Source organism: Leucopleurus acutus, assembly GCF_964270905.1.
Source record: "Leucopleurus acutus genome assembly, chromosome: 17".
Classification (NCBI taxonomy): Eukaryota; Metazoa; Chordata; class Mammalia; order Artiodactyla; family Delphinidae; genus Leucopleurus; species Leucopleurus acutus.
In genome coordinates, this window is record NC_139159.1 from 28,646,245 (window position 1) to 28,718,333 (window position 72,089).

At 39.2% G+C, this 72,089-nt stretch overlaps 2 protein-coding genes across 2 annotated transcripts; both read left to right on the forward strand.

Moving 5' to 3' along the window:
* Positions 1-12,523: 12,523 nt before the first annotated feature.
* CA3 (carbonic anhydrase 3) lies at positions 12,524-20,877 on the forward strand (the record flags this gene model as incomplete). The annotated part of the gene is made up of 7 exons (XM_082858845.1): positions 12,524-12,557; positions 13,295-13,492; positions 15,697-15,815; positions 17,512-17,604; positions 18,671-18,733; positions 19,574-19,729; positions 20,685-20,877. 7 exons carry the CDS (start codon positions 12,524-12,526, stop codon positions 20,802-20,804), a joined length of 783 nt encoding a protein of 260 aa, XP_082714971.1. The 3' UTR covers positions 20,805-20,877.
* Positions 20,878-36,218: 15,341 nt separating this feature from the next.
* Positions 36,219-51,002, forward strand: CA2 (carbonic anhydrase 2). The gene is made up of 7 exons (XM_082858351.1): positions 36,219-36,511; positions 37,622-37,819; positions 44,418-44,536; positions 44,964-45,056; positions 46,052-46,114; positions 48,675-48,830; positions 50,194-51,002. Exons 1-7 carry the CDS (start codon positions 36,478-36,480, stop codon positions 50,311-50,313), a joined length of 783 nt encoding a protein of 260 aa, XP_082714477.1. The 5' UTR covers positions 36,219-36,477; the 3' UTR covers positions 50,314-51,002.
* The last annotated feature ends 21,087 nt before the right edge of the window (positions 51,003-72,089 follow it).

Below are 72,089 nucleotides of genomic sequence, written 5' to 3' on the forward strand. Positions count from 1 at the left end.
AAAGGGAGGGATAAAGTGGAAAAGCAGGTTGGATAGACTTCTGAAGACCCTAAATACCATTCAGGAGAGTTTGCATTTCACTTTTAAAAAAATCATTTATCAAATAATATACCAAAGAAGTGTTAAACTTTGTAGGAATAAGAGTCTTTTTAGTTCTTATCACAGGGCTTTTGAGTGTCAGTTAATTTTGTTATATTAGATTAATACATTTTGCACATAAATGGTCACATATGGTTAAAAAAGTTTACTTCAACTCCCACTGCATGAAGGGTCCATTAGCTAGAGCAGCTCAAAATAGTTCAAGGAGAAGGTGAATGCTGTGGGTATTAATTTTATCTTACCCCAGCAGAATGCATCCTTCATCTCAGTAATGTCTGTAGGTTAGCTCCTGTGCTCTGTGACATGCACAAAATGCACTGTTTATAACCAAAAAGGAATGAAGAATTTTCAGGGTAGTTGATTGTCCAACGAGAAACTGGATAAAATGAACAAGGCCACAGAAGGGTACTAACTTTGCTGAGTAAAAATACACTGGCCTAGACTGTGATAAGTCCTTTACTATGGTATCTCACTGAAGTCCCACAAGAACCTTGTAAGGCAGGCATTATTCTCTCCATTTCACAGATGTGCTGCTTGCAGCCAAAGAAAAATTTAGGCAAATGGCCACCTAAATGCTATGAAATGTCATAACAAAACACAATTCTACCTGTTAATTTTGCAGGCAAATACTGTCATTAAGTTATTGAAAACTAGAATTGATAATCTAAATTTGGTCCTAAGAAAAGGTATCATAAATTTCAATTAATGCATTTTTCTCAGTTTAAGATGCTATTACTGTATTTCAAAAGAAGAATTTGTATTTGGAAGAAAAGAGTGTGAATTTATGAACACTGATGATCAAATATTATTGCATAGATCTGGGGGGAGGGGCTCTTCACCTTTGGATTCATGCTCCCACTCTCAAATAAAGTGACTATCTCAGATCAATACATTTAGTGAGGGACACCATTTGGGACAAGATCTCAGGCTGCTCTCCAACAAATTTGCTGTGAACAGGAGCCAAAATCTAAGATTCTGTCCAAGTAGCTCAAACTGGTGACAAACTCAGGGACTGAGCCTATCAGGTTTTTACCTTCTTTTACCTGGAAGAAGGTAAAAGTTTAGTTATATATGATAGTTAAACAGATTAATTTAAAATTTTGATTTTTAGAGGGAGAGATGGATAAAAGGGATCAACTCTGTGGTGATGGGTAGAAACTAAATTTTTGGTGGTGAGCACACTGTAGTGTATACAGAATTAGAGATAGAGTGGAGATCAAGAAGGTGAAGGAGGATGATGCAGAGCTTACTTTCCCCCAAGAATGCATCGAAAATACACCCACATGTGGAGCGATTCTCACTGAAAACAAACTGGACACTGGCAGAAAGACTCTTGTCCAACCAAGGCTCTAAGCAATATCTGCATGGAGTCAAGTTGGAAGGGAAGATAAGGGATCAGATTGGGACCTGTGAGCCAGGGAGGGGACACAGAAGAGCAGGGGATTACATGGGCTCAGAGATCCTCCCTTGGGAGTGAGTACAGTAAGTCCCCTACAAACAAACCTTCAAGTTGAGAACTTTCAAAGATGTGAACGTGTGCTCACATGTCTCAATCACATAAGTTAGTTCACATGTCTGGAGTACAGTGTCATGTGCATGTATCCTCTACAAGTGGTTGTGCTTTTGTGTACTTTACTCTAGAGTACTGTTGTTGTGCAACATGAGGAGCTTATTGGCAAAGACCTGATGGAATTGGAGGTCCAGAAAAAGGATGTGAAGAGAGACAAGAGGAAGAAGTAATTGAAGAATTGAAGAGATTCATGAAGCAGGAAATGGCAAGTGGATTTTCTTTATTTGAGGAGACACTGTTAGTTTTTGAGACACAGGACCCAAACGTAGAATGGTACATGAAGGTTGCAGCAGCCGTTCGGAATGCAATCCAGTGCTACCGTGTCATCTATGATGAGAAAAAAGAGCTACTACCCAGACATCACTGGATCGTTTATTCAAGAGGGTAGATAGAATTGAATCCAGCAAGGAACCAGAACCTGTGCCATCCAAGTCAGGTGTGAGTGAAATTGCAGCTTGCCCTCCATCTCCTATTGCTGATGAACCTTCAGCTCTACCATCTCTCACCTCCTCTACCTCCGCCAGTCAGTAACTCTTGTTTCCTCTTCACTCGAGGCCAACCCCTGTATGCCAGCTATTGTACTATACTACTGTACTTTTCAAGGTATTGTTCTGTAAGATTTAAAAATGTTTTCTTTATTTTTGTGTTTGTTTGTTCTTTACGTGTTGTGTGAAAAGTATTATAAACCTATTACAATACACTACTATATAGCCAATTGTGTTAGTTGGATACCTAGGTCAACTTCGCTGGACTTACAAACAAATTGGACTTACAAATGCACTCTTGGAATGAAAGTCGTTGATATATAGAGGACTTACTGTACTTCAAACCACATATGGAGCACCCTAGCCCTGGGGCCAACACTAGGAGTCATGTCTCCTTAGCAGGTTTGAGAACCAATGGGACTAACAGGAGGGCTGTAATAAACCTAGACTCTGCTCATGTGCACATGCTTGCTTACTCTTGAAACAAGGCAGAGGAAGCAGATTGAAACTGCCCAGAGCTTGCTGGTTTCCTGCAACAGCCCCAGTATGTACCACAGCCTGAGTTGAGTGCTCACTCAGGCCCTGCCTGCTCTGCAAGCAGTTCTACACTGGGATGAGGGCTGCAGTGGACAAGAGAAGTATGCAGTTGTGAGGGATGTAGCCAGCTGGGAACTGAATGGGGTAGGGGCAGCCATTGCTAGCACTTACAGGGGCAGTGAATCGGGAGCAGTCCAGAGCTCTGACTGGTGCTGGAACTGCCACAGCCAGTGCCCCAACCCATGCTGAGCACCTACTCCAGCCCCTCTTGTTCCAGCACTGTTCCTCCTGTGGTGAGGGCACCAGTGCTGGGAGAGGGAAGAGCACACACTTAGAAAGAATGGAGACAGCTCAGACCTGATCCTCAGGGATTCTGCTCCAGCAACTTAGAACACACTCCTGCCCCCAATAGGGTGGTGTTGGCCACTGAGCAGAGGAGAAAACCTGCTCTCACCTGGCTCTGGCTTTAGCCATTCCATCTCCAGCCCCACCCCCTACCAAGGTGGTAGCTGCCAGCACACCCTGGGGAAAGACTTGACTCATGCCCACATCAGATCCAGCCTTCCCACCAAAGCCGCTGGCATGTGAAGACTATATAGGGATGCCTTATATAAGGACACCCCTCAAGACCAGGATAGGTAATGGTTTCACCTAATTTCATAGAGTCAGAAAAAGTTAAGCAAAGTCAAAGGAAAGAGGAATTTGTTTCAAATGAAAGAACAAGAAAAAAACTGAAAAACAGCTAACAAAACAGAAATAAATAATTTATCAGATAAAGAATTTAAAGCATTAGTTATGAATAAGAATGTTAACTGAATTACAGAACAACAAATGATCAGTGAGGATTTTAACAAGAAACTAGAAAATATAAAAAATAACCAGTCAGAGCTGAAGAATAAATAACTGAAATGAAAAACACACTAGAAGGAATTAAAAACAGACTAGATGATACAGAAGATCACATAGTGATATGGAAGACAGAATAATGGAAATCACTGAGTCAGAACAGCAAAAATAAAAACAATTAAAAAAACTGAGAACAGTTTAGGGAATCTCTGTGACAATATCAAACATACTTACATTCATAATACAGGGTTCCCAGGAGAACAGAGAGAGAAAGGGGTTGAAATGTATTTAATAAAATTATGGCCAAAAGCTTCCTGAACCTGAAGAGGGAAACAGATATCCAAGTACAGGAAACAAAGAGGGTCCAAAACAAGATGAAACCCAAAAGACCCACACCAAGACATATCATAATTAAAATGACAAAATTTAAAGATAAAGAGAGAAATATAAAGGCAGAAAGAGAAAAAGAGAGTCACATACAAGGTAACACCCATAAGACTATCATTTAATTTTTCTGCAGAAACTTTACAGGCTAGAAGGAAGTGGAAAGATATGTTCAAATTTTGAAAGGGAAAAACCTGCAACCTAGGATAATTTACCCAGCAAAATTGTTTAAAATTGAAAGATAAAGAAAGAACTTCTCAAAGAAGCAAAAACTAAAAGAGTTCATCAATATTAAACCTATCCTAAAGTAAACGTTAAAGGGTCTTCTCTAAGTGGAAAAGGAAAGTCTACAGCAAAAATGTAAGAATTTATAGGAAAGAAAAAATCCCAGTAATAAAGGCAAATATATAGTAAAGGCTGTGGTTCAATCACTTATATAACTTAGTATGAAGATTAAATAACAAAAAAATTATAAAATCAACTATAAAGACAATAAATAGTGAAGAGATAAACATGAAGATATAAAATATGCCAACAAAAACACAAAATGTGGGGGAGAGGAATAAAATATAGATCTTTTAGAATGTATTTGAACTTAAATGGCTACCAGTTTAAATCAAGTAGATATAGTTATAGGTCAACATTTACAAACCTCATGGTAACCACAAATCAAAAATCTACAATAGATACACAAAAACTAGAGAGAATGGAACACAAGCATACCGTAAAGAAAATCATCAAACCACAAAGGAAGAAACTATAATAAGAAGAAAAGAACAGAGAAGAACTACAAAAACAACCAGAAAACCAGTAAAAAAAAAAAAATGACAAGAAGTACATACTTATCAATAATCATTTTAAATGTCAATGGACTAAATGTTCCAAGCAAAAGATATAGGGTGGCTGACTGGATAAAACAAGATGCATTTATATGCCATTTACAAGATCCTCACTTCAGAGCTAGAGACAAATAAAGACTGAACGTGAGGGGACAGGAAAAGATATTTCATACAAATGGAAATGACAAGAAAGCTGGGGTAGTAATACTCATATAAGACAAAATAGACTTTAAAAAAAAGTCTATAACAAAAGACAAAGAAAGGAATTATGTAAGAATAGAGGGATCAATACAAGAAGAGATATGACACTCATTAACATATATGCACCTAATATATAAAGAATAGAATAGAAGCACCTAAACGTATAAAGCAATTATTAACAGACATATGTGGAGATATTGAAAATAATACAATAATAGTAGGGAACTTTTTAACACTTCACTTACATCAAGGGACAGATCTTCCAGAAAGTAAATTAATAAGAAAACAGTAGCTTTAAATGACACAATAAACCAGTTGGATTTAATAGATGCCTACAGGAAAATCCATCCAAAAGCAGCAGAACACACATTCTTTTCCAGTGCACATGGAACATTCTCCAGGATAGATCACAATGTAGGTCACAAAACAAGTCTCAACAAATTCAAGAGGATATAAATTATATTAATCATTTTTTTCTGACCACAATGGTATGAAACTAGAAAGCAACTACAGGAAGAAAAATGGAAAAACACAAACACATGGAAACTAAACAACATTTTATTTAAAAACAATGGGTCAGGACTTCCCTGGTGGTGCAGTGGTTAAAGAATCTTCCTGCCAATGCAGGGGACACAGGTTCGAGCTCTGGTCCAGGAAGATCCCACATGCTGTGAAGCAACTAAGCCCATGCACCACAACTAATTAGCCTGTGCTCTAGAGCCTGTGAGCCACAACTACTGAGCCCATGTGCCACAACTACCGAAGCCCATGTGCCTAGAGCCCATGCTCCACAATAAGAGAAGCCACCACAATGAGAAGCCTGCACATCGCAATGAAGAGTAGCCCCCGCTCGCCACGACTAGACAAAGCCTGCACGAAGCAACAAAGACACAACACAGCCAAAAATAAATTAAATAAATAAATTTAAAAAAACCAACAATGGGTCAGTGAAGAAATCAAAGAGCAAATCAGAAAATACCTCAAGACAAATGAAAATAACAACATAAATTTCCAAAATCTATGGGACACAGAAAAGCAGTGCTAAGAGGGAAGTTTATAGCAGTATAGACCTACCTAATGAAACAAGAAAAATCTCAAATAAACAACTTAACCTACCATCTAAATAAATTAGAAAAAGAACAAACAAAGCCCGAAGTGAGGAGAAGGAAGGAAATAATAAAGATCAGAGTGGAAACAAATAAAATAGAGACAAAAAACATTAAAGAATATCATGAAACCAAGAGATTTTTTTTAAGATGAACAAAATTGATGTCTTTAGCTAGCTCATCAAGAAAAAGAGAGGACTCAAATGAACAAAATAAGAAATGAAAGAAGAGAAATAGCAACAGATACCACAGAGACACAAAAAAATCATAAGAGAATACTATGAGCAGTTCTATGTCAACAAATTGGACAACCTAAAAGAAATGGATAAATTTCTAGACATATGCAAACTTCCAAACCTGAATCAGGAAGAAATAGAAAATCTGAAAAAAACATTAGTAGTGAAATTGAATTTATAATTTAAAAAAACCAAAAAAAATCTCCCAGCAAACAAAAGTCCAGGACTGGATGGCTTCACAGGGGAATTCTATCTGACATATAAAGAACAGTTAATACCTATCCTCCTCAAGCTATTCAAAAAATTGAAGAGGAGGGGACTTCCCTGGAGGTCCAGTGATTAAAATTCTGCACTTCCATTGCAGGGGGCACAGGTTCAATCCCTGGTCAGGGAACTAAGATCCTGCATGCCACACAGCACAGCCAAGAAAACAAAAAAAATGAAGAGGAGGGAACATTTCCAAATTCATTCTACAAGACCACCATTACCTCATACCAAAACCAGACAAAAACACTACAAAAAAAGAAATTGCAGGCTAATATCTCTGGTGAATATAGATGCCAACATCCTCAACAAAATATTAGCAAATTGAATTAAACAATATATAAAAAAGATCATACACCATGATCAATGGGATTTATTCCTGGGATGCAAGGATAGTTCAATATCCATGAATTGACCAAAGTGATACACTACATTAAGAAAAGGAAGAATAAAAATCACAAGATCATCTCAATAAATGCAAAAAAAGCATTTGACAAAACTCAACACCCATTCATGACAAAAACTCTCATCAAAGTTGGTATGGCGGGAACATATTTCAATGTAATAAGGCTATTTATGACAAACACGCAGCTAACACCATACTCAATGGTGAAAAGCAGACAGATTTTCCTCTAAAAACAGGAATAAGACAAGGATGCCCACTCTTGCCTCTTCTGTTTAATATAGTATTGGATGTCCTAGTTACAGCAATCAGGTAAGAAAAAGAAATAAAAGGCATTCAAATGGGAAGGGTAGGAGTGAAATTGTCACTATTTGCAGAAGACACAATACTGTATATAGAAAACCCTAAAGTCTCCACCCAAAAACTATAAGAATTAATCAATGAATTCAGCAAAGTTGCAGGATACAAGATTAATATACAGAAATTGGTTGCTTTTCTATACACTAAAAGTGAACTCTCAGAAAGAGAAAACAAGAAAATAATTCTGTTTGAAATTGTATCAATAGAATAAAATACCTAGGAATAAACTTAACCAAGGAGGTGAAAGTCTTCTACTCTGAAAACTATAAGACACTGATGAAGGAAATTGAAGATGACACAAATAAATGGAAAGGTATCCCATGTTTATGGATTAGAAGAATTAATATTGTTAAACTGTCATTACTACCCAAAGCAATCAACAGATTTAATGCAATCCCTATCAGAATACCCATGACATTTTCACAGACTAGAACAATAATCCTAAAATTTACAGGGAACCACAAAAGACTCCAAATAGCCAAAGCAATCTTGAGAAAGAAAAACTGAGCTGGAGGTAACATGCTCCCTGACTTTAGACTATATTACAAAGTTGTCAAAACAGTATGGTACTGACACAAAACAGATACATAGATCAATGGAACAGTAGAGAGTGCCCAGAAATAAACCCACACACCTATTGTCAATTAATCTATGACAAAAGAGACAAGAATATACAATGGAGAAAAGACAGTCTCTTCAATAAGTGGTGCTGGGAAAATTGGACAGCTACAATAAAAGAATGAAATTAGAAATTTTTCTCATAACATATACAAAAAAACCCTCACAAAACCGAAAACCTCAAAATAGATTAAAGACCTAAATGGAGGACCAGAAACTACAAAACTCCTAGAAGAAAACATAGGTAGAACACTCTTTAACAAAAATCATAGCAATATTTTTGGCTCTATCTCCTAAGGCAATGAAAACAAAAAGCAAAAATAAGCAAATGGGACCTCATCAAACTTGAAACCTTTGCACAGAAAAGGAAACTTCAACAAAACAAAAAGACAACCTACTGAATGGGAGAAAATACTTGCAAATGATATGTCCAATAAAGGGTTAATATCCAAAATATATGAACAGCTCATACAACTCAATATCAAAAAACCAAACAACCTGATTAAAAAATGGGCAGAAGAACTAAATTTTTCCAAAGAAGGTATATAGATGTGCAGCAGGCACACGAAAAGGTGCTCAACATTACTAATCATCAGAGAAATGGAAATCAAAATCATAAGAACATATCACTTCACTCCTGTCAGAATGGCTAGCATCGAAAAGTACAAATAACAAATGTTTGGAGGATATGGAGAAGAGCGAACCCAAGTACACTGCTGGTTGGAATGTAAACTGGTACAGCCACTGTGGGAAACAGTATGGAATTTCCTCAAAAAACTAAAAATAGAACTACCATATGATCCAGCAATTCCACTCCTGGGTACATATACGAGGAAAATTAAAGCATTACTTTGAAAAGATGCATGCAGCCCAATATTCATAGCAGCATTACTTACAATAGCCAAGATATGAAAGCAATCTAAGTGTCCAGCAACAGATGAATGGATAAAGAAGATGTGTCACACACACACACACACACACACACACACACACACACAATGGAATGCTGCTCAGCCATAATAAAGAATGAAATTCTGCCATTTGCAACAACATGGATGGACCTAAAGGGTATTATGCTTAGTAAAATAAATCAGACAAAGACAAACACTGTGTGTTATCACTTATATATGAACTCTAAAAAATAAAGGAAACGAATTTACAAAACAGAAACAGATTCACAGATATAGAGATCAAACTAGTGGTTACCATTGGGGAAAAGGAATGGGTAAGGAGCAAGATAGGGATAGGGCATTAAGAGGTATAAACTACTATGTCTAAAATAAATAAGCTACAAGGATATATTGTACAACAGAGAGAATATAGCTGATATTTTATAATGATTTTAAATGGAGTATAATCTATAAAGATATTATACATCTGAAAATATTGAGTTGTACACCTGAAACTAATATAATATTGTAAATCAACTATATTTCAATTTAAAAAAAGAATTAGAAATGTAAGGATGTACACATGAAACTTACATAATGTTATAAACCAATGTTACCTCAATAAAAAATAAAAAAGAGATAAACTGAAGGCCAAAAATTATTTCTTTTGATATTTTATTAGCCATATTTACATTTGTATCCCAGAATTTGTTCTCTGAAGATAAAAATGTGGTAGAAAATACATATCCCTATAACATATAAGATATTTAAGCATAATTATGTAATTACTTCAAATCCTAATTTATGCTTTGATCGCAGAGGTGAATAAATAGGCAATTTCTCACTTCTTTTGTTTGTTTCTGATGCACTATAAACACGAAATGTATCAACTTGCAGAAGATTTGACTTGGTTATATTACCTAGCATCTTGCAAAATAAAATGCCAAATCGAGAGTAAAAATATGTCTAAATTTTATCAACTTAGATCTTTCGAGTTTATAATTTTAACATACCACCTGAAACTTCTACATTCAGACACTCCCTCCTCCCAATAATTTTATTTATCCAAATTATCTTCCTTGATTACTCTGTTCTCTCTCTCTCTCTCTCTCTTCCTTTCTCTGTATGAACATACTCATTTTGGGGGATAAATCTTACAAATTGCCCAATACATCAACTTTCCAATAAGAGTACTAAGAGAAATACTAGGTACATGCTAAGGGATAATTTGTAGCTCTTTTTCTGGCATTATTTTTCTCAGTGTATACCTAACAGTTTTCTTTTTTTAAGCCAACTCCAGAAATCTCAGTGTCTTGGACACAATTTAGATTTTTTTCTTTGCTCTGTTAACAGGGAATTTTGAAATTTATAGACAAACATGCTGGAGTAAATCAATTAAGATGCAGATGATTAATTTGGGGTTTCTGAAAAATATATTATGGTCTAAAATGACATGATATAAACTGTCTTGAAATTCCAATTTTGATTAACTCTCATGAGAAAGTACAATGAAAAAACCAACATTAGTTTTCAAGACCACAAGCCCAAACCTATTATACATTTCACTTTGCAAATTCTAACTAGTGTTTATGTGAAATTATGTGCTACTGTGCAAGTGTTTAATTTATTATTTTGCAGTCTTTTTAAAATTTTAATTAATGACAACCCATTTTAAAACTCTATGCATAAATAGTAACAATATGATGAATTCCTGGATTGTTGGCCTTGCTTGGTATAAAGACTTTATTTAAAAACTTTATCTGTATCATTACTGTATCAAATAACATGAAATTTAGTTACCAATCTTCTAAACACATATAGCAGAAAAAGAGAGATGGAAACAATTTCGTGAATTGGCACAGGATCGTAGTTTACTAATACAAATAATTATGCAGAATATAACCTCTATTAACCACAAACTACAGCAGCACACTATCACAGTGAAGCAGAAAAATGGCCCAGATATGCCAACTCAGTAGCCTTTCTGATCCAACACTGACATATTTGAGCTCAGAGTCTAAGGGTATTTGCATTGCTGTTTGCTTGGATATTCCAAACCATCTCAGTTCTTGATTCCACATCGCTATTGTGTGGATCAAATAATCCCTGGTCACAAAAATACGCTGGGGAGTGACTCCCCTGGCGTCCAGGTTATGAGTGTGGTTAGTCATTCCACATGCCTTGGGGATGAGCTATCTTTACCATGATGAGAGATTTCCTTTTCAAGTTTTGTAATCCCCAAATGCAAAAACCTAACATCAATAAAAGTCAAAGTAATTAAGAAAATGTATATTACAACCTTGTTCAAGACAGCACTGGAATTAGGCTTATCTCTTCTTGCTGTCTTTTTTAGAAATAAAATTAATACTGACCTGGAACAAAGAAAAAATTTTATATACTCTTAAAACTGTAAATATCTACTACACTGGTTCTGCAGTGTGAACTACAACCAGACATTTAAAAAGATATCTTCGACATGTGCACACTGGATATTCCAGTTCTATTCTCCTTTTGCGTGGGTTATCGTACTATAAAACAACTTGGGAGGGGGAGAAAAAAAATACAAAGCAATTCTGGAAAACTTTTCCTCTCTCTTTTCTTCCAGTCTTTCATTATGTCTTGGAAAATGAGGTCATACGTTTTACACAATATTGCTCACTTTATGTTCGTGGCCTTCCAACAACCCAGAAGGTTCTCGACTTTTCGTGAGCAGACTTACAGCTCACGCAGTCGGTAAATCAGGCTCCTGCTCCGCGGTAACCTGCATCCAGATCTCTCCCCGATTCCCGAGACCCAGCCCTCGGAGTCCTGAGGACCAAAGGGACCCATGAGGTTAAGAAATGCTGTCTGGTGTGGTTCCAGGGACCTGGCATCGTCAATCTCTCAAGAATAACAGAGTTAGAGAGCCTGCCCTCCGGCCTCTTTCTTCCCATCCTTTGCTGCTAGGATTTTACAAGTTGCCTGCAAGGGAGTCAAACATGGGTCAGGCAAACAAACGTGTTCTTTCCAGCCACCGAAACCGGATCGCTGGAGCGAAATCAACCCGCAGAAGCATCTGGAGACCGCAGCCAGACGGGCAGCCTGCGCTAAAAGCAACTTCTAAGAGAGGCTGCAAGTGCCGGCGGGGTGCAGATTTTAGTTGGAGGCTAAGCACAACTACCACGCCCCATCCCCCCTTACCAAAAAAAAAAAAAAAAAAAAGCTTGGAGGAGGGAGGGAGGGAGGGAGGAGAGGAGGAGGCGAAAGTCGCCGGTATTTCTGCACAGCGGCGCGCGGGGTTAGAGAGCCGTGCAGCTTTAGGAGCCGGGAGGGAGGAATAGAAGGGCCAGGAGAAGCGCTTCCCCGGAGAGGGGAGGGGAGAAGAGGGGAGGGGAGGGGAGGGGAGGGGAGGGGAGGGGGAGGGGAGGGGGAGGGGAGGGGAGGGGAGGGGGAGGGGAGGAAGGGGAAGGATGCCCTCCGCCCATCTCCCCCCACCCCGACAGCTGTCCAGCTCTTGGAATTCATTGGCTTTCCCACTCCGCCTCCCAAATACCACCCCAATCCTGTTTAGCCCCCCACCCCACCGTCGCTGACCTAATAAGGCCATGCAAGTGTGGGGGGACCTATATAAAAGGTGAGGGCTCGCAGGGACTGTGCACGGCGGAGGAGAGAAGGCAGCAGCCGTCCAGTGCCCAAGAAAACGACCATGGCCAAGGAGTGGGGCTACGCCGACCACAACGGTGAGTGTGGGCAGCGGCTCCCGGTTCGTCCGGGATGGTGCTGCTCAGAAAGTGCGCAACTCCAGCAAGTGCGGTGGAGTCGATGGAAACTAACATTTACCGAGCACTTCCTGAGTGCCAAACACTGCTGACCCTTTTACTTTATATCTGATTTAGTTCTCCGTGGTGTGGAGCTGTTATTACTCCCATTGGAGGAAACTCAAGCGCAGAGAGGTTCGGTAACTAGCCCAGATCACAGTGCCTCTGACGGAGAAGTCAGACCACCGAGGGCCAGTTCTCACTGTCCCCTTCTCCATGTACTGGGCAAGCACTTAACCTCTCTGAGCCTGGTATTGGTTTAAGCTGCTCTGCCTGCAGCTTTTGCCTACCCATGGGAAAAGGAATATGGATATGCTCTGAAATCTACTTAGGGTCAGTGTTATTTTATTCCAGCTATATGACAGAAGATGGCATTGGTAAAACGTGATGAAGTCCACTTCAAAAATAAGGCTCTGAGGCTATATTTGAGCAAATACATGGAAAATTTGAGGAAATACACGGAGTTAAATACAGTCTCCAGGTACACTATTAACAAAACTATGAACAGGTCTTAAACACTAAGCCTTGTATTACCCAATCTGATATACAAGACCTTTTCATAATCACTGGCTAGCCTCTGTGTATTTTGCTGGTTTAGTCACTTAGAGGGCTTGGATTGTGCCACCAAATAAATAAATCCCCTCAATTTGATTTCCCAGGTCCTGATCACTGGCATGAACTTTACCCGATTGCCAAGGGAGACAACCAGTCGCCCATTGAATTGCACACTAAAGACATCAAGCACGACCCTTCCCTGAAGCCATGGTCAGCATCTTATGACCCCGGTTCTGCCAAGACCATCCTGAACAATGGGAAGACCTGCAGGGTTGTGTTTGATGATACTTATGACAGGTCAAGTAAGTATCACACTTAGGTAGAGACACGTGACCATTTTCAACGTCCATATTGGCAAAATGTGATTTATGACACAGCAACAGAATTGGTGGGAAGCGGGGTGCACTTCTTCTCTGAAAAAGGAGATGACATTTAACTTTGCTCTAGTCTTGAATTATATTTATACATAGAAGAGGGATGTCTCACTCTCTAATGCTGGTCACCCAGGCTGCTACAAAATGGCCCCATGCCCAAGCTAAAAGTTGGCAATGCATTCCTGAAATGAAGCTTGATAGGGAGGTGATGGTAATGAGTCCAAATGAGTGTTCTTCAGGCTCTGATGGTCTACACCTGAGGGGTTTTCTGCTTCCTAACCAAGGCCTGGAGAGCAAGGCTCCCAGTCCCCAGAGTGGCACAGATTCCATTCTACAGAGCAAGGAACATAGCAAAGAAACCAAGTAGGTACTCTCTTCCTCTGCTGTGTGGGTAGGGGCCAATCCAGGGGAGAGAGTAGACCCACTGTATGAATCAAGAAGACTTGCCTTCAATGCATCAGTGGGGTTCATCTGACTAATCATTTTGGTGAGTGTTTTTGAAGAATCTGACAATTTCTCCTTGAGTTGTGATTTGTATTTGTGTGAAAATGAAAAATCTCATGTTCAAAAAAAAAATCTCTTTATTTCACCTACACTATTAAGCAAATCAATGAAATAAAAGAAGGCTAATTAGAAATACTTTATTTCACTGTGAATGAAGTAAGAATCTACCTTTAGCATTTTGGTGCTTGATATACAGTAATACATTTTCCTATAACCACATTTGTAAAAAAAAATTAAAATTATCCTTACTGATGTATAGGAATGAATATTCTCAATGATGTTGTAGCTAAAGAGTAATAGTTATAATTTCTACCTACTAGCAGGTTCCAGGTAAGGAATATCATAAAAATATATTTTCTTAAACAATAATCTCGTTGGTATCTGCTACTTTTTTTCTCTTCTCCATTTAAATCAAGTTCCATTCTGAAGGATTAGTAACAAAATTAAATAGCATCTGTTAGGTTGGATCACATGAAAATGACTTTTTGTAAGCAAAAATGATTGACTATTGACAATTTCATATAATTCATCCTAATAAATTGGACTCATATGACCAAATAATAACTGTTCCTAGTGGTTGGATAGAAAAAAATGCAGTTAATCAAACCACTCATTCCTACATGACCAAGCTTATACAAGCCTTGTTCTATTGTTTTAGACCTATACTATGGCTTTCAGTGTGCCATTTCAGCACCAACAGTTGGTGCTGAAATAATATATATTTTCTATAATAGCTACGCTCTGAATTTTATTTTGATCTAGCTTATGTCGCTAAATTTTGATTTTAGGGTTTCTGTATAGTTTCCAATATCCTTTAGAAAATATTGGAACTTCTAAATCACTCCCCAGGCTGAATGAAGTGGAACCAAGTTAAGTGCCAGGTTGAGGTATTTGGACAGCAAACTCACATTCATGCTATGGAGAATCATCTTGTTTAGGGGCCCACATTGATTGATTCCCTGGGAAACTTCTGAATTTTCCATTTCATCTCATTTGAGTAAACACAGTCTGAATTAGACATGGATGAGAGCTCTTGCCTGTAGTACTAAAGAAAAGTGTAGTGAGGCAAGACATGGAGAAGGAATTCACATTTGTTCAGTGATGACTGTGCTGGGCACTGTGATGAGCAGTTTAAAGCCCTTAATCTCATTTAATCCTCACAGCAGCTCTGAAAGGTCAGTATTATTATCACCTTCAGAGAGATGCAGAAATGGGTTCAGAGGAGTTTAGCAATTTGCCTGAGATCACACAACTAGCAAGGGGTGGGGCCGGGATTGGAACCTAAATCTGCCTGGCTCTCAGCTATCCTGTTCTCTCTAATGCACCCACACAACAGACCTGTGCTTTGCTAGTTTTCATTGCCCATCTCCTGTTTTAATTTTATTTTCATACATGTTAAACTGACATTTAAAAAATAATCAAACAAGCAAACAAAATCAGAAGGACAGAGAAGAGAAAGCATTTATTTTGATATATCCCAAGACTTGACTTTGTGAGAAAGAGACCAGTGTGCTTGGGAATGGCACCATCAGCCCAGCCCATAAAGCTTAGGCTATAAGGGCTGTTTAAAGCAGGGCTCCGTAAAAGAAGTGTGAGTTCACTGCTGACCTAGCTTCTCTGAATCACAGTGCTGAGAGGTGGTCCTCTCACTGCACCCTACCGGCTTCGCCAGTTTCATCTTCACTGGGGCTCCTCGGATGATCACGGCTCTGAGCACAGCGTGGATGGAGTCAAGTACGCAGCGGAGGTAGGAGGAATTGCCGTTACCTACTCTGGATCTCACCCAGTGAAAACTGAAAACAACAATAATGACAGAATAGCATCCAATGTGTTTGCTTCAAGCCTGTAGTTATGAAAAGAGCTGCAATAGTTTAGCATAAACTGAAGCTGCCAAATATTCTAGGTTAGACAGTTAAGAGAGTGTAGGTGAGTTAGTGTCATGCGTGAAGAATTTCAAGGTTGTATTTAGAAATTGGATAGCAGCTTAATAATAATAATGTTTAAAAAGCCAGGGACCTGACTGGAACTGAAAAGATAATGGTAGCTAATACTTATTAAGTGTCTACAAGTACTAATTCATTTGATCCTCTCAGCACACTATGAGATGGGCTACAGACAAGGAAACTGAGGCACAGGAAGGTTACATAACAAAGTCACACAGCGCATGAGTGCTAGACCTGTGCTCTACCTTATGCCGATTGGCTTCATAGTTCATCATCCTGCCCAGTGCTCTAAGCTGCCTCTTTTACAAGACTGTGGTGCTTTAAAAATAGCACTTAGTAATTCTGGCTAATGCTCATGCTCTAGTCTCTTAATGAAGGGTGTGCATATGTGTGTGTATGTTTTTATATGTACATATACAGAGATAGCTAGATACAGATACACACAATTTAATATGAACAAATACTACTCTCTGTTCCAGTTAACCCATTAAAGGAAGGCATCAAATTACAAGGAAATAAGACAAGCCTCCTGCATGTTCTCTGTATAAAGCCAAGCCTATAAGGGGTGACAAATGCCCTGGAGGTGAGGATAATTCCATTTGTACTGCCAAACTCTTCCAGAGGCAGACTCTGGTCAACCATAGGAGCTGAGACAGAAACCTTGGAGCCACTTGTGGACACTCATTTAGGCAGCATCATTAGGCAGCCTAACTAAATTTGACTAAACAGTTAAACTAAACTATAGGAGACCCGAAGTACTTCCCTGTGATTATTTCTCTACAGCCCATCTAGACAGCCAGTGACAGGATAAGTTAATTGAGAATGCCTTCCAGACATCTTCCCCCACAAATGGGGAAAGTTTAGTATATTCCTTATAAATGTGGGCAAGGCTTGCAGTTTGGTCTTTACATGTGGGATTATCTCACACTTTTGGTCTTGAATAAAATACTTCTAAATTGTCATGAACTATTGTATTCTCTTGCCATTCTATATAATGCAATGTGAAAATTTTGACTAATTTAACTAGTGTCTATGTTATCACCTTAACATTATTAAGGTAAGGTTACCACCCGGTTCTAGACCATTTGTTGCTGAAAGGAGAGAGGCATGAAGACACGTAAGAATTTGTCCCCTTATTTTTCCTCTCCTACTTCCCAGTTAATTGTGACTTTAGAATGCTAGCAGATTCCTGTTTATAACTCTGTGTTTCACTGTTTGATTTGGTCAGAAAAAGGACTAATGTTATACACAACTAAAATAATATTTTGAATTGGTTTAACGAAAGTTCAGTTTTCACCGATTCTACCTATCATAACTTTTAATTTGAACCATTAAAAGTCTTACCAAAATATTGCATGTTAATTTTTAGAATTCTGTCAACTTCTGTGAGAGTGTTCAGCAACCTTAAGACTGTATAATTATTGGGTTTATTGTGAATAATTTTATACTTATTTCCTTATTTGGGGAATTTACCTCATAACCTCTGTTCTATGGTTTCAGCTTCATTTGGTTCACTGGAATTCAAAGTATAACAGTTTTGGAAGTGCTCTGAAGCAACCTGATGGTGTAGCTGTGGTTGGCATTTTTCTGAAGGTAAGGTAAAAATTGACCATATATTTTTTACAAAGTTTAGTTCCTTATCAATGCTGAAGTTTTACTCCCTCCTTTTATTTAAAGGGGAGAGAGGAATGAATTTCAGTATTCATTCAACTAGTCAAGATATTTCTGTTAAGATCAGATCAAAAATTTTTGCTCTCCCTTAGAAGAGTAACTTTTGCCATACTTCAGTACCCCTAGCACTTCTAAATTTTCTCAAGATGCAGGATGTATGTGTGTGTGTGTGCGTGTGTGTATGTGTGTGGTGTGTGTGTAGAGGCAGTGGAGATGGAGCCTTTGAAGGAGCTTATTTCAGTGGCAGTGAGGGCAAGGGCAGCATTGTTCATTACCCCTTCCTGCTACTCCACGTCAATTGCAGGGGAAACCAGAAAAGCCAATGTTGGGAACGTCTGTGATGCCGAGTCCCTGGCTGGACATCCACTCGGCTTAGGGTGGCCACCACTCACATGATCCCACGCTAAGATAGCACATGGAATGTGTGTGTTGTTGAGCCAGCCTTGGTTTAGAGAGGACTTAGTGTCATTAACACATGAATTTAGTGCTAACATAATCTAGATTTTAAGCCAGAGGTGAAAATCTAGCTTCTTTCTTTTTGAATGACCTAATTTGTTTTATGTTCTGAATTCATTGGGTCATTTTCAGTGCTTGAACACAGTACTACAGGAAGTGGAGTGGGTCTGAGCAGAAAGACAATGAGTTTAGTTTTAGATACATTGAGTCCATCCTACCTCTAATTCTATTAAAAAGGAAAGTAGACTGACTTCACAGAGAAGGTCAAGGACATAGATGTAAGTCAACATATAATTTGTGGTTTTGTACTTCAGAGGTCTGGAGTCTAAGTTTAGTTCAGAAAATATATACTCTAAAATCTTGGGGGGGGAAATAAACTTATGTTTTTGCTTAGTACAAGATATTCTGACAGATTTATAAACACTAGTGGTAGATGGATGGATTAAAATTAGTTTTTAAGACAATCTTAAATTATGGAGAAGAGAAAAATATAGTTGTTGGTTTTCTTTTTCTTTTCTTTGTTTTTTTACAGATAGGACATGAGAAACACGAGTTCCAGCTGCTACTTGATGCGCTGGACAAAATTAAAACGAAGGTAAAAAAAATCATTTTCCCTCCCAGAACATAAAAGCAGGGTATGTCAATTTTTTTCTTTTTACATTTTCAAGTGTATTTCTTTCACCTAAAATCTGTTAGTAAGTTTGATGAATATGCTAAGCATACATATGAAAGCAAATGCTATTATAATTGTATGTATATTTTTATGGTTTATAGATTTTAGAGCAGTTTCACATACATAAGTTTATTTAATCTTCATAGTCAACCTGTCAGATAACTATATTTTTAACGAAGTGTTTGAGAGAGAAGTTGAGTGGTGTTCCCCTTCCCAACACACACACACACACACACACACACACATGCAGAGGTACTAAATGTTTGGGTCCTAGTGTTTCCCTTTCTCTCCTGGGTTGCACCTGTATATTTTAAATCTTAACAGTAGATTCTTCTACTTAGCAGACTCACTTTAATTCTTTCTGTTCTAATCAAACGCTTTATAGTTTTACCACCAGAGAAAGTAAGTATTCTGAGTATGATATTCAATAAAAATGCAAGCCTGTTTTGTATCATCGAGAACCACAGCATTAACTTGTATGAAATATTTCTGTTACAGTTTAGAATGAGTTTGTCCTTTTTCTTGAGAAATGATAGATTTATAGTGCTACCTAGAGTGAATAAGGAATAAAATCGTCTGTGGCAAAGTCATACCATACAAACCGGCCTCCCCTATCTGCCCTTTATTTCTGAAAGGCACATACTTGTTCACAAGCTCCGTTTTCTCTATTGCATTTGAAATCCATTCTCCCCAAACGGTGAGACGCTGCGGCAGGCGATGCGCATGCGCCCGCTCACCGCGCTGGGTCCCGCTATCTCCCAGGGCAAAGAGGCGCCCTTCCAGAACTTCGACCCGTCCTGCCTGTTCCCTGCCTGCCGAGACTACTGGACCTACCACGGCTCCTTCACCACGCCGCCCTGCGAGGAGTGCATCGTGTGGCTCCTGCTGAAGGAGCCGATCACCGTGAGCCACGAACAGGTGAGCGGCGGCCGCGGGCCGGCTTTGAGAGCACGCTGACTTACCGTCGCCGGCGGGCTCTGTGAGATACAGACGCTAAACTGAAAATATAAAGCAGTAGATGCTTACCAAACAGCTCTGCGACTGGAGACTTCATAGTTTGCCCCGGCTAATTACGATCAGCCTGTTTAACTTTCTAAAACTCAACTTCCAAAGGGTACCAGGCTAAATGCAAAAACATTTAAAGGTGGTGGTAATGCTGAACAATGCCCAAGTTTGTGCTCTAGAAACACTGAAGGGTACAGATCCATATGAGTTAGACTTTGCTAATTTGGAGAACTCCCAAATACTGAGCCCTGTTTAGGAGATGGAATGGTAAATACAGGTCTGGGGAGAAGATGCTGGTGGAAGGGACTGAACATCCTTGTGAGGTGTATACTGGTTCCCCAGTTTTACAGCTAAGTAGGTTGAGGCTCAGATAGGTTAAGCAGTTCACTCATGATCACACAGCCAAGGGCAGGATCTGAGATTGCAGCTCCAGTCTGTCTGCTTTCAACACCTTGGACCTCTCTCCTCAGGCCTCCCTTCTAAGTGTTCATGTAAATTGACTTCATTAACTTATGCAATGAAGGGCCAGTTGAGCTTATTGTTTGCACTGTCTTCCACTCCTACATAAGGGATAGATTTCATACTGATCTGTCGAATTAAAATAATTGTTTCAGAATTCAGGAGGAAAAGGTTTTGACCAGAGGGTATGGTGATCCTGTATAAAAGGAAGAAAAGTGTTTTTACAAATTTAAAAGAAAAAAAAAAAAGGTTTTTGTTACTCAGAACCAAATAACTCTCACTGGACATTGGAGACAAGTTTTGTAGTTTGCTTGTTTAGAAAGCTGGCGATTTCTAACTCTTTGTCACACGCTTAATGTGTCCACTTGGTCCGAATGTCATGCTGACAGCCTTCCCTCGCCCCTTGCAGATGGCCAAGCTGCGGAGCCTCTACTCCAGTGCGGAAAATGAGCCCCCGGTGCCCCTGGTGAGGAACTGGCGCCCTCCACAGCCTGTCAAAGGCAGGGTAGTGAAGGCCTCCTTCAAATGAGGCTGCTGGAGCTTGCCCTCTTCAGGAAAGGAAACCTACACTGCAGAGTTTGGTTCCTTGTCTCCTTTTGGTGCTTCTTACTCCAAGTATATTTCACTTTTCCATACCAAGCAATGAAGATGAGAGATGTGATCACCAAGAAACCGGAATTAACTATTGACAAGATCTAATATGAAAGCATTTGGCGTTTTTAATAATCACCTTTCCTGTAAAAACAACATTTCTAGTAAGGTTTCAAAGAAGAAGAAACAGAGTTGGAAGAGGAAAGGTAGAGAAAAATGGCTGTTGGGCACCGTTTTTGTGTCATCTTAAATTTCACAGAACTTCAGTTTACTCTTTTCATGTTATGAGTTATCCATCTTAAAGAAATAATGAGTAATTATATACGTGGGGGTAGAGGTGTCTGAAGATCGTATAGCAATTCAGCATAAGCCAGAAATTAAAATGACTGTGGGTACCAAGAATTGAGATGATGATGTGTTTTAACCTTTAAATAAAACCAATAAGAGGTCCATCACTTATTAACATTTAAACTACTGTAAAGATTGCCTGGTTTTGATTATCAATGAAAGTAAAATACACGGACTAGGAGTTTTTAAAAAGATTTGACCCATTATTTGAACACTTTCTTCATAAAGATGTTGACTTTATCCTAATATTTTTCTGTACCTGAAGGAGGGCCATTTATTTTTCATTTTACTACTTTTATCTTTGCATGCTTATTAAAATAAAAACTGCCTCTGATATCTTTCTAATTTGAGTGTGGGATTAATGATTCCTAGAACATGCAGGAGTGAATGCCTGCACTTGAAGTAAAAGCAGTTGTACTGATCATCAAAACTAATAAAGACATGAATGTAAACAGTTGAGTGTTGTATTTTTTAAGGAGGGAGAACATTGTAAGTTTGTTTTTATAACTGAAGTGACTCAAATTCTGAGTTGGATTGGAAGCTACATTCCTTGTAGAGCAGCTGAAGCAATTACTGGGGGCCTTCCAAGGAAACTGCAGTCCAGAAGATGAATGTGTAGGCATACATTTGACAGTGTGGACTAGTTTCTAGAGGCCTCAAAGTTGGTTTAGGATTCTGGGGTCCATACCAGTACCATGGTTGCTAACTTAGGGGCATGGAATCAAGTCAGACTGTAGCCTTTATGTCATTTTTTTTTAAAATGTGCATCAAGGTAACACCAGTCTAACACTGCAAAAATCCATACATTGGGACCTTCAAAAATATCTTTAGACATAAAGTCTAATTTTGCAGTTAGTGGCTTTGATAAATCTTTTAGCACATCACTGGCTAATATGTTAACTTACTTTCAAAAATGGCAGCAATAACTGAATTACCCTAAGGAATGAAAATGGTCTTGGGTCAGGAGAGTCCTGCAATGCTGGAAGTCAAGTCATGTGACAGAGTCCTAGGAGGCTAATGTTACTTAATGGTTTACCACTTGGGTCAAGTAAAACCAGGTTGGTCAGTGCAAACTGGTTGTATTAATTAAACTCCTTGAAATTAGGAGGTGTGGAGCTTTCATCAGTTAGTGGTAATACACAAAATGATTCTCTCAGGGTACTTGGTAATGCTGGGAACACTGTAAAAATGTACCCAATGTACACTCTTATGTGGTGGAGGAACATATGACTTAATTCTAGCTACAATGGTGCTTACACAAGCTTACACAGGCTGGAACAGTTTTAAGGGAAAATGTCTAATCAAGAGAAGGTATCTCCCTAGACCATGAGCTCCATTAGGGCACAGACATTAATCTTGTACACTAACATCCCCCTTTTTGCCTAGTATGGTATCTGGCACTGGATAAGCACTCAATAAACATTTGATTTCATGAACATAGATGAACCCAGGACAAATACTCATCTTCTTTAACAACACAGGATTAAAACTAATACTGTTTTTTGCTCATCTCATTCAGTTTGGGTCTCCTTGGAAAATGATCTCTTTAGCTTCAGGTGGTAGCCTTCCAGTAGAACATATATTCCCTGCCCTCCCCCATCCAAGTCATTGCCAATGATCACAATTATCACCCAACTTAAAACTTCCTCTCAACTTCTCCCTGCAACTCAAAGTGCTGAATTATTATAAATGTCCATTAGAATATTGAAACCACGCTTGTGTCCTTATTCAGTGGGGGGACAATTTTCCTGATCGTGCACAGTCTTCCAAACAATTACATTTTAGGCATACACAGCCTACAGAGGGGACATGGCTAGGAACTGCTGTGGTGAAAAATGTTTCCACATCTGCCAACTTTTGTTCTTCAGATATAATCATTTCAGATATTTTAAAACTTCAGCAAAGGGCAGAAACTAATTTGAATGACGTGTGTTATAATAGATGATTATATCCTTAAAAGTCTATGAATAGGGCATCAACAATAAGAATTTACTGAATATAGGGCATTACTACATTTTGAGAGGGTGTACATAATTCCTACCCCTTTAATGGGGAGACAGAATATATTTATGAAGAGGTAAATAACTATTCAGAACCACTGATCCAAAATTCTTTACGTGCAATCAGTGAATACTTATGTAGATGAATGGGAAGTATTCTACATAGAACATGTAAAACTGAAGATTTTGGTGTCTAACTATAATCATTTACATAATTAAATAAATATGGGTGAAATTGATCAACTATAAACAAGCTTGGATAGATGTGAAAAATCAGTATGTCAGTTACTCAAATAAGAATTGGCACAAATAAAATTGTTCTAAAAGAAATACATATGGTCCAAAACCACATCAGATACCATGTATAAATAAAGTTAATGAGATTTTAGTTTCTCCTCTAATACCCTCTTATTTGATATTAAAAAGGAACTGTGGACATGAGCAAAATACACTATTTTAGCAGACAAAGAATAAGTGAGAAGTAAGAAAAACTGCAAATGTCATATTTTTAGAAATTCTAAAAATCTCAAGTTTAGTATATGAAGATTTAATGATTTTTTTAAATGACCCCTAAGGTAGCACTTAAAGACTTAAAATGCAAATAAGACAAAATCAAGTTTGCATGTTATTTTCATTTAGATCACTGGATGGCAGCAACACATTTAAAAAATTTCACTTGGGTCCCTAGATGACAGCAAAATAATTACAAAAATGACAAATGAAATGTCATTCACAGAGCAATGAGGGTTTTTATTTTTAAATCCTGAATACCCTATTTCCTTTTCCCAAATGTTCAGTATTAACCATCAATACCTATCCACAACAGAAAAGATGGTGAGAGAGTCTTACATATTTCTGATATATAATTTTTTAAAACACATGGTAAATCTGTTTTTTTTTAATTAATTAATTAATTTTTGGCTGCATTCGGTCTTCGTTGCTGCACGCAGGCTTTCTCTAGTTGCAGAGAGCAGAGGCTACTCTTCGTTGCGGTGCACGGGCTTCACATTGCGGTGGCTTCTCTTGTTGCGGAGCACAGGCTCTAGGTGCGTGGGCTTCAGTAGTTGTGGCTTGCAGGCTCTAGAGCGCAGGCTCAGTAGTTGTGGCGCACGGGCTTAGTTGCGCCACTGCATATGCGATCTTCCTGCACCAGGGCTTGAACCCATGTCCCCTGCATTGGCAGGCGGATTCTTAACCACTGTGCCACCAGAGAAGCCCCTTTCCGAGAATTTTAATAGCCAAAAGTGAGGCCTGTGTGTTAGTAGTTGGTACACTAAAACTGAGACAAATGAGAAATGAACATTTTACAATCCTGTTCAGTCTTCTGGAGGCCTGGGTATAAGGTACACAGCACTCCCCCAATACGTGGCCTCAGGCAGGTTAACTTCTCTGTGCTTCGCTGTCCTCATCTGAGTGATAAAAGTACCTGCTCAGAGTGTTAAGCATTAAATGAGTTAATATATGTAAACCTCTTAGAGTATTTATTCCAGACATAATAAAACTCTTAACAGCAGTTAACTATTATCTTCTGTAAGTTAATTTTACTTCGACCAAGAAAAATTCCAATGGCTTATTCAATACTTAAAGTCATGTTTCTTTCTTGATGTTTCTATGAGTAAGGTCATGAATCCATGTCTTATCATTTTAGATAAGACTAAGGAGTTAGTTACCATAATGGGCTCCCCTGATGAGTTCCCTCTGTGCTTGGCATTGGGGAAATGGTTTCTAAAAACAATGGCGATAACTCTTGTCTGATACTTTTCAGCAGCAAAACCAAGTTGTGGCTCCATTAGAAACCAGCACAAAGCTAGAAGGGGTGATTTGGGGAGGATCAGAAAATTTTCTGGAGGAAGTTTCTATTCCAGAGCTTTGCACCTGACCTTCTGAGGAAATGTATGATTAGCAAAACATCCAAAAACTAAACCAAAATAGAGAGGTGAGAGAACTATGGTGTTCACTCTGTTTGGCTGACTTTGGAATGTTGGCAGGATAGAGTAGCTCGGAGTGCTGTGTGAAGTGGAAAATCTATCCTCACCATAAGTACAGGAAGTCTCTTGCCTTGAAATTAATTTGGGACTTGTCTAGGCATGTCATAAAATCAGAATCCTGAATGAGATGCACAAGTCATCCTGGGGGATGAGTTTATCCATTTGGGGGCAACTCAGCTTCAATTGTACAAAAGGAAATAAAACAGTAGAGGCTTAAAATCCAGGATCCAGGGAATGACTAGAGAACTAATTAACTACTTCAGATTTGAAGGCATTTAATGGCAATCACTTGACAACTTGACCAGGTGGATAATCACAGATAATCAGCAGGAGTAAGAGTGAGTGTAATGGTGCGGTCACAGGGGACCAAGTGCACTACAGAAGCATAAAACCCAGTGATTTAAAAACTAATTTTAGCCAGGTGAGAATCGACTCTGTGCAGTAAACGAGGAATCAGATTCTCCCTTGTATTTAAATTATTCCCAGGTAGAGGAGCCTGGAAGCTCAGGAAAAATATTTTGGCCATTAAATGTACATATTCTGTTTCAGCATGCCCGTACATTTCTATCCTACTCACTCAGCTCATTTGAAATTTGGATGGTTACAAACACATTTGTTCAAGGGAAGTCATTCCCCCAAGGACAATTGAGTCCCATGAAAGTATATGACAAATGGAAGTGTCTCAAAATACAGTGCAACTTGGGTTCAAAGATTTCACACTTCTCTCTCCTGTGTGTGTGATTGGTTTAATGGAACACAGGACCCCAGAGAAGAGGCCTGACATGGGTAGGGAGACTGTGCAAGCCAAGCAGAGAAGATGGAAGGGTGAGGCCCAGCCCAGGGAAGAACTGAGAGCTAAGCAGGAAAAGGTGCATTTTGACAGTCGGCAATACGGAAACTTTGGTCCAGTGAAGCAGGTCCTTGTACCAGGAATTAATTAATTTTAAGAGTAACAAGATTACTTATCAATCTATCTGTAATGTAACTCGGTGTGTACATGTGTGGATGTAAGTGTGATGAGTAGTGGGGGCAGGGAGATTTTAGGTGGGTAAGGACTTTCTCTGTCTTGTTATACTACAGAGGCCCCAGTACCTAACACAATTATCTGGAACATAGTCAGTGCTGGAAAAGTACTTGTTGAATGAAGGGAGGAATGGACGGGTGGATGGACAGATGGACAGATGGAAGAGGCAGTGAGAGTGCTAAAATAATGAATGCCAGTCTAAGTTCCTGAGCTGGTGGGAGCTATGTCCTCATCCTAGGAAGGTCAGTGACTGATATCTGGAAGGGTTCTTGGAGAAAAGCAGGGGTTTCCATTGCAGCCATCCAGGCTTGTCTGTACAGAGAGTGTGGGTGCCAGAAGAGAAACAGTTTTACATGTATCCAAACTTTATCATTTGCAAATTTAACTGAGTATAGAAGAGACATATTTTAGGAGATATAAAAGTAGATTCTCTACCAGAGTATTTATCTCTTAGCACCCATGCTTCTAATATGCAAACTGAAGGTAGTTGGCAATGAGCCTGTGACATTGGGCTCTGGTGATACTAACTGGCACGATTCATGCTAGTGCTTGAACTTTTATAAATTTGCCTTTATTTTCTCATTTGTCATTTTAGTTCTCCATTTCATTCACCTTTGTGCTCATAGCAATTCCGCATACATAATAAAGATAACTCTTTAACTCAAATGCTTGTGTTATGGGCAAAGTATGATACTTTTGAAAATTCAGTAAAGAGTTTCAACTGACAGGTTCCACCCCACCCAAGCAAATGATGGTCAATTCAGGTAAATGTCCTGCCTTCCACAAACAACACAGACATATACACCACATACATCCTCACACACTTGTAATTACTACCTGGAGCTTTACAATATAGTGGATGATTCTTTGAGGAAAAACATTTACTCAGGCAGTGAATTTACCAGAAATCAAACTCAAGTTCTGTTTTGACAGGTGGGGAGGGGGTAGGAAATGCCAGTTGGCAGCTCAATTCATAACTAGAAGTGTAAATCTCCGGTTGCCTCTATAATTTTTTTTAATTTAAAGAAGTATTTTAATGATATTTCATCAGAGGTCTAATTTCTTTCTATTAGTTTGTTTTCTCTAACAAAGGGCCTGTTGTCAAGATTGTGAGGTGCACTAAGCCTCTTGTTCTTAGCAGCTTGATATGGAACATTGATTAGGCCCTCGTAGGGGTGGGGAGTTTCAGAGGAATTATAAAATAAGCACAAGGAGCAAAGAAGAAAGTTTGCAGCTTGCTAAGAATGTCGTGGTTTTAGCTGGGCAGAAGCATTCAATATTTGATATATAATTTTAAAAGTATTTGCACGTGACTAAAAAAACCCTTTTCTTTAAAGGATTTCATGCTTTTCAAAAGCAATTATGTGTCGAGTATAAAAGAAATAAAAGTAGGTCAAGGATCTACCTGGAAGCATCAAGGAAGAGAAAAAAAAAATGAAAAGAAAGAGTCCACCTTCAAACATTACTCAAGAGAAATTGTACTAAATGTGGCTGTGACTGCTGAGGGGAAGGCCTTATCGGGCATGGCCATGGTGCCCAGCACACTGGGCATGAAATACATGGTAAATAGTGATATCAATGTCATTGGAAAGAAGGAAAAGATAGCAGAACCAAGGGCACAGGCGACCTGCAAAACCTGGCCCTGGGTCACCTAGGCCTCTAGGCCAATAGTGGACTCCAGACTCTTTTTGGATGATATAGCCACTAGGGCTCAGTTTTAGAACATGAAACCCCAATATAGAATTTTTAAAAATAAATTATATACTTACAGTATTATACTGCTATATATGTTATAAAATATAAATAAAGTGGAAATTTTCAGGGAGTGAAAAAATAGCTATTAAGAGAAACATTCTCATGGTTTTTTTTCCTGCCATGGAGTGGTCCTTCATGTGCACCCCAAGATGTGGCATTGCATGTGGAGGCAGGTGGTTTGGAGCCATCCACTAACAAGACCAGCTTAGACAATCTCCTGCCAGCCAATCAACTTCACTCTGTTCTATGATTCCTCACCTCACTGGGCCACTGTTGCATTCACTGTCTCACCCAGTGGGGATTAGCTGAGTGTAGAAGTAGAAAGGATAACTCTATCATACGTGTTAGAAAAATAGTGCAAATAGGCCCTGCTGTGAATTGTGAGAAGTCTAGCACACAGCTTTGACTGACCAGTTTTGACCTTGGGTTAGGTGGTTTTTTGAACTGATTATAAACTCTTTTAGCTCAGTCAAAGATGGCCAAAGAGAAAGACAAGAAAAAGAAAAAGGCATCCCATCTTATCAGAGATAACTCAAGGGATATTTACTATACTATTCCTTCTGTCCCTTAAAATATGGAAATTTATTCATTCAAGTGTGTATTCTGTACAAGGCACTATGCTCTAGAGGAAGAGAAAGAGAAGGAAGAAGAGGAAGAAGAAGAAGAAAAAGAAGAAGAAGAAAAAAGAAAAGAGGAAGAAGCAGAAGCAGAAGCAGAAGCAGAGGAAGAAGAAGAAGAAGAAGAAGGAGGAGGAGGAGGAGGAGGAGGAGGAGGAGGAGGAGGAGGAGGAGGAGGAGGAGGAGGAGGAGGAGGAGGAGGAGGAGGAGGAGGAGGAGGAGGAGGAGGAGGAGGAGGAGGAGGAGGAGGAGGAGGAGGAGGAGGAGGAGGAGGAGGAGGAGGAGGAGGAGGAGGAGGAGGAGGAGGAGGAGGAGGAGGAGGAGGAGGAGGAGGAGGAGGAGGAGGAGGAGGAGGAGGAGGAGGAGGAGGAGGAGGAGGAGGAGGAGGAGGAGGAGGAGGAGGAGGAGGAGGAGGAGAAGAAGGGGAGGAGGAGGGGGAGGAAGGGAAAGAGAGACAGAGGCACTCAGAAATATGGAGAAAATTTGTGTGGAATAACTTTGAAAATGTTGTGGCTTGTAAAACAAAGAAAATTTTTGTGAAGTGGTAAAACAAATGCACATAAGTAATATGAAGCAAAGAAGTCTAACAGAAATGCTATGGAGTTTCAACATCAGGAGCAATATTTTTAGGTTATGGACTACTTCTCTTTTAGCCCCAAATCCTCATTTAGCCGTCCAAAACTTTCAAGATATCTTTTATTTTTTCAAGATATCTTTTCTTGCATAAAATAAACTTACTTTCTGTTTAGGATTAACCTGGATAAGTACAAAATGAGCAAACTACAGAATTATAAAATGTAACCATCTCTGTTTCCTGTGGCCTATCCATATATATTTTAAGATTATAAAAGTGCTGGTTTCCCATTTGTATACTCTTAAGACAGTTTCCAGAAAAACAAATTTATCTGGATCTAAGCCTTCCATGGGCTATTCTGGCATGAGTGACGCTCTAGAAGAATAAAGTAATTTACTTTACTCCTGTAAAGTAAAATGACGGCTAAAGGCTAAGGTTCTCACTGAGGGAAAAGATATAACTACATGGAGACACTTGAGGGCATCCTAACCAACAGCCTAAAACAACAACAACAACTCATTAAAAGTATATATTCAAATTTAAAATTTGGGGTGGGAAACTATGTTTTGCCTCTAGTTTATGACACCAGGGAATCCTGACTCCTGCCCTTGATAAGGGGGAAAAATCTGCTTGTCATGCTTATAATTCCCCTTGCATGGAAAAGTTAAATTGTTCTTGTTACTAAAAGGAAGTCAAAAATTCCCCATTCAAGGTGGTGATTTATAAGCAAATGAGAAGTTTAATCATGTGATAAAATTACTACTAACATAACCAGCTCTCATGATTTGGTAGAAAAGCCATTATTGAATACATGCTGAAACAAAGTGAATAAACAATCATTGTAAGGTGCAGACATGAGATTTTATGCTTTTCTATCCAATCCAACCAACAAAAATGAGTGAGAGCATATTATGGGCAAAGCACTCTCCTAGGGCTCATGTGTTGCTGGATACATACATAACTTTTACAAAAGCATTACCATACAGATACTCTTAAGACAGGGTTTCATGATCATGGTACTATTAACATTTTGGACTGAGTAATTCTTTGTTACAGGGGGCTGCTCTGTGCATTATAGGGTGTTTAGCAACATTCCTGGATGCCAGTATCACACTACCCACCCATCACAAGCAAAATGTCTCCAGACACTGTCAGATTTGCCTCCAATCCTCTAAGAAGAGGTGGACTTTTATTAAATTGAATACTGCATGGCGCCACGTGTGGTAGCTTCCATGGAACATAAAATATTTTAAATATATAATTTGCATTTTTGTGTAATTGTCTCACTTGATATTTTCATTCCAGTTCTGGTTGATTGAAACAATGTTTGAATTCACCAACTACTCTTAAAAATTAAATAGATTTAATTACTACAGAAAAGTTGAAATGTTACTAGCTTCCATGAAAGAAAAAGACACATTTAGGAACTAACTTTTTAAACGTCTGAAAAGCAGTTTACTAAGGGAAGTTGAACTCATCTGTCTATTAGATGTATACTTGATGCCAGCTCCTGCCACTTTAGTGATTGGTAGGAAACCCGAAAAATGACAAGTATGTCGATATAACTTTGTTTTACAGAATAGTAATGCATGCATAATCCGAATGCACTGTTACTATATCACCTTGAGGCCACACAGCAGATGGCTAAGTACTCAAACTGTAGAGTGGGACAACCTGGGGCAAAATGACCTACATCTATGCCTCAGGGCTGTGTAAAACCTTCAGAACCATGCTTGCAGCATAATCAGATTTCCAAAAATGTTATTTTTTTATAAGAGTAGGAACTCCAAACATATTCCTTAAGTAAATGTGAGTTTTTTCATCCAAGTTAGAGAAACAGAAAAGCCAATTCATGATTTTACAATGGGAAGTACAATAATAATAATTATACCATTTATTCAATAAAGAAAATGTTCCAGAACCATATCTGCTATCTTCCAGATGTTAGTTCTCATCATAATGCTTCAGACCTAGAATTTCCCCCTAATTAACAAATAAAGTAAGTAAAGTTCAGAAGGATCTCGTAGCTCACTCAAGGTGATGGTAAAACAGCACGTGAGTGTTAGAGCCAGAATCTGGACTCAGGTCCATCTTCTCAGAAAGTTCATTCCCACTGCACAGTTCTATGCCTCTCTGCTACACTAACAAGAATCCTAACGGAGCAGCTAACAACATCAGGCATCATGCTAGCTTACGTGACTAAATCACACGAATTAGCCCATCTAACACTCACAACAACCCTAGGTACTCTTATTACATTTGGATGTAGAAACTGAGGCTTGAGGAGGTGAAATAAATCATCCAAGGCTGAGTAGAAGGTAAGTCGTAGAAGCTGAATCCAAACTCAGGAAGCCTGGGCTCTTGGCCACTATGTGATACTGCCTCCCATCCTACAGTAGAAGAATGTCAAGAGACTCAGAGGCTAAGAAGGAAGCCAGAACCAGGATTAAAATGGCTTGATGGGTCAGGAAAAGGAGTTTGAATCTTTTTGTGAAAAGTCATGGTCAGATGGTCAAAGGCAAGGGAATGAGGGAACAGCAAGTGCATTCTGGGAACCTCTACAAATTTCCTCATCCATAAAATAAATAATCAGACTAGATAATCTCTAAACTCCTTTTAGTTCTGAAGCACACTATATTATTGCAGTTTGTATCATTTCCTTCCTTCCAACCTCCTGGTGGCTTCCCTGCGCAATTAGTATAAAATCCTTCCCGGGGAGCAGGGTCTGAAAGGCTCTGCAAGTAGCTGCCCCTGCCTGCCTCTGACTTCACCTCCTTGTCTTCTTTTCCTCGATCACAGTGCTCCCACCACAAGTTTTTCTGTTCTAGAAATGTCCTTGTTCAGGGCCTTTACATTTACTTTTTCCTCTGCTTGAAATGTCCTTCCCCAGGTCTTTCCTTAATGGTTCCAGAAATGTCACTGCTTTCAATAGGTCTACCATAACCACTGCACCTACAATAACATCCACCCCGTTACTCATTACCTCACTGGAAATTCACTTTTCTTGTTGCTTATTCATTTATTGTATTCTACCCCCATCCATCCCCATGTAAGCTCCACGAAGGCAGGGACTCTGTGGATCTGGTGCATGGCTGCAGTTCGTGTGCTGCAGCCTGGCACATAACAGTACTTGACTGATTTATTGAATGAATGAATGGATAGATGACTACAGTTTTTACAGCCCACATAGTACCTAAAAAATAGTAAACACATAACAGGAGTTCAAAAAACATATAATAGTAATAATGATAACTAGGATTTATCAAGTTCTAAATATTGGCACTGTGCTAAATCTTTTTTTTTTTTTTTTCATTACGCGGGCCTCTCACTGTTGTGGCCTCTCCCATCGCGGAGCACAGGCTCCGGACGCGCAGGCTCAGTGGCCATGGCTCATGGGACCAGCCGCTCCGCGGCATGTGGGATCCTCCCTGGCCGGGGCACGAACCCGTGTCCCCTGCATCGGCAGGCGGACTCTCAACCACTGCGCCACCAGGGAAGCCCTGTGCTAAATCTTTTATACAAATTATGTACATTAGTCCTTGCCTACTCTAGCAGGTGGGTAATTTTATTATCCTAGTTTTTCAAATGAGGAAATTGAATCTTTGCAAGACCAAGCAATTTGCCCAAGGTCAGAGTGCTAGTAAATTAACCCAGATTCAAAACCAAGTCTAATTTCAGCACAATGTTATTTGTTAACCGACTGGCTTCTGTACAGAGCAACTGCTATTGCCTCCATTTGGATTAGTGACTTCATAATTTCAAACAGCATTACTTGGGTAGTTACTAGTTGCGTCCGGGGGCTCATGCCAGATAAAAGTCATAGATACCTAGGATTCGGAGGTGAATAATGTGATACAGTTCCCAGCCTCAGGTGGCTCAGTTTAATAAGAAAACAAATATGCAAGTGTGCTAGAATGGACTTCTCCATAGCCCAAACACTCCTCCCTCCCCCCACAAAAAGCTGCATGCTGCGGAAAGCTCATTCTTCTTGTTTCCCTGAACCTTGCCCAGGTATTTAATTTTGCATTCATTACATTATATTCTAATGGTTTAGCACTGTCTGGGGTGAACTGAATAGCCATTTACTGAGTGCCTTGATGTTGCAGATGATTTATACATAGTCTCTAATTGAATCCTTATAATAACCCTGAGGTGGGTGTCATTATTCCTACTTCACAAATGAGCAGCCAGCAGCTTCTTGGGATGGTGAATTACAACTTGATGATCATAATAGTGTCTGATTAGAATGTGCTATCGAAAATACTTGGATGGATGAATATGTGTGCAAAGACCTACAGGAGCCCCAAGAAGGGATTGGCTCTTAGCCTGCATAGATATTTACTTGAAAACTATGATTGTAACAAACATGAGACTAGTTAACTTTTTATTATCTTATTAGTTCTGTAGTTAAATGTTTAATAAACTATGTATATTTCACCTTGTAAAATATATTAAAAATATCTTTACTTTGAGGGGGGAAAAGCAAATACTTTTCCATTTTATTTTATATTTTTAGCAAGATGAATATGTTAGAAGCCTTTTTATTATGACAATTAGAGCATGGACTTCAGGATTTTTATATTATATTTCCCTAGTCTATAGCCTGCCATTTCTTCCTCCTGGGGCAGGAAAAAAGTGTCTTTCTTCAGATACTGTACAGTTTCTTTATTTAGAATTATTCTGAAATGAACAAGACTTTCCCTCTAGTAGAAACATGGGGACAGGAAAATTAATATTTTTTATATTTAAAAATCCAATCTTAGAGTAGTCTTTTGAACATAACTGAATTATGACTGCCTGCTAAGAATGCCCTCAGTAAAATAAAGTTACATTCTGAATGTATCTACATGAAGGCACAAAGCCATCTCCAGCACTGAAAAAAAATGGACAGAAAAAAGTATTGACAATCACTGTAATAAAAAAAGTTAATAAAAAAATGTAGATCTCTGCTGAATATCCAAAGGTGAGATATAATTTCTGCCCTGCAGTGAGCATGTGACATTCTCCCCAAGCACAGCTCTGTGGGGAGGGCCTGCTCCACTGAAAATGAGTTCATTTTCTAGAAGTGAGAGAGAAGGGAGAAACTCACTTGAATAATAAGAATCTATTTTCTGAACTGCAGTTTGGTGGTGTTTGAAGTTTTAGAGATATTTAATAATCAAAATATACTCTTATTACTTCCATGTTAGTAAAGCCACAATCCAGCTCCACAGAAAATGAGAGAGACACAAGGATTCCAAGGATTCTGAAAGCCTAGCTAGCTTCACAGAATCTTTAGAACCCACTTTACATTCATAGACTTAGTATTCAACTCAGCACTTACCAACTTTTCATCCCCAGGGTCTAGTGAAGAGTCTCGTAGAAACTGCAAGGCCCTCTCCTTTTGAATTAAGTAAATATTTCAAAATTATGCAAAGAATCAAAATTATTTTACTGGGCTCCACAAGAGACTAGGCAGCTACAGAGGAATAAATAAAAGGTTCTTTGTAACTACAAACTACATTTTCTGATGTTACTAGAAATCAAAAATAGCTCATTGCCTAAGAATTCATGGTGACATCAACCAGAAGACCCCAACACAAAGAGGTATACACTTTTCTGGAGACTTAGGACAAAAACAAGTAAATCTAAATATGAATCATATTTGTGTGGAATTGACTGAAATAAATAGTAAATAATGATTTTGAGATCAACATTACAAAAATTTACACTAATATTATAATTTATCCTTTTATTTGTCTATAAGAGTAATATGATGTTAAGGCTGATAGAACTGTGTAAAACTGTGTCTTGCTGCCCCAATTTTAACTCTAATACTATGCTCTCAAAGATCACAGAGATTCACAGGAAAGAAAATCCTTCTCCACTTTTTGTGGCAAAGTCCCCTGAGGGAAATGAATTCTGTCCCCACCTCAAAACAGTCCTGACTTACCCATTAGGTACAGGAAAAACAGTGACTCAGGCTCACAACACTTTTCAATATCCATGAAAATATTTTCTTTTAAAATCAGAAGAAAAAATTGAACATTTAGATCAAAGAAAAAATTTAAATATATAATATTAAGGTATTAATCTTTATATCAATACAGCCATAAATACATGTATGTGTGTGTGAGCTTGTGCGTGTGTGTATGTTTATGAATAAGGGACCCATAAAGGCAAAATGCCTAGGGCCCAGGAAAGCTATAATGCTGCCTTGTCTCAAAAATATCCTGTCTTAAATTTCTTTCAATTGGTTTTTAGGTATGCCAGATGCCAAGTTTCCTTTGTCAGCCGAGGAAATTCTCATCTTTTTGCAAGAAATTCTTTCTTTTACCCAATTCCTGTTAGAAAAGTGATTCTTTAGAAGTTTTGATTGCTTTAAATTAATATGTACTCAACTAGGAAGTCTCTCCCGCAAAGTTAATTTTTTAAAGAGAAAAAAGAAGATGGGAGGTGATGAGCACTTTATATGAGACCTTGACAGCTCTCAAGGAAATGCATTCTCCCTTGCTCGCCTCAGTTTGGACTTACGCAAAAGAGACTCTCTCCTCTTTCTTGATTTATTCCCCGGCCTTCCAGTAGGGGGAGCGTGGTTCTCAGCCCTAAGCGGCTCGCTCCCCAGCGCCTCAAGGGACCGTATCCCTATTTGCCCCAAGGTCATAGCTCCTAACCGAGCTTGCCGGCCCAGGGCCGGGGATACCGGTCAGCAACCCTCCGGGCTGGAGACCTCGGCGCGGGTGGGGCCGTTGGGGCTGGGCGGAAGGGCTCCGAGGCCAAGGATGCGGTCACAAAGGGGACAGGGGATGAAAGGCACCGGGCCCGGGTCCCGGGCTGTCAGCTCTGCCGCCAGCCTCAGCGCCCCGGAGGGGGATGGGGTGCACGTAGACGCTCCGCAGCCCAGTCCAACCCAGGAGCCCAGGAGCAGCTGCCGCCGCCGCCGCCGCCGCCACGCGCGCAGAGAGCTCGGAGCCTCTTGGCTGCCCAGGGACCGGGGACCCGGGCCGCGGGCCGAGGGAGCCGGGCGTTGGGAGAGGAGCTCTTGAACCTGGCCGAGCGCCCGCCGGGAGGGCGTTCTCCCCGCCCCCGGAGCCTCTCCAGCCCGGCCCGCCCCGAGCGCGGGGAGATCACCTCCGCCTGTCACCTCCTCCCCGCGTCGCCCAGGTCCACCCGGGGCCCCCTCCCCCGGGCCGCCCCCAAGCACGAAGTTGGCGGGAGCCTTATAAAAGCCGGCTACGGCGCGACCCGCGGACACACGTTGCAGGCGCCAGAGCAGCCGCCGTTTAGACCCGCGCCAACTCCTCTGCCCGGACCTACGGCGCGACCATGTCCCATCACTGGGGATACGGCAAGCACAACGGTGAGTGCGGCCGGCGGGCGGCGCGGCACCCGGGGCCCCGGTACCCGCAGCGCCCGCACCTACTGTTTACCGCTGCCGTCCGGAGCACCCGAGGCTCAGGTGCGCCTCCGGCGCCCGCCCCGCCCGCCGCTCCCAGGCACAGGATGCCCCCAGCACAGATCCCTAGACCACCGTCGAGGAATCCCTGAGTCCCGCTGCGGCGCGCAGGGCCCGGGGAAAGGGGTGCGCAGCCGCAGCCGCGGGACCCACGGACAGCCACTCCAGGGTCACGAGCCGGAGACCATCCTATTCCGACCCAGGAATAAACTAGGAAGGGTTGTAAGGAAACATTTTAGTTGTTGATCGCAGAGAAATTAGGGAACCCCCTTCACCCACCCACCCGCAACTTCATCCTCAGCACCACCTGTGGCTAAGACTCTCAGCACGAACTGTTCCGGGGCATTTTCTTGGGCTGGTCTGAATCCTTTGCGTTGATTTCTGAGTTTTCCCTTCAGCTCTCGACTTCTTATGTTAGGAGGTCACCAGGAACCCGGTTTTATCAGGGCCGCAGATCTGGGTTCTCCCGGGCCAGCAAACGCAAGGGAAAGATGTGTCTGGCGCATCTTTGAACATCTTTAGGGGTTTGGGGATCCCCAGGTCATGGGGATCCTGACCATTAAAGGAGGGGTGCCCGGGCCTGAGCAGTTGACTCTGTCCTTACATCTAGTCCGAGGACTAGAGGAAGGAATTCCGATCTGCTGGAGTATCCTAAGTGAGCTTGCATATCCCAAATCCTAATCACAAACCCAGTGTCAGTTGCTCAATTTCAGTAAAAGGAGCATAAAAATGGCTAATATTTATATGGCGCTCACTACTTGTTCTAAAAGCTTTACATGTATTGATTCTAATTCTCACACCAACCTCTATAAGCTAGATGTTATTATTACCCCCTAATACAAATGAGAAAACTAAGGCACAGATTAAATGTTTTCCCAAAGGTTATTCAGCTGTTCGGTGGTGCCGCCAAAACTGGAGCTGAGCAGTTTGGCTCCAGAGTCATTGCCCTTTTCTAGGGGTCTGCATGTGCCCTTCCCCACACTGGGGAGTTCACACGTCTGTTCTCAAACCCAGGACCCGAACAATGGCATAAGGACTTCCCCATCGCCAACGGAGAGCGCCAGTCCCCTGTTGACATCCACACCCAGGCAGCCGTTCATGACCCTACCCTGAAGCCTCTGTCTCTTCGCTATGAGCAAGCGACTTCCCGCAGAATTATCAACAACGGTCACTCTTTCAACGTGGAGTTTGATGACTCCCAGGACAAAGCAGGTCAGTGTTTAAAAAAATAACTTGTGCAGTTCAGCCAGTAGCTGTTTTCCCAGCTTAACAGGAGCAGCAGCAGGACCCCTGTAATACTACACTCTGATAATCTTCATTAGGTTGCAGTCTCTGAGGAGTAGGCTAATTACTTTGAAGTGGCAGGGGCTGTCTCTCCCTGTAAAATTCCTGGTTTCTATGTAGGGCATTGAATAACTGTGATATGCCTGGGAAAAGTCACAAAAGGCAAGGTGCCCTGGCAACAGAGATCAGCAAAGATGAGATTTGCAAAACTTGAACTTTTAAGACTCTAAAATATTTGTTTCCCAGAATTGATGCCTATCCAAGAAAAAGCACATCCTAGGGTGATCTGCAAGGTAGCAGTGAGAAGAGTGATGGAAACCTAATACTTTAAAATCCTGACATTCTTGGAAACATTGTATTTACAAATACTTTCTCAGCATTGGGCTAGTGTGATAAAGGTGGTCGTGTATCTTGGTATCCACCCAGAAATTCATTCCACAAAGGAAAATGTTTTAGAGTTGGTTGGACATACCTGGTCCATTACTGACAAAACCAATTACCATAATTTATTTGTAGTGAGGCTGTTTACAGAGCGCCCTTTGAATTGTTCTTTTCTTCTTGCTTAGAAATAGGAGAAAAATCCCCTTGATTTTGTTGCCAGTGTCCTATTTTCCTGAGTGCTTTCCTCTGAAGGGCACTGAGTGAATGGAGCTACAAACACATTATGTGTGGTGGTGCGGGAGTCTGGGGGTGGGGGGCAGGGAGCATTGGGGCAAAATGAGGGAAGATAGAGACAACATTCAATAATGCTGTCAGAATGTTGGAGTAATGACCTATAGTACTCACATGGTATATAAATGTAATTATCGTCATTATAATAGAGTTGACTATTCTCTTTCAGTAGCTATCCAAAGTATTCAGTACAGTTTTGAAAAAATTCTTCCTTCCTCCCCTCTTGGGAGTGATAGTAACTTAACCTAAGTTTTTGTTTTCTTAACTGTAAAATTGGAGTAGCAGTATCTATTACAGAGGAAGGATTGAATGGGACAGACATATAAAACCTAGTGCCTGTCACCTAACAATTCCTCAATAAATGACCATTGCTCTTGTCGGGTCTACACACCATTTGACTGCCTTTATTAGGCAATTGCTATAGCTATTGCACCTCTGATAAGTTTTTTGAATTAAGTTTTTAATTAGCTTTAAAATTACTTCCCATCACTTGATGGCATTTTAAAATCTTACTTTTATATTGTCCCAAACATGCCATTTATTATATTAAACTATGTACTGATTTTATATATGACATTATTACATAGTAATATGTCTTACCATGAATATGTCAAGTTCTGATGGATTTCTACATAAGCAGGAACTGATGAGAGCTAGCCACCTTTGTCTAACTACTTCTGGTGAATAACACATACATTACTAAAGCAACTGGCCATGTTTAGATTGTGAAACAGATGAAAATCAAGTGGTTCAGATAGAGGCTCAAACCCATGTCTTTAGAGACAGAGGTATTATTCACCTAGTTTTATGCAAAAAAACAAAATTCTTACAAATACCACTTATATGTTAAGACAAGCTAGGCATCTTGAGGGCAGGATGGAGTCCTGGTCCCTCTCCTGCATCCCCAGAGGCCATAATGGCGATACCTCAGGTAGAAAGACATAGAAATAATAGACGCTGACAGTCACTTTGATAAGTGCAACAAGGAAGTATCCCAAGGAAATATGGAAAGCAGGTTTGGAGTTGGCCTGAGCAAGGCAGAAAAGACTTTTCAGGGTGAATAAAGTTTGTGGTTGAAGGATGAGGCTTGAAGGATTTCAGTTTCTTGGAGGAGACTCCAGACAAAAGGAAGTAGGAAACATGGGGGACTTGAGAGAGCTAGGCAAGAGGTACAGTAAAAACAAGAGGAGTGAATGTTAGAAAGACTTGTTCTCCTTTAAATACGGAAGACTCCTTTGTACTTTTGCCCATATCTCTTCAACATTTGCAGTTGTTTTGATTAAACAGGAAGCATTTTTTTTTCTAGAATACAGAATATATTAAACGCTGATGTTAAGGGAAAACACACCTACAGGATAGAAAAAAGAAAAAAAAGTGAAACAAAACCAATCATACCATGCAGAGAAATACCCTTTAGACTTTTTTTTTAAGATCCTAGACTCTCAAGTTAGAACAAATGGTAGAGATACTCTAGTCAAACCCACTTAAAATAAACATGAAGAAACAGAACGCTCAAGAGTTTAAGTTACTTGCTAATCATCTCCTTCCTAGTTTGTTGGAATGAGACTAAATGGCAACCACTTAAAAATAGAAATTGAATAAGAATCTTTGAAGGACCATCATAGTTAATATTTAGTGTGTTTGTACTTGTACCATGTTTTTAAAAACTGATATACTTTTATGTTCACTTAAGTCAAAAAATAATTTTTCATTTTGGTCACTCAGTTTTTTAAAATGGACAGTTTATCATAGCTTTTTGTTAGGAATTATTTTCATGGTGTTAACATTTTTAGATATCCTTTATTTTCTGTAGTTAAATGCTTCAGTTCATTTACTTCCCCCCTCCACCCCCAGTGAGATTTCAGTCTTCTAGAACTTCTCATAGACTCAGATTTTCAGATGTATCCTAAATGTTATCTTATACCCAAACTTAAATACTTGGGTATAAGGACCTGAACTGGTAGAATTTATTGCTATGTTTAAGCTTGAGAGAAATCTTTTAAAATGCGGAGTTAATAGGCTTTAACTAGAAGCTTGGGTTAAAGCTCTCATCAATCTTCTAAATTCCTTTAAAAATAAACCACCTTAAATTAATGAAAAATTGTTAATCCTGTTAGTTTTTTTTTTAATTATTAAAAAATAAATCTTCCTACTTGAGATCTTTTATTACATGCTTCATCTGGGATAAAAGAATAGTAGTCAAATTGTTAACTCCTGCTAACTTATTAACTTTTATTAATGAGTTTAAAACTCTCCTGCTTTATAGCAAAGTTAGAGGCAAATATCATTGAAAAACCAATGTTCGAATTATTGGGCCAACCCATATACAACTCTCACATCATTTCTGCTTTTAGAAATTGGAATATTTTTATCTGTTTTTATTATTTCAAGAAAGAGAAGGAAGGAAGCTGAGTTCACCTGTGCTCATTTCAAGCAGATCATTGTTTGTATGATATAATGGATCGTCATACAAGATTCCTGCTTGATTTTCAGAGACTTGCTTTTGAAGCTTTAACATTTTCCTTTTACAAACAATTATAAGTTAAAAGGAAACAGAACAACAAAAAATGGAAGGGCTTGTCCTGCCTACTGCTAATGGTGTGAACAGAACCCTAAGCTTCTATAAAACTGACAAAAGCATCCTAGACACTGTATTTAATAATGTTCATGTCAAAGAGTTACTTTTTTTTTACTCTCATACAATTACCATAAACCTGAAACTGAAAATTTCTGCTCTCTTGAATCTTAATTGTGCTTACACTAGTGAAAGTGACAGCTAAACATTTCACTACATAAAAAGAAATGGAATGTGGGTGTCTATTTAGCAGATTTGTCTACACTGACATTTGTTTTTTTAACCTTAGTAGGTAGCCCTAGGATTATTGACCACTGCCGAAAAACCAAAACCGATTTAATAAATTTCAAATTATTCACCTGCTAGAAATGTGTTTTTAGTAGACTTATTCATTTACTTCATTAATAGGAAATCCCTTAAATTTTAGTTTTAAACTAAGGATTATTGGGAGTAGTTTATTTATATTTTGGATTTAGGAGAGATTATTGACATTCACTAAGGTCTTTAGTTTGTTATTTGGATGCATCTTATATTAAGTAATAATAAAGTGATTAAGAAGGAAAAAAATTTTTAATTTATATAAGTATCTAATTTATTTCCATATTAGTGGAATGAATCTCTTACTTTTCACAAGTAATGTATAATTTACATGAGTAATATGTATAGGAAGACAGATTATAATATTACATTTAGTGCTTATTTTGTGTTTTATATATAGTATGTATAATTGATGGAAGACCATAAAAGTTAAACTCTTCTGGGGCTCTTGGTTTTGAGATTTGGATTTAAATTAAGTTTGGAGAAGTCTTGAACAAGACATTGAGTCTTTAAGTAGAAAACCCCATTTATGTATCTCTATCACTTGTGGAAAAAACATTTCTGTGGTACAAGAGGTGATTGACTCTTCAGAGCCCCACTAACAGATTTTACAGAGGAAAAAAGAAACAATTTTTTTAAAAGAATATCAGCAATTTCTGATATTCTTTAAAATTATTTTTGCATTAGAAAAACAGGTTTTATTTTAAACTGGGGTAGTTTAGAAAATGGCTTGGAGCAATCAAATTAAGTAAAAAAATAAGTAGATCCAGAATATTGCGTAAGCTCCATCTTTAACCTTGTCTTTCCTATTTCGCAAATAAAAAGATGTATGCTACCTTTATTAGAGTTTATGGCAGTTTATTATTATAACAATGTTTTGAGGGATTTCATTGACTAAACTCCATGCTAAGAATTTGCTGAGGAATGACCAATTAGTTGAAGAAGACCAGAAATGCTGCTTTTTGTAGCAATTAAACTTCAAGAATTTAATACCTTTCCTAATTACAGTGGGCTTCTAATCTACATAGCAACATAGTTTTATTTTAACAGGAGTTCAAACAGGTATCTGGGAATAATAGATTAGCCCTGAAAGTGTTTAATCTTTGAACTTAGAGTGTTTCTTTTTCTTTTTTTTAGTATTAGAAAACCTTATTTAATAAAAGCTCATATACTCTTGCCTAATTCTAAATCTTTTCTGAAATATGATCAGTTATCTCAGATGCTTACTATGGTTTTATTTAACTAATTTTGCCATTTGGTAGAATTAATGATGTTACAAATGGTTTTTATGATCAGCCAGTTAGTTAGTAGTTTAAAAAGTTATTATAAAGGAATTAATTTTGGTATCAATTTACCTTATAAACATGTATTTTGTTTTAAGGGTATATATAATTATGAAAAATGGGAATTCCTTCATTTTGGAAAAAGTCTATTTTGGGGATATAAGGATAATTCTTTCCTTATCAGATTTAGAAAAACACAATAAAAGTTAAGTTTCAAGAGATGTGATATTATCAGAATACATCCAAATTCATGTTTCTTAATAGATCTGTAATGTAATACCATTTATAATTTGTTCTCTTTCTTTTTTTTTTATTCTTTTCTTCTCCTGGCCTATTGTAAGGCAGATCTGGCAGCCAGAGGTTGTATCAGGAGCCTAGAAAGGCCTGACTGCTTAAGTATCTTCCAGGCAGCTTTATCTTTTCTTTGAATAGATGAATGGGTATTGCTGCCGTCTAAGCATATTTAGGTGAAGTTGAGCGAACAAACTTTTTGTACAGACTTTGTCCCTTGGTTTTACAAAGCCGAAATTAGTTTGGGCTCATTACTCTGTGGAATTATAAATCAAAGCTAATAAAATACACTTATAGCAAAAGGTGTTCTAATCCCAGTTCTAGAGAAATAAAATTGAAGTAGTAGAACTAAACTAATTTTAAAAGTTTTATCAGTTAAGTCCCATTAATACATATAAATTAGGTAAAAGGCTTTTTGGAGGGAATGAGGGAAACAGAGATTTCTTACTATTTTAATCCTCTCTTAAGACACAGTTCATTAATTATCTACAGATAGACTATAGTCTAAGAATATGATTTCTAATATGGATTTAAGTATAATAAAGTTACATTAATATCAGAACAGTAGAATCATGGGATGGTTATTAAAGTTAGAATTTCAAGAAAGCATTATGCACTGCATCTCACAGATGATCAGTCAATTCTTAGTGAAGTAGTAAATAATTGGAGGTATCCATTCTACAAATGAGCAAATTAAGATCAGAAAGTCAAATAGAACATTTTAAGGGTATAAAGCTAATTAGTAGCAGCGACAATCTGCTGTGTAAGGAAAATTGTAAGCCTGTGTAGGAAAAAGCCTGTGTAAGGAAAATTGATTTTATGTTGTTAAGCTCAAGGGAATGCTTATTGTTTCACAAATTCTGGTAAGAACTGGTATCAGAGATTAGCAAGGCCGGCTGAAGGTCGGTCAATGGGCTGTGGCAGAGGAGAGATTCCTCAGCTTGCAGGTGTGCAGCAGACCAGCACTGACGAGTAGCTGTGGGCACTTCCTCACTGATTCACAGAGGAATTCATAGTTCCCCTGAAAATTTCCTCTCTCTGAACCTGAACCTGAACCTATGAGAAGGCCCCAAAAAAATCTGGAAGAGAAGTGCCACTGTGCTCAGAAAACAGATGGGAAAAGCATCCATCCTTCAGTCAACACAAGTGAGGAAAAAATAAAACAGTTGAAACGATCCTCTTCAGCTCTGTAGACTAAACCTGAGTCTAGATTGAATTTTCAGAGTGAAAATGTTGGTTCAGGCATAAATTTAGTACTATAAAATGGGATTAAAGATTGTGATATTCAGTAGTGTGTGTTTCACGTGCATATGTATGAGTGTGTGTGTATGTAAATGTGTGTGTGTGTGTGTGTGTGTATATATATATATATATATTTTAATTTTAGTGCTAGAAGGAGGACCCCTCACTGGCACCTACAGGTTGATTCAGTTTCACTTTCACTGGGGTTCATCTGATGAGCAAGGTTCTGAGCATACTGTGGATAAAAAGAAATATGCTGCAGAGGTAAGATACACTTTTTTTCTTTCAAAAGCTTAATTTTGTAAACTCAAACCCCTATTTTACAGAGGACCTTCACATTTGCTTTTTATAACTTTTATTTGTGATATTACGATTAATGCTGCAAAACTTTCTCTAAGACCTCCATTTGCACAAAATTAATAAATTCAAATTGGAGGATCCTGTTTTAATGGAAATCTAGAAATAAACTTTCTGTTTTTCCTCAAAAGTATGCAACTCTTTTTCTTAGAGTTGTTGAAGGAATCACTTGATATTATGCCAATTAGAATTAAAATACAAGTTTAGATTTAAAATTATCCACATTTTCACTTTCTTTAGTAACCTCTAGCTGTGAAGAAAAGATCGCTAGATAGCTGTGTAGGCTTTTATCATGTAAATCATTTGTTGTTTGTGGTTTTGTCTCCTACTTTAGCTCCACTTGGTTCATTGGAACACCAAGTACGGGGAGTTTGGAAAAGCAGCGCAACAGCCTGACGGACTGGCTGTTTTGGGTATTTTTCTGAAGGTTAGTTGATGGCCCAATTCTTTTTATTCCCTGTTTTCAAAAAAGATTAACTGGACAGAACATTCATAACAAATAGGACATTCTACAAAGAGCCTAGGAAATGCCTTTGGCTCTGAAGTATTTTCAGGCTTATTTTCCCATGCATCTGCTAGTAGCAGTAGAGATGGGGGACAAAATTGGAGAGGTATTTCATAGGTACCATTTGGATGTAAATGTGAAGGGTATATACATGTGAAATGAGAAAGAGGCATATTTTGGATGAATACTAGTATTTTTTTTTCATTCAACCTTAAGCTAGATAGTACTATTTTATGATAGTGCTAAATTAAAACCAAGTTTTGGAGAAGTGAAGGACAGTGACTCCATATTGGAGAATTCAGGCAACAAGAGTAGGACATACAGGTTGAGCTGCCCTCTGGATAGTTGTCAACCCAGTGGAGAAAGGTCTGGGATGCAGATTCATGATTCTGGAAGTCCTGTGTCAAGGTGGAAGCTACAAGTGTATATGAAATCATCCTAGGAAAGCATGAAGAGGGAGGATAAAACTGCTCAGCAAGCAACCCTAAGAAACTTCAAACTGTAAGGAAAGATGCTGATTAAATGACTAAAAACGAATACAGGAGTCAAGGGAGATTTGGGAGGCTGGAGAGCAGGAGGAAAGCCAAAAGAGGGGAGAATTTTTAAAAGGAGGGAAGATGATAGCACAAAATCCTGCATGAAGCTTAAAGTAAGCATGTGAACAGTGCTCTTTGCTTTGGCAGTTGGAGATCACTGGTGTCATTTGAGAAGGTAATTTCAGGGGAACTACAGGGGCAGAAGCAGAAGGAGGTTGTCAGTGAAAGAAGGGAAATCAAACTAAGACTGATGGGTGGCGTGTAACAAATGGTGGGTTTTGGTTTGCTATTTGGAGAAATTTTACCATAGAGCTGCCCTAATTAAAAGCTGGTGTAGTGCCAACTGGAATACACTATCTTGTCCCTTGTCTCTTTCTATAGATTGGTGATGCTAAACCAGGCCTCCAGAAAGTCGTTGATGTGCTGGATTCCATTAAAGCAAAGGTATAGTTGAATTTTTTGCCACCTGAATAAGGTACCTATTTTCCATACCCCACTCATTTTTGAAAATTCTTTTGCTCAAATTGAGTAGTCTCGGTTTGATGTGTGGTGCTTAGATGAGCAGTTAATAGAGGTAAAATGTTGCTTATGCGTTTATTTAACTTATCTTCAACCCAAAGTTGATCCTAATACTTGTATAATTTTAAGACTTGTATTTATTTAATCTTGCTTCCCATCATTTGAACATCCATATGCAAGAGTCAGAGAAAATCATGATTGCAAGGAGGCTGAAAGATCATCTGGTCAAATTATTCACTCATTCATACAGCAGATATTTGCTGAGTACTTGCTACATTCTGGTCACTTTGTTAATCTAGGAAATACAGTGGTGAACATGACAAGTCAAGTCATGCTTTGTGGAGATTTATATTCTATGACCTCTTTGAATTCATGTTTAAATCCGCTCCACAGCACAGTTGTGCTGAGGTCATGGAGCATCTGCTTATAAATACTACCATCAACAGTAGCAACCTGGCTTTATAAAACTCATCCTCAAATCGAAGCAGCATCTATCTTCTGAAATGCTTACCTGTTACCCTGAGCTTGACTCCCTTGATTCACATAGAATAAACCTGATCCTACAACACTAATTCAAAAAAGATATATGTACCCCCTCGTTCACTGGATACAATTGCCAAGATAGAAACAGCCTAAGCATCCAGTAACAAATAAATGTATAAAGAAAATGTGGTATATAGATAGATAGATATAATGGATTCAGCCATAAAAAAGAATGAAATCATGCCATTTGTGACAACATGGATGGACCTTGAGGGCATTAGGCTAAGTGAGATAAGTCAAAGAAAGAAAGACAAATACCATATGAACTCATATGTGGAATCTAAATAAATAAGCAAAACAAAACAAGCAAACAAACAAAAAACCAACTCAAAAATACAGAGAATAGATTGGTGGTTGCCAGAGGTGGGGGTGAGGCCAAAATGAGTGAAAGGGGTCAAAAGGTACAAATTTCAGTTATAAAATAAGTCATGGGGATGACTTATAAATAAGTCAAAATAAGTACTATATTGTCTATAGTTAATAATACTGTATTGCCTACTTGAAAGTTGCGAGGAGTATATTTAAAAGTTCTTAACACAAGAAAAGAAAATTCTGTAACTATATATGTTGACAGGTGTTGACTTATCGTGGGTGATCATTTCACAACATATTCAAATATTGAATCTTTACATTGTATTCCTGAAACTGATATAACATGTCAATTATACCTCAAAAAAAAAAAAAAGAAACAAAGCAAAACCTAATCTTCCTTCCACTTGATCCTATTCTCTATCAGCCTTTTACCTACCCCAAGGCTAATTATCTTTAGTCCCCTTTAACTAGTCTTACATGACAGTTGTGTCTTTGCAGCAAACTTGTCACTCTTCCAGTAACTCTTTCCTGTTGCTTCTGTTGCTCTAAAAGCATGGTGTCCAGAACTGAATACAGTTCTTCAGTTCTAACCCAGCCATCAAATAGGACAGCAAGACAATTACCTCCTCATCAAGGATACTATATATTTTCTGTTACAGCAACCTAAAATTGCCTCATTTCAGCGGCAGCAATTTCACTTTAAATACTGGCTATGATCAATGAATGACTTAAAGAAAAATATAAGGGATTATTTTAGAGCAGGGGTCCCCAACTCCCGGCCACAGACAAGTCCGTGGCCTGTTAGGAACTGGGCCACACAGCAGGAGGTGAGTGGTGGGCAAGTAAGCAAAGCTTCATCTGTATTTACAGCCGCTCCCCATAGCTCACATTACCGCCTGAGCTCCGCCTCCTTACAGATCAGTGGTGGCATTAGATTCTCATAGGAGTGCAAATCCTACTGTGAACTGCACATGCGAGGGATCTAGGTTGCACACTCTTTATGAGAATCTAATGCCTGATGACCTGAGGTGGAGCTGAGGCAGTGATGCTAGCACTGGGGAGTGGCTGCAAATACAGATTATTATTAGCAGAGAGGTTTGACTGCACAGAGACCATGATAAATCAATTGCTTGCAGACTCATATCAAAATCCTATCAGTGGGTGTCAAGTGAAAACAAGCTCAGGGCTCCCACTGATTCTGCATTATAGTGAGTTGTATAATTATTTCACTATATATTACAATGTAATAAAGAAATAAAGTGCACAGTAAATGTAATGTGCTTGAATCGTCCCCAAACCATTCCACCCCCTCCCCTGGTCCGTGGAAAAATTGTCTTCCATGAAACCAGCCAAAATGGTTGGGTACTTCTGTTTTAGAGGACAAGGTGAGAAAATGGATAGGTGAAATTAATAGTCAGGTTCTCTTGCTCATATCTGCCAGTCTAAATTTCCATGTCAAATGTCTTCTGTTAATTTGTTTTATTCTGTTTTCTGGTGAACATGGAACTTCTCTTTAAAAAAATTGAAAGTTTTCTGGGTACCAGAGGGGAATATTTCTGTTTCCTATTCTCCTGCCTCCCCCCTACTCTGATCATGTGACATTTCTAACACATGTATTTCCTTGTTCCAGGGTAAGAGTGCCGACTTCACTAACTTTGATCCTCGTGGCCTCCTTCCTGAAAACTTGGACTACTGGACCTACCCTGGTTCACTGACCACCCCTCCTCTCCTGGAAAGTGTGACCTGGCTCGTGCTCAAAGAACCCATCTCTGTTAGCAGTGAGCAGGTCTGTTTGCTAAAGTCAGGTGGAGCATTTAGTCCAGGCAGAAGGACTTGGCCTTTGGAGTCAGACAGACCTGGGCTTTAATCCTCCTCCTGATGCTTCTAGCTGTGCAACTAGTGCCAACAACAGTGCTTAGCAGATATAATCAGCACTCAATAAGTATTTGTTGTTGTTAACTATAACCTTAGGCAGTTTTTTCTTTTTTACTCTAAAGTTGGATAAAATTGAAGATTACATGAGAAAGGTGTCTGTCACCTAATAAATGCTTTTTTTGTAAGCTATGAAGAAACTGAGGCTGGGAACAAAGAGATATTATATTCAAGGGTGCATAGGTATGGGTGATAATTCCCAGCCTACTGCTCACTCACCTAAGAGCTTACTGCAGTTTATTTATGTCAGAATACATTTCTGGATCCTGACAAAGGCAAGAGTCATCCCTTAGAGAAAATATGTCTATTAAAAGTCATTCCAGGTTGCTTTAGCAGCTTAGACCAGATACACATTTCCTATACAGTGTAGTTTGTGCTGTTCGAGTGATCAGTGCATGCAGTGACCATGGCTGTGCCTGTTACAGTAGTTGGCTTACATGAAGTTGACTTCCTGGGGGGTGATCGAGGGGATATTAGTGGACCAAAGAGATCAGGTTCAAGGCTATTGATTCATGGGCAGCTACATTACTTCCCAAACCACCCTTCTTCATTTAGATCAAGTCATGCTTAAGGAAAGGGAAGTGCCAATTTGCAAAAACAACCTCAAAGAAGAAAGAAACTGGTTGAGGGCTGCCTATGTCACATCACTGTGCCAGGAACTGACACAAATTTAATAGGGAATCAAAATTAACCAATGATAAGGATTTGAAATCGCAGCTTGGGCAGATTCATTCCTGTGTTTCTATAAATTTAAGAAGAGATGTCAGCCCATCATTAGGCCCCGGAATTTGCAGATCCTGGATCACTTCATCTAATTGTACAGATGCTGTCGTTTATCTTCCCTGGGGTAGAAAACCAAACCTTAATTGGGATCTAGAATTGTTATTATTACTTTACATCTCAGAATTATTTTATAGGCTTTTGATGTTTGATTATAGAATTAAAAGAGGAAAAAAAACAAGCTCACCAAAAATTTCCTTTCAAATGACAGCAAGATTTTGTGTGTATTTTATAGAAATTGATTTGTTGTATAAAAGCATATATATGTGATCTATATGTGATTATATATCTATTGGGAATCAAATTAAATTTTGAACATTGCAACATGGAACTGTGAATATTGGGGAATGTATTTCAAGATTTAACACAAACACATAATTGAATACTCCTGTGAAACTTTTATTTTTAATTTTTTCATCTTTGATTTTGTCTTTTAGTTATCGAAATTCTGTACCCTTAACTTCAACGCAGAGGGCGAACCTGAACACCTGATGGTGAACAACTGGCGTCCGACTCAGCCACTGAAAAACAGACAAATCAAAGCTTCCTTCAAATAAAATGGTCCCAGAGCCCGTGTCCAGTGAAGAGTCTTTGGGTTTCCCTTTAGCTAAGCACAAGTCTACCTTGGTGAATTGGACCCTGGCTGCTTTGTATCTATTTGGTTTTCTAGACCCTTCTAGACCTGACGTGCTTACTACTAAAATGTGAAAACCTAGACCAATTGTCAGGCTTGACAGAATTGCTGTGACTGGTGCTTTGCTTATGGTAGTAGCCTTTTTGTAACAGAGAATAATATAAGGAGTAGGAGAAAAGTACCTTGACTTTGTTTGTAGCACGTGGGCTAATGAGCATTCACAATTGTTCACTAAAATGCTATTTTTAAAACATAAGAAAGTAGGATGATTGAATGCAAAGCCATATAATGAGATAAATTGAGCTGTGTAATATAAATCAGGTAAAATAGTCATGATCCTATGTAATGTAAATCAGATAAAATAAATGTTTGTGGTTCCAATATGGTAAATTAAAGAAAATTTTTTTAATTCTTATATATTTGTAGCAATGTTATGTTAAATATGAATTATGTTGTAATTTAGTGACTTTTGAAATATAGGGATGTAAATGAAGTATTATCTGTAAAGATTGTTATAGTTGTGATACAGAGTATATTTCCATTCAAATAATATATCATAACTTAATAAATATTGTATTTTAGATATATTCTCTAATAAAATCTGGAATTCTATTTTGGGTTATTTTATTTTATGCTGGGCAGTGGGTAATAGTGGAGGAGCAAATGTGTACTTTTATAATTCATATTAATTCACTGTTAATAATAAGCCATCATAATTGACTTTCTCATAATTGATGGAGTCTCCATAAAAGGAAAACCCCTGAAGGTCATTTATTATTTGCCAAGCACTGTTTTAAGTGACTTGTGAGCACTCACTCATGTGATCTCCATGAGGACTGATCCTGCAAAGGAGAGAGGAAGTGGTGATATGAACAGCAGAAGGGGGGTGGGGGGATATCCTGAATCAACACATGCTCCCTGGAAATACAATAGATACAAATCCATTTTATTCAAAAAGGGAAACCAAGTGGTACCCAGAAGTAAAAGAGTCATTTGAATCTTAGGAAGGTAAATTACCCTATTACAGGTAGGAATAAGAGTGGATGGATGAAATACCAATCTCCTACTACTATGGCTGTTTTGGATCTAGCTCCGTGCCAGGACCATGAGATGTTTGGCTAATGAGTTATTATGGGAAGCCAAATTTAACACATAACTCAGGTTCCACACTTCGAGGAACAAAAACTCTTAACAGAGATAGCAAACTCTCTAAACTCACTCTCACCTGCTTTCCTAAGGAACTAAGCTGAGTTTTCTGCAGAAGAAAGATCACAAGCTTTGGAGTTCGATGATTTGTTTTGAATCCCAGCTCTTCTCAACCTCTCTGATCCTGAGTGTAAAAAGAGAATAACACGCAGGATGTTCATAATTATATGGGGTAATGTCTGGTGTATAAGAGGTGGTCGAAAATAACACATTTTAAATGTGTTGTGTGTATGTGTGTGTGTGTGTGTGTGTGTGTATGAGTCTGTCAACTTAGTTTCCTGGAACAAGGTTTCTCCTCTAATTTGTTGTTTATTGCTTTGAGTATGGAACCCACAAAGCCAACCTTAAACAGAATCGTGTATGAGCTAACGCAAGAGGGAGGAGATATGGGGATGTATGTATACATATAGCTGATCCACTTTGTTATACAGCAGAAATTAACACACCATTGTAAAGCAATTATACTCCAATAAAGATGTTAAAAAAAAATCCCTTATTTTTCAAATCAAAAAAAAAAAAGTAAATACTCCACGTGAGCTGCAGAGGGCCTCTTCTAAATACGAAGAGTTTAATTTGTGTATATTTCTACATATTGGTTTTCAGTTATATATGGAAGTAGAAACTTGTCAACAACTGAGTTCTATATATAGATGAATTATGATGTTCTTGGTGCCTAATAAATGATCTCTATATTCTGCAATGAAAACATTTTATATCACTTTCAGCTGGGATTAAATGTAATCAGGAGACATTTTCTTGAATTTTTTTTGAGAAACAAAAAACTTTCACAAATTATTCTAATTTATACCAGTGCTTTTCAGATGTTCCATCAAAATATTCCTTAAAGCAGAGAAGAAATTCCTTAGGCACAGTTTGGAGCGGATCATTGCTTCTTTAAAGTCTCATGTTTTACTAAATTTACTCAAAATTTCCATTCTACTCTGTATTATAGCCATGTTCATTTTTTTTTTTTTTTTTTTGCGGTACACGGGCCTCTCACTGTTGTGGCCTCTCCCGTTGCGGAGCACAAGCTCCGGACGCGCAGGCTCAGTGGCCATGGTTCACGGGCCCAGCCGCTCCGCGGCACGCGGGACCCTCCCGGACCGGGGCACGAACCCGTGTCCCCTGCATCGGCAGGCGGACTCTCAACCACTGTGCCATCAGGGAAGCCCAGCCATGTTCATTTTTAACATAAAATGTTTTAACTGGCTCATTACAATTAATAAAATTGGCACTGGAGCAGTGTTTATCCTGCAACTTATTGTCACCTCTGGTTATCAGGTGTACCTGTTGGGACCCAGGTAGCCTCCGTTTGAGAAGTACTAATAAAGTAATGTTGGGAGGCAGGAAACAATTTAATGTTAACTGTTGAGGATTTTGATTATATAATCTTTATTTCTCCAAGGACAATTGTTAGTTTTAAATGGTGTTCACCTTGACACCTTAATGCAGCAGTCCCCAACCTTTTTGGCACCGGGCACCGGTTTCTCGGAAGACGATTTTTCCACAGACCACTGGGGGGGGGGGATGGTTTGGGGATGATTCAAGTGCATTACTTATTGTACACTTATTTCTATTATTATTACATTGTAATATATAATGAAATAACTCTACAACTCACCATGACGCTGACAGGAGGTGGAGCTCAGGCAGTAATGCAAGCGATGGGGAGCGGCTGTATATACAGATGAAGCTTCACTTGCTCGATTGCCCGCTGCTCACCTCCTGCTGTGCAGCCCGGTTCCTAACAGGCCACCAACTGGTACCTGTCCATGGCCCGGGGTTTGCGGACCCCTGCCTTAATGGATATCGTAATTGGTATGTTTACATTTTTTAAAGTATATTTGAATTTTTCTTTTGCATTTCACTAATAGGATTCTAACTCAGTTATTCTCACTGAATAAAAAGAAAGCAAGTAACATAAATGATACTGTAGTAGGCATACAGGGGCCCTCCAAAGATGCCTACATCCCAAAATTGTGAATATGCTACCTTACATTGTAAAAGAGACTTTACAGATTTGATTATATTAAGGATTTTGAAATGAGGTGATTATCCTGAACTATCCTCATGGGCCCATTGTAATCACTAGGGTTATTATCAGAGGGAGACAAGAAGGTCAGAAGCAGAGGAAGGAGATGGGACAACAGAAGCAGAGACTGGGTTGATGCAGCCACAAGCAAGGGAAGCTGGCAGCCTCCAGAATCTGGAAGAGGCAAGGAACAGACTCTCCTCTGGAGCCTCCAGAACCAGCCCTGCTGACACCTGGATTTTAGCCCTGTAAGGCTCACTTTGGACTTCTGACCTCTAGAAAGGTGAAATAATAAATCTGTTGTTTTATACCATAAGTTTGTGGTGATTTGTTATAGCAGCAATGGGAACATAATACAGATGCAGGAATTATATGGAAAATCCATATGAAAATAAACTGTGAATAGCCAAAAGTTTACCTGTCCAGCCTTGGAGCCCTGGTAGAAATCATTCCTTGGCCTAGAATGTTCCTCCTCTCCATCCCTAACTGTGAAATCTTACCCAACCTTGGATGCCAAGCTCTAACATCAACTCTTAACATCAACCCCCAATCTCTCATTCAGAAGAGTTTGTGATTCTATGGCTTCTAACACCAGTACCCTTCTCCACCTGGGACTACAATCGTGACACATCTGTCTCCCTTCCAGCCTTGAAAGCCCCTGGAGGGCAGCTTTTGTTTCACTGCTGAGCTCTGTGTACATGGCTGGTGTTTGGCAAACATGTGTGGGATGGAATTAATCAGGAAAAGCCTTCTGAGGGGAGTGAACTTTGTCCTAGATCTGAAATGAGTCAAGTGGGTGGGTGTTGGAAGATGCTCTGCTCTCAGACGTGCACTCTGCACTTTGTGTGCAAAGAAAATGTAGCTCTTTATTTACTAAGGCTCATCTCATCTTCCCCAGGCCCACCCTCATCCACAATGCTCTGTGTAGTGGTGGTGGGGTGGTTGAAAACTCAAACCTGCCACCAAAGAGCATCTCAATCTATTCTGGTTTGAAGCAGATTTTTAAAGGTTTTCTATCTCTTAATTCCTCACCAGGCCACACAAACGGCATGCCTGGGTGACTGGAGCAGGCCTGGATCCGTAAGAGGTCCCCTAGGTGCTAGATGGCCTCTGCCATGGGGTGACCTGCCTAGGCTGGCCCTGACCTCAGTCTGTGTCTACTGACACTTGTTTCATCTGGTCTTTGATGGTGTCTATAGCTGAATTTATCCCCACCACTGCCCCGATTGCAAAGTCCTGTACTCTCCCATTATAGCCCTAGGAGAGTGTCCAGGTGAATGCTGTTTCCAAAAGGGAACAGAGTATAAGGGAAGCCCCTTTCACACAGGAAGAATCAAACAGAGACAGCCTCCCTCTTCTGACCCAGGTACTGGGGGCCTTGCTTTCCCCTCATCACCCAGATTTGACCCTGAAAGAAGGTGGCAGTGAGGATGAGGACATTGGTACCTGACCTCTTTTCTAGCTTCCCTTCCCATTCTCCTCTTTACACTGGTCAGAAAGGTAGTCTGTCTCTTCTTCATATATGATGGGGCTGCCCTTATACTGTTTTCTTCTGGAAGCAATATTCACCAGGACCCTTCCCCACAGTCATAACAGCAGATAAAATGCACATAAAGAAAATTGGTTTCACCAGTAGAGGAAGGTCTATCAGAAAATATTTCAAAATTACTATCGTTGTTATACCTAGCAATATGTTGTTATGGAGACTTCAAGTGCTCTCTTTAGCCTAATTGGTAAAAATCTAGATGATATTTAATTTGTGTTTTTTCCCCTTTTCTCTCCATTCTCTCTCTGTCCTGAAACCCTACCTTCATTATGAAGTAAATAGTGCTTAAATAAGTCGACGACACGTAGCATCATTACTTTTCTTCTAATATTTCTAACAATTTGATGGAATGAAACGAGAAAACTCTGTAGTCTCTGGTACTGAAAGGTTTACGTTTAACAAGTAGAGAATCACACAACTTCCTTTATATGTGTGACACCCTAGAGTCGGATGGTCTTTCTGTGGGATTTGGGGGAGAATCACATCACCAGGATACCTGATGGAGTTATATTCTGCAGAGCAGCATGGTGGCTCTGCTATTGAGGACTTGCCTTACAAGTTTACATGGTCTATTATGCTTGGAAGGAGGCTCAGCCCTCAGCCCCAGGGGCCTGCAGTTGCTTGTAGAGAGAGTGGGCCCAGTGCAGTCCCCGTCCCCTGCACACTTTCCTCCATGGGGACTGGAACTGCCGGCTTCTACCGGATGTCCCCAGTGTTTTTGAAAGATTCCCCAGTGTTTTTAGAGAAGACATTGTTCCTGGACTTCCTCTTAGAAGAATGATTCTGGCTTGTGTGGCAGAGGCCAGCACACCCTCCCAAGCAGGGCTCTCCAACACTCAGTCACTAGTCTGTCTTTCTCTCCCTCCCTTCACTCCACCTAAGTTTCTCCTTTGTAAAAGTTTTCAAGTCTGTGTGCTTTGTTGTCTGAAGTTTATTCTCAGAAAGTTCTGGCAGGAGGTATGATGCCTTTCAGCTCTGAGACCTGTGCATATATATAGAATTTCAAAACAATTTTTGTTAAACATACACCCACACACAGAGTGACTGGCAACTTAACAAAGATTAAAATGATAAATTTTATGTGGATTTTATCACAGTTTTTTAAAAAGTCAAATATAAATTCCTTCTACAATATCCACTGTTTCATTATTGACTTCTCCCCTGTCAGTTGAAAACAGGCTCAAAAGAGAAGAGACATTTACAATCTCACTTGAAAGATGGATGAGTCCTTAAACAAGATTGTGGCACCAACATGAGCAGGATTGAAAGGCAGCAAATGTTGTGGTTAATCATAATGGATTGTCTAGATTCAATGCCTGGCTTCAATGCCTGGCTTTTTGTCTCTTAGAGCATAAAGTGGGGCAAGTTATTTAATCTCTTTAAATCTCCTTTTCCTCATCTGTAAATTGAGGATTATAATACTAGCTGTCACATTAGGTTTTTGGAAGATAATCCATGTAAAAGGAATACTATCATGCTTAGAAAACAATAAAATATATCAGCTAGGGGCTTCCCTGGTGGCGCAGTGGTTGAGAGTCCGCCTGCCGATGCAGGGGACGCGAGTTCGTGCCCCAGTCCGGGAAGATCCCACATGCTGCGGAGCGGCTGGGCCCGTGGGCCATGGACGCTGAGCCTGCGCGTCCGGAGCCTGTGCTCCGCAACAGGAGAGGCCACAACAGTGAGAGCCCTGCGTACCGAAAGAAAAAAAAAATATATATATATATATATCAGCTATGACAAGTAAGAAGTTATAGACCCCAAAAGTGACTAAAGATGAAAAGTCTTCAGTATTAGTCCAACTCAGACCAGGCTGCTGCTTGCAAACAGCTGTGAATGACTCCGTATGTCATCTTTCCTCTCTTTCTCCTAGGGATCAGGATGCCACCTGTGCTGCATTCTTGGACAATGCGCCCAAGAATTCATGTGTGCCCTGATTGTTCTGTGAAGTACATACTAGATGAATGAAGAACAAGCTTTTTTCCCCTTTGCTTCAAAGTCTACAGAGCCCTTACGCAACCAGAAAAGGAGATAATGAATCCATTTCAGATTGACATTTTTACTTGTTTTAAAGGTAAACAAGTAAAAGGGGGAGATTAGCTACTATAGAGAGCACTTTCTTAGCTTATCTTAGCCGGCTGGGGCATGAAAATACAAATATCAGCTTCGAGGAAAAAGGTGTTTTATACGCATCATTGTTATCCATAGAGTTTTATAGATACGGTATCAGAAACAAACCAAAAAGAAACATCAAGAAAGAAGTTTAGAGCAGGAAGTATATAGCCTTTAGAGTCCAACTGAGAGATGTTTTTCAGACTGTGTGACCTTGAACAAGTTGCTTCGTGACTCAAACCTGTTCTTTCACGTGTAAAATGGTGATAATATATATCAGAGGGTTGATGTCAGAAGTAAATGCGGTTTGTACGAAGAGCACCATTGTAGTCTGGCACATGGTAAGTGCTCAAGAGATAGTCGCTCTTGTATGCATGCTCAGAATAAGATCTATTTTCCTGTCAGACAAAATCCTCTTTATTGAGGATCACATCAGCCTCCATCTGCTGCCTGAGGTACGGTTAGGCAGAGGGTAAGAGTGTGAGGGTCTGGCTGCTGACATTTGAACACAGGCTCAGCTACCACTCACTGAGAGATGATAGGTAAGGTACTTAACCCCCCAGAGCTTCAGTTTCCTCATCCGTTCCATGGAGATAATAAGGGTACCTACTTGTGAGGGCTGTTTCGGGGATTAAAAGTGATAATCTAGGTAAAACTCTTAATCACCACACTTTGCTCATGGCAAGTGCTCCATAAGTGCTAGCTATGGTTATTAAAAATTCATTGACTCAACCACGCAGAAAGCCACTGGATTTTTTTCAGACTTCTGGAAATGCATCACCAAAGGGGTGGCTTTCATATGCTGCCTCCAACAATTGTATTGGGGTTTTTCACTTCAGAACACGCACTGATCATGCTGCGAGCCCAGTGCAATGTCTGAGTCTTCTGGGTATAGCTGTGGAACACCCACCATGACATCTCCAACAGTGGAGGCCATAGAGCAGATAAATGGCTCATTAACTGTGGAATGGAACGAGTGTGTGAAGACACAGTATCTGACACCTTCTTTGGTGTAGAGATAGAGCTGTCTTCCGTTTATTTTTTCAGCTGATCTTGTAGTGTTCAAGAAACCTCTTTCGGGCCACCCCCGAGTTTTCACAGTGGAAAACCCTAAGGTTTTCCACTGTGCCAGTGAGCAAACCTTCACTGTTTTTGCTTAGTTTTCATTTACCTGCTTCTCAGGTAAATTTACTAACTACAAAATAGTTGTTACAGCCATGAAGTTACAATATATGGCTTTTTAAAAATGCCATTGTCCTTGAAATAATTAATTTTATATACATATTAAAGACAATAAATTGACTTTAAATGTATACTAGTAAGATTGCTATATACAGATTTGCATACAAGTCAGGAAACATTTATATTAATGTTTAAAGTTTTGATCCTTCAATCTTATCTGATAAGCTTGCAGAAACTTTGATCTGCGCTGATAGATTCTTTCTCTCCAGATATTTGTGCAGGTCTGATGGGTGCCTACAATTATTCCAAAATTATCCCTTGGGCATAATATACTATTATTGCCTGCTGAGGAAGCAGAAAAATTCAGAAATTCCTTGTGGGCAAATTCCGTAGGTGATGCACCCCTGAAGGTTTCTGATTCTGTGTTTCCATCGTTCCTAATCCCAGTGAGGGAATGGGAGATCTGCTATTGCAGTCGGGGCTGGGAAGTCACCACATCACTGGTGGTACTGTCACCCTGGCCAGGGCTTTCAGCTTGAGCCTTGTTAGTCCCACGGCCTTAGTGCAGACCTCTTTCTGCCTACACAGGTTGTGATGCTCTTGGAAAAAGAAGGGCATTAAAATTGCTTGGGGCTGTCCCACCCACTACAGAACTGTCTGTGCATTCTCTCTCTCTCTCTCTCTCTCTCTCTCTCTCTCTCTTTCTCTCTCTCTCTCTCTCTCTCTCTCTCTCTCTCTCTTTCTCTCTCTCTCTCTCACACACACACACACACACACACACACACACACACTCCATTACCTCCAGGATGCTTCCATAGCACCAGGACTGTTTGGCCTTCATGCTGCAGGCAGCTCAGGGGCCAGATTTCATCTGCCCCAGTAGTATTATCTCTTCCATGGTTCATTCTGATTTTAATCATGTGCTACACAGTGTGCATGTTTCTATAAACTTGGATCCCAAAGAGGTCAGTGTTCCTGTGTCTTTTCAAAGGCAGATTTTCAGCTCTTACATACATTAACTCATCCTAATAGATGGGTGGGGTATTGTCCAGCTCTGCTCCTCCACAGCTGCAAGCTCAACGTTCTTATGGATTCCTTGAATGAAGGAGATTCCTAAAGCCACCCACCAGCAGCAGCTGACCATCTATGTTAGTTTACTAGGGTTTCTGTTAACACAGTACCATAAACTGAGTGGCTTAAGCAACACTTTATTGTCTCACAGTCCTAGAGGCTGGAAGTCCAAGATCAAGGTCAGGGCCTCTGAAGGCGCTAGGGAAAAGATCTGTTCCAGGTCCCTCTCATAGTTCCTTGAATCATGGTAGCATAACTCTAACAGTCTTGGTGTTCCCCTGTGTGTCTGTGTCCAAATTTCCCCTTTTTATAAGGACATCAGTCATATTGGCTTAGGGCCCCCCCCCCACTCCAGCACAACCTCATCTTAACTAATTATGTCTGCAATCACCTGATTTCCAAAAAAGGTCACATTCTGAAGTACTGGGGTTAAGACTTCAACATTCCTTTTTGAGGGAGGAGAGACACAATTTAACCCATAACACTAATTAAATGTCCTTTTACATAATATTTGTGTTCAATGACAAAGTGAAATTATATTCTTCAGAAATTCCTAAATATTCCTTATTTGGACATATACTTTATTTAATTATGATTAGTTCCTTCTAAAGGATTTAATGGAATATACATGGCAAGGTTTAATCACTGCAACAGAAAATTTTAAATTTTATTTTATTTTTATTTCTTGGCTGGGTCGCATGGCATACAGGATCTTAGTTCCCTAACCAGGGATTAAACCAGTGCCCCCTGCAGTGGAAGTGGGGAGTCTTAACCACTGGACCGCCAGGGAAGTCCAGAAATTTTTAAAAAGAAGAGGGGAAAAAGGAAAGCACAATTTAGAGTTCCCATGTGATCATACTGTATGTAAACTTTCCCAAGAGGCAGAAATTTTTACAGAGTATTTGTGTATGTGCCAAACTGAAAAAAATAAACGCTTATCAAGCTACACTCACAACCCTAATATCTTCAAATGCATTTTGTTAGAAACCTTCATTTTCTCAGGAAGCAGTGAGTCTCTTACTCATGTTGTGTGTTTCACCAGCATGTTTGTTATTCTAGAGGTTCAGTTACAAGGCACGTTCTTTTACAGTTGGGGCAAAACTATTTCTATATACATTAGAATATGACCTACTGCTACCAGTGTATCAAATTTCTACATTTTATGTAAAATAATGCTCTAATAGCTCTGTTAGTTGAAAAACTGCTTTTTGTATAAAGTAAGTAGTGCATGAATTTGGTTTTGTGTGAACTCATTGAATCTTTAAGGAGAAACAATTCACTTTCAAACTTCTTCCTTAAGTGTCTAAAATTCTGGCACATCTAAATTTCAGATAAGTTCCTTTTTAAAAAGAATTCTGAATCGATACTTCATATAATTTTCCTTTGCTCTTCAAGGACAGGAAGCAAAGCATTAGACTTGTACTGAAATGACCCGGGCAGAGAGTTAACCAAACTCTGTGCTGTTTTCACAAATTAAATCAGATCATTAGGTGAAAGATCACAGGAACTAATGCGTTGGTCATGATCACCTTGCCAAGTCGCCTTCCAGCTGAAGCTGTCTTTCTGCTGTTTTCCATTCAGAAAAGCAGGGCTTGGTTGTTCTCTGAGCACTGTTGACCACCTATTGGACTGAACTGGGGACCCAGCTCAAATATGGACCAAGAAATGGCCTGGAATAAAGATTTCTGCCCAAAGAGATAACAGTGGGTAGGTGAGCCTGTCAGTCAGACCTTTCCAAATCAGAGTCGAGATTACAAAGAGGATTGCCTAATAGAAAGAGGGGAAGAAAACAGCACAGGGAGCCCACAGGCAAAGATCTGGAAGCCCAAAAGACAGGAGGGAGAAGCTGGTACCCAGGTCTGCCTGGGTCTCTGCCAGCTCTCTGTTTCTATTTACGTGAATTCCTAGCCTCCCTGTTCTTAAGGTAGCCTGAGCTATTTTTCCTTTGTATTATCCAAAGTGCCTAGTACACACATAATCAGAGATCACTTTATTTCCCTGAATATTTTTGAGCTCCTCCTATTAGGTGCTGAACTCTGAGCTAAAGACTTCCAGTCTTCCAGGAATGCACAGAGAAATCCTCTATGTATTGTTCTTTTTATTTAAATAAATGACCACTTGAATGTGTCTCTTTCATTAATGTACTAGAAGAACTATATTTAGTTTTCATTTCTGTCTTCCCGAAAGATCTTGTAAATGGATCACAAACCCATTTTGAGTCAGGGGTGCAGGAATTTCTTCCCTCATGTGTCACACTTACATGAATAACATGTGATTTGCATGATCAGGCCACTCAAGATGGCTGCTCTCTTGATCTCTGTACATCCCCTTCTAGACAAGTCCCTGCCTCACCTACACCCTATTCCCCCACTGACCTTCCCTCTTAATCATAAGGCTGAATCAGCAAATGCCTACATATTCATCCCCGGCCCCAGCTAGTGATTGTTAAAATCTTTAGATCAGAACATCACCACTATGACAGTTTATCAAAGGGGCAGTGAGGGGCATATTCCTCTGCTGGCTTCCCTGGTAACAGATGAGCCAACCTGATGTCAGTTCCCTCTATAACTGGTAACCTTCCCCTCCTCTTGGTGACAAAGACTGCTGTCCTGTCCTGCCTGCCTTCTGCCGTCCACAGTGTGGTGTTGCTCCAGGACTCTTTTGCCTCAGGCGTGTAAGATCCCCTATCCAATAAACCATTATGTCTCTGTCTCGGGGCTCTTTCCTCCGTCTTGAGGCTGGACAATTACAAGGCTTGTAGGCCTGTGGGGTGCAGCCCAAAACTTGTTGTCACAGTCAGATGGAATGAAATGGTGTTGAGTTGAACTCTAAGAATTCCTACATAATGTCATTATTTTTCTTCTTCAAAATAAATGTAAATAAGAAATAAAGCCATTTGTCATAGTTATGTGACAAAGTTTTTGCTAATGTGGCTGATGACATTATAGTTAATTGCTGCAGCTGGAATTTGGATAGACCATGCATTGGCTCCCTGATACGGTACGTTAGGGAATTAACTTCCCTGAGTTTCAATTTTTCCATCTTGAAAAGTGTATGTAAATAATAACCCTAAAAGGGTTAGTATTTATCAAAATGTCCTTTTTTGATTCTTTGGTAAGAATCAAAAAAGAACATATTTTAGGGTACTTAGCATAGTGCTTGGCACATGACTGAACAATAATTGTTAGTGCCTTTCCTTTCCTCCTTCACTTCATCCTTTCCAATGCTTGTTATCAATAAAATCACATGCAATCTTTAAAAGTCTACTTTTAAATTTTACCTCAAGAACCACATCCTCAAACCTAAGTGGCAGTATATTTTATTATTCTGAGTCAACTCTACTTCGTGTGACATTCATTTCTTATTTCATATATACTGGCTGACCTTAAATGCAGACCAAAGAAAAGTAGTTTTCTCCCCATGTCCTATATAAGCTTTCAGAGGAAGCATGGTGAAATCACTTGTAACTCTGCTCTTTCTACAACAAGGCATGTGCTTGGGAAATGGGAAGTATTCTCTTTTGAAAATGGGACTCCTAAAGTATACAAGATACAGTTAATTCTTCCTAGTGACAGACATGGATCTTTTCAGTGATTAAATCAGTGCCACACTTCTTCTTTATTTGGACCCCTCCCAGCCATCTAGTATTCCCAAATCTCTTATCTAAGCATTGACTCTGGTAGGTCTCAATATTAGGCTAATTGACTAACCTGTCTGATTGACTGTAGTAATATTTAGTTAAAGATGAAAATTAAAGAGATGATGTTAAGCAAATACACAAAACTCTTTAGATACAAATTAAAACATAGTATATTTGATTAAAAGCTTGTCCTATATTCAGGGTCAGAAACTCTGAGGTTCAAAGCAAGGGACTACTCACTTACTATCTGTGCACACCTGGGCAAGTTATGTCAACCAATTCAGCTACAAATCCATGTCCTTGTTCACAGCAAATCTCTAAGAGTTGCCTATACCTGCTGTCTCCACTTCCTCCTTCCCTTCTCTCCTTGGCTCACTCCAATCAGCATTTTGTCTCCATTGGACCACTGACGTGGCACTAGGGAAGACTACAAAGACACCCTTCTCTCTCCTCACCTTACTTGTCATCTTGATGCATTTGATACAGTGCATCACCCCTATTTTTTTAACACTCACTTCAGTTAACTTCAGTGATGCCACACTCACAGTTTTCCTGACAGTGTACTGCCTGTCCCATGTTAGCCTCACACAAACCTATTCTTTGCCCATTTTCCCTCTAGGTACACTTTCTACCTAGTTTATCTCATCCAGGATTTCAACTTTAAAGGCTACTTACATGTTGAAGACTCCCAATTTTTAATCTCCACTTGAGACCTCTTCCCAGAACCACAGCCTTTCCTTTCCATTTGTCTGTTTGACTTTGCTACTTGGATGTCTAACAGGCACCTTAAACTTCAGTATGACCAAAAAGACCAATTGAGCTCTGCAATCTTCTCTATTCTCACGGCCTTTTCTAGTTCAGCAAATGGCATCACCTCTCACCCAATTGCTCATGCCATAGACTTAGAAATCACATCTGATTTCTCTTTCCCTAACACTTTCCATGCAATCCTGTCCAAGCCATCACTGTATCTTCCCTGAAGTACTGCAATAACATCTCAACATGTCTTCTGCCTCTATTCTGGTTACTCTGCTGTTTATTGTCCACACAGACACCAGCCTTGCTGATCTAAAGCATAAATTAGATCTTATTACTCTCCTCCGTGAAACCCTCCAATGACTTCCCATGGAATTGACAAGAAAATCTAAACCTGTCTTCAAGGCCCTATGCGATCTGGCTTGAGCCTTCCGCTTTGAACTTGCTGCCCTCTTTTCCTGTTTCACTGCATTCCAGTATATTTCCATTTTTTGTGTGTGCCTCAAGGCCTTTACACATGCTATTCTTCCTCCTTGGAATGCTTTTCTCTGAGGTTTTCAAATGGCCCTTTCCTCTCATTTGAGGTTTCAGCTGAAATGATGCCATTTTATGAAGCCCTTACCTTACTATCCTAGTTAAAATAGCTCCCCCAGTTCTCTATCTCTGTCACTCCCCAGAGTATCATTCTATTTTATTTTCTGCAAGGCACCTACCACTATTTGAAAAGATCTTATTTATTTATATGCCTTGGTTTATTGTATTTCTCTGGCCTCTAGAATGTAAGAACTTTTTGTATCAACAGCACCTAGAACAGTGGCGGGCACAGAGCAGGGGCTTCTTCCATTAATAGTTGTCAGCTGTCTTACTAGATGCTTTAGTTTCTCTGTAAGGTTGAGACAGAAACAAGACTTCTATTTTAGGACTGTTTATAAAGTAATATATATATATATATATATATATGCCACACGGCTTGTGGGATCTTAGTTCCCTGACCAGGGATTGAACCCAGGCTCTTGGTAGTAAAAGCACAGAGTCCTAACCACTAGACCACCAGGGAATTTCCTAAAATATAATTTTTGGTCTAGAAAATTTGCTATCTATTAGCTATTAGTAATGCTGAATAGGTGTGATGAAACAGACATTCTCAGACATTGCTGGTAGAAACTGAATCCTCTTAGAGAGCTATGGGACTTATGCAGCAAGATCACCAACTGTTATGAAAGACCTTGGTAATTTTCATACTCTTTGATTCATAAATATATGAAGATATGAGAAAATTATATCTATATTTTCATAAAGTAAACTTAATTTTAAGAACATTCATCCATCATTATTTGTAATAGTATGAATGCAGAAGCAACCTTAATAGGGTAATACTTAACTATAATATGGTTATAAAATTTATACAATAATATGGAAAATTTAAGTACATATTCTTAAATTAAAAACTTACACAAACTTGTACTATGGTAAGTGTCTCCCCCTCAAATAAAAATCCATTGAAAAATGGGAATAGAAATACATAAACAGTGATTTTTCTCTAATTTCCAACTTTTTAAAATTATTTCTACTTTTATTATGAGTATATGATAAGTAAACAGAAGTACATATTCATAAATTTTGATTAAAGCAGCTTTTTTAACACAACCTTATATATCCAGTAATCTAGGTTTCATTTGTCAATTACTTTTTAAATAGTGAAAAAATATAGAAAAGTACCAAAGTATTATAATAAATACTCATATTCTCATCATCATCTATCAACAGTTAATCTTTCCTTGTTTTGGCTTTGTTTTTTCTCCTCAGTTATTAATTTAAAAAGTTACATCACTAAGATTTGCAAATATGCAAGTCATATTTCTTTGTTGATTATTAGGCACCTTTTCAAGAGTATTAATAATTCTTCTCCCTTTGTGTCTCTATAACCAGTCAGCCAAGTACTTTCAGGACCCCTAATTGAACTACTCTTTCTAGGTGTTTGATTTTGACAGGAACTCTTTACCTCATCCGAGGCTGACATTCTTTCTCATTCATTACCATAGTTATTCTGAATATTTAATTCTCAATCGCAACCATGCGCTTATCCCTTCTTTTCATCAGACAACCTTACCTTCTACTTCAATGTGAAAATAAAGGTCAGGTCACTAAGCACAAACATCAACTTTCCTCCCCATCGCTCAGGACTAATATGCCCCTGATATACACATGGGTTGTTTGAATCAATCTGTTCCGTATCATTGATACCCCAGGTCAAACAGGTTAATCACTGTTTTGAATATCACCTCTGTGGCCACTTCAAAATTTACCAATATTTTATTCTTACTTCTGTCTGTCTCAGAAGAAGAAAATTTCACTTTCAAGCAACAGCTAACTTCTGTATTTCACTTCTTCATAATTTTTCACCAATAATTATTTTGCCTTCCCTTTGATCTTCAACCTCTTCCTATTCACCAACTCCTTTTACTCCATGTGTGACTTACTCAAAACTTCCTCAGTATTAAAAAAAAAATCCATGAAGATTTTAGACCTAACTTTCATTTATAACAATGCGAGAGTAGAGGAACTGACTGATTTTATCTAGAAATCTTAAACATGAAAGAAAAAAAAAGTGGGGGGAAGGCCTGTTTTAGACTGCAAGAAACTTAAAAGGAGGCGCAACAACCAAATTCCCTGATTCCAAGAAACTAACTGTAGAGGACTTTTTTTGAGACAATAGGAAAAATTTGAATATAAACTGGGAATTAGGTATAATAGAGTTACCATTAATTTTCTTGGATATAAACATGGCATTATATTTATAAAGGAAAAATACAGATTTTTAGTGAAGCATGGTGAAGGATACGGGGATTAAATAACATGATGTCTGGGACTTGCCATAAAATAATTCAGAAAAGAGAACAAGAGAAAGGAAAAATGTAGTAAATGTAGCAATATAATTATTGATAATTGTTTAGTCTGAATTGTGATGGCTCATTTTACTTCTTTCTACTTCTGTGTATGTTTCAAATTTTTTCTTCAAAAAGTTGTTTTAAAAAAGCTATATGAACAAAAAAGTCTCCTTTAACCTCATTTCCCTTCAAGGTTCATTCTCTTCTCTCTCTTTTTTTTCTCTTGTTATTTCTAGAAATAGCTGTTTGACTAACCACCTCCACTTCCTTATTTACCTACAGCAATTTGATTTTTACACACACAATCTTCTTGAAACTGCTCTATCAAAAAGTGGTTTAGGACTTCCCTAGTGGCGCAGTGGTTAAGAGTCTGCCTGCCGATGCAGGGGACACGGGTTCATGCCCCAGTCCGGGAAGATCCCACATGCCGTGGAGCAGCTAGGCCCGTGAGCCATGGCCGCTGGGCCTGCGCGTCCGGAGTCTGTGCTCCGCAACGGTAGAGGCCCGCATACGGCAAAAAAAAAAAAAAAAAAAAAGTGGTTTATATCTGTCATCTGCTAATTCATTTTCCACTGTAATGCAGAGCAGGAAAGGCTGTCTCACCACAGAGGGAAGGAGAGAGGATGCACAGTGTTTGCGTGTGGGAGGGGGCGGAGGGTCACTCCAAAAACTGTTAACATGATGACTTAACTTGCATGATTTGTTCACAGACATAAGGTCACCACACAGGATGTTATAGTAATCCTTTTGAAGAAGTAACTATCAACTATGAAAACCACAATAGCCTTGACTGAGCAGAGGATTAATTCCTTCCCTGTTTGCCAACGGATCCGTCAACAGAAAAATAAGGGTGTGTTTAGACGTCGCCATCCACTTCATGAGGATAGTTTGAGGTTTCTTGTCACAGGAACAAAACATGCCCTTAAATAAAGAACAAATTCTTCCACGTGACCTCTAAGGCCTGGCAGGGTTGGGTCTCTCTGTGGCACATGCGCCCTGTGTTCTGCACTGCAACCCGCATGCCACTGGGTCTTTGCATCCCCTATCCTCTCTGTTCCCTTGAGCACCACTGCCCTTTCCCTATCCTCTCCCCAGAGCTTCTGAGCTCAGCACAGTCTTTCCTTTCTCAGGAAAACCTGTCCTCCCGGAGTAGACAAATCCTGCTCTCCCAGCTCCTTGCACTGCTCCTTCCTAGCTCTTATCAAGCTATAATTTTACATTTATTTGAGTCTTTCGTAAAGTATGTCTTCATTATACTATAGACTCCATGAAGGCAGGGACGAGATTTTGTTTGCCCTCAGTAATTCTTAGTGCCTTAGAAGTGGTATGCTCTCAATTAGTCCTTGATCAATCTCCCAACATGTAAGCCTGGAGTCATTTGATTTCTCTCTCATCTCAACCCATACTGCTCCATACTTCCTATTTATGACCCACATTTATCTGTTCCTTTTCAGGCCAATCCCAAAGCTATATACTCTGGGGGCCTCATGAACTTTGTGATTAAAAAGAAGAGTCAATATTCTCCTAAATCCCAGTTGTTGTATTTAAACCCAACTGCTTTTCCTTCCTTACGTAAAACTTCACTGTCTTTAGTATCTGTCCTCCTACTGGTACACTGCTCACTTCCCAGTAATAAAAGATTTTGAAACTTACTTTTTTAGGTACCTCATGTCCTGCCAACATAACAGTGACTGCCATGGTCATGTGAATGACCCACGTGAAACCTGGTCGTGCAGTCAGTCCCTTGATTTCCTTATCTCCAAAGATCCTGACCTTCCCTCCACCTCAGTTGCACCTAGTCAGACTCACACTCTGGACTTTGTCACTAACCCAGACTAATTCCTATAAGAAATCTTCAACCCCGGTAACCCACCCTGACCATAATCTCCATATTCCAGTTCTTATTTTTGCCAAAATATGGGAGTTAACTTCAGCTGTAATCTTTCCTGACCATTTTGTAGTGTTTGACAATGTTGCCCAAATATTTCTTATAAAAACTCTTAACTGTCATGAAAATCATCTCTCCTGGTCATACTCCTCCTTTTCTCATTCCCTCTTACTCTCATGCATGATTTTTTTTTCCCTGCCTCTCAAACTATTGCTTCTCCAGTTTCTGTCCTTGCCCACTGCTCTTCTCATTCAGTATGTCTTTCTGGGTGACTCACATAGCTTACGTAACTCCCAATTTAAATGGATTGAAATAAGATGAACAGCCATCTCCTTTGAAGTTCACTAACTGTGCTATGGGTAAATTCAAATACCTAGTAGTTTTGTTCACAGCTTTGATATACAAACTAGAAAGGACGCATTATTACCCTCTCACTTTGCCAGTGTAATCATAATTGCTTCCTGTTCTCACAAGTTATGAAATAAGTTATGTACCGCAAGAAATACTGTGATGTCCCACCATTATTTCCTCTACCAATTTTGTGACCTGTGAGAAGGACCTTCAGATGATCTAATTGATTCCTAAAGTTCAATCTGTTTTAACAGTCAGCAAATCTGTAACTCTGTGAGTGGCTGGATTAAGAGCACATAGCACCTAATACAATAGATATTTACCTAATCCGGAAGGATATGAATTCTAAATACCTATTCTGAAACAGGAGCCTTACATAAGAATACTACTTAGTTGCCACATAGTTTCCAGAAGTGTAACATAGTTTCAGATATAAAAAAATAAAATTAAAAATATGCTGGCTGTAACAGAACACTCTTTTATTTTTACCAATGCACCCCAGTATCACACTTTATTTTCCAACTGTTTTTGAGTCTAGTTGGTAGCCTTAGAGAGAGGTGATTTTTATTTGTGCACGATTCAGCAAAGTTCATTTCCAATGGTATCTAAATGTCCTCATCCCAGAGGGAAATAAATTGATAGACCACTATGGAAGCATTTTCAGCTGCAGATTTTAGAACTGTGTCCTCCTTGGTCAGTAAGGTATTCATTGAAAAGCCCAAGAGAACACCAGCGGCAACATTTGAGCAAGTCTTCATTGTTTTTGTCTGAATATATTTAGCACACAACTTTCTGGGAAGGTACCAGGGTAGAATTACCATAACTAACAATACATTTCCTTTCCATGTAAAAGTGGAAGTGATTGCAACGATTGTTATTTGTGTGGCTCCAAAGAGATACTGCATATTGCTGCATAATACAGTTGTACCATGGAATTTGCAAAGTTTCCTGACATGATCTCATGAAGCACCCGCTGATTATTTTGTTCATCAATTAAATAAGGTTTTAGAACTACAATCTGTTCTACATCAAAGTGTGCTGCTTTGTACTAATTACTCCATTAACTCTTGGTAAATAGGAAAATAAGGTCTATATAACATGTCAGTCATGTAATGGCTCTTATATGATTTTTCTCATCAGGTTAATGTTTTGAAGCCATCAGGAGCAGGTTTTCTCTCAATTAAAGAGAAAGCTGGAGCTATCTGTGGAGACCTTAGGAAGAACTGGAAATCTACAGAACTGCAGGTAGAGATTGGTTTAGTGGCTTCAAGAACTCCTAAGCTTTCTTCTACATTAAGCTTCCTGGAGAAACTGAGTTTAGATGAAGAAGATGCAAAGACATTTCCCTTGCATTAAAACAATGGAAAAATGTAAAAGGTTACACTCTGAATTAGATTTTTAATTTTCATTACAATGTCTGATAGAATGGTCTACCTCCAGGATCTCTACCTCACAAGGGAAGCATAAGCACCAGGGGTTAAGGCTTCAAAGATCAATTGATAGGGCATAAGTACCAATGGACATGTAACTGTGTTCATATGTCTATTAGGATTGTTAACTGCTCTTATTAGTGCTTTGTTTGCAAAAGTTCCATAGCTTTTGAACTATCTTCCCTGATCCTACTCTTCCCATAAACTCTCTTATTTTTAGTGTGTGATTTTGCAGAAAGTGAACATGCCTTATAATAGACACACCTAAATCATTTCCATTTTATAAACAGGAGAAATGTACATGTATGAGAGACTAAAACCAAGTCACAACCGATTCAAAGACAGAGTAAAAATTGGGATTTATGATTATTAATTCTTATAAGACTGTTTTAAGTAGTACTTGTTCATCTATATTTATTCAATGGAGATATGTGGGTTCATAAAAATCGAAACTTTTCAACTACTTTAATTTTCCTTTTATTTTTACATATTTATTTCCAAACAGACTGATTTATCACTGTTGAGGGACTCAGTGCTTTATCACCGTTTCAGGGCTTCCATGTAACACATTTTAAGACATGGTTAAAATAAAAGATATGCAGGTGAAAAATACTACACAGCTTTAGGATTGTTCTTGACAACTTTTCAAAAGATAAGCCAACATTCCAAAGACTTTCCTACTGAGTGGAGAAGGGTGGAGACATACTTAGCATCTGATGTTAAGCTGGCTGGTAGAGGGTGATACCTTCATGGTGGATGAGGATGTGAAGGGTGGAGGTGGAAGCCATTGTCCTGGAGGACAGAGTGACACATGTCCAGGCAACAGATGCATGTGATATCAAAAATCAGCCCCGGGGCCATTTTGCCATGTGTGTATGGGTTGCTGAATATCTTTGCATATGACATTTCTCTACATTAATTAATTATGCACTTGACCTGAGAAACATGTATTGTCCATCTACTGTATTCTAAGAACTGTGCTCAGCATGAGGGAGAGAGATGAAAGACAGAGTCTCTGCTCTCAAGCAAGTCCACAGCCAATCACAGTCCAGTGTGGTAATGACTATCTGGTTCTGTGGGAGCAGAGGAGGCACTTCTAACTTCAACTGTGGTCAGGAAAGGCTTTAAAATGTGAAGATAATGCTTGAGTTTAGATTCCAGGAAAACCTGGGAGCCTACTAGGTAAATAAAGGGGAGTAGGAGACTTTCACGCAGAGAGAATGGCATATGTAAAGTCATCAAATAAAGGAGAATATAGGAGTCTGTGGAAAATGCAAGTGGGTGTGATTCAAGCATAGCCTGTGAGTGTGTGTATGTGCAATATGTGGGTAGTGGGAGTGGTGGGGAAGGAATAGGGGGTTGGAGGTTGAAATTGAAGCCAAAGAGCAGGCAAAATCCAAATCATAGAAGAGCTTGTTTATTAAGAGATTGAAATCTGTACTTTTTGACAACCAGTTTATTTATTCTAAGTTGCTTCTGATATCTGTTTTCCCCCACAGCATTCCCAGACATTTACGAAACATTTGTCACTACAGTGAATAGAATTCATTGTTACCATTTTAAAAAGGAGAAAACTGAGGCTTACAGCTGTTATACGAAT

Excerpts from the sequence above, each read along its gene's own strand:
- CA2 (XM_082858351.1), top strand. The coding sequence starts at position 36,478 with ATGTCCCATCACTGGGGATACGGCAAGCACAACG. Across the intron at positions 37,820-44,417 it reads TGACTCCCAGGACAAAGCAG|TGCTAGAAGGAGGACCCCTC; the intron begins GTCAGTGTTTAA and ends TTTTAATTTTAG. Across the intron at positions 45,057-46,051 it reads TTTTGGGTATTTTTCTGAAG|ATTGGTGATGCTAAACCAGG; the intron begins GTTAGTTGATGG and ends CTCTTTCTATAG.